This window comes from Balaenoptera ricei, chromosome 5 (assembly GCF_028023285.1).
Source record: "Balaenoptera ricei isolate mBalRic1 chromosome 5, mBalRic1.hap2, whole genome shotgun sequence".
Classification (NCBI taxonomy): Eukaryota; Metazoa; Chordata; class Mammalia; order Artiodactyla; family Balaenopteridae; genus Balaenoptera; species Balaenoptera ricei.
This window is the reverse complement of record NC_082643.1, coordinates 38,526,004-38,598,092: the sequence shown is the minus strand read 5'-3', so window position 1 is coordinate 38,598,092 and position 72,089 is coordinate 38,526,004. Positions and strand designations below refer to the sequence as shown.

The following is a 72,089-nucleotide window of genomic DNA, read 5'->3' as shown; positions in this document are numbered from 1 at the left end:
CTACCCAAAGCAATCTACAGATTCAATGCAATCCCTATCAAACTACCACTGGCATTTTTCACAGAACTAGAACAAAAACTTTCACAATTTGTATGGAAACACAAAAGACCCCGAATAGCCAAAGCAATCTTCAGAACGAAAAATGGAGCTGGGGGAATCAGGCTCCCTGACTTCAGACTATATTACAAAGCTACAGTAATCAAGACAGTTTGGTACTGGCACAAAAACAGAAATATAGATCAATGGAACAGGATAGAAAGCCCAGAGATAAACCCACGCACATATGGTCACCTTATCTTTGATAAAGGAGGCAAGCATATACAGTGGAGAAAAGACAGCCTCTTCAATAAGTGGTGCTGGGAAAATTGGACAGATACATGTAAAAGTATGAAATTAGAACACTCCCTGACACCATGCACAAAAATAAACTCAAAATGGATTAAAGACCTAAGTGTAAGACCAGACACTATCAAACTCTTAGAGGAAAACATAGGCAGAACATTCTATGACATACATCACAGCAAGATTCTTTTTGACCCAGCTCCCAGAGAAATGGAAATAAGAACACAAATAAACAAATGGGACCTAATGAAACTTAAAAGCTTTTGCACAGCAAAGGAAACCATAAACAAGACCAAAAGACAACCATCAGAATGGGAGAAAATATTTGCAAATGAAGCAACTGACAAAGGATTAATCTCCAAGATTTACAAGCAGCTCATGCAGCTCAATAACAAAAAAACGAACAACCCAATCCAAAAATGGGCAGAAGACCTAAATAGACATTTCTCCAAAGAAGATATACAGATGGCCAACAGACACATGAAAGAATGCTCAACATCATTAATCATTAGAGAAATGAAAATCAAAACTACAATGAGATATCATCTCACACCAGTCAGAATGGCCATCATCAAAAAATCTAGAAACAATAAATGCTGGAGAGGGTGTGGAGGAAAGGGAACTCTCTTGCACTGTTGGTGGGAATGTAAATTGATACAGCCACTATGGAGAACAGTATGGAGGTTCCTTAAAAAACTACAAATAGAACTACCATACGACCCAGCAATCCCACTACTGGGCATATACCCTGAGAAAACCATAGGTCAAAAAGAGTCATGTACCAAAATGTTCATTGCAGCTCTATTTACAATAACCAGGACATGGAAGCAACCTAAATGTCCATCGACAGATGAATGGATAAAGAAGATGTGGCACATATATACAATGGAATATTACTCAGCCATAAAAAGAAATGAAATGGAGGTATTTGTAATGAGGTGGATGGAGTTAGAGTCTGTCATACAGAGTGAAGTAAGTCAGAAAGAGAAAAACAAATACAGTATGCTAACACATATATACGGAATCTAAGGGAAAAAAAAGCCATGAAGAACCTAGTGGCAAGACGGGAATAAAGACACAGACCTACTAGAGAATGGACTTGAGGATATGGGGAGGGGGTGGGGTGAGATGTGACAGGGTGAGAGAGTGTCATGGACATATATACACTACCAAATGTAAAATAGATAGCTAGTGGGAAGCAGCCGCATAGCACAGGGAGATCAGCTGGGTGCTTTGTGACCACCTAGAGGGGTGGGATGGGGAGGGTGGGAGGGAGGGAGATGCAAGAGGGAAGAGATATGGGAACATATTGTATATGTATAACTGATTCACTTTGTTATAAAGCAGAAGCTAACACACCATTGTAAGGCAATTATACTTCAATAAAGATGTTTAAAAAACAAAAAAACAACACACAAAAAAAACAAACAAAAAAAAAATTCAGGGCTTCCCTGGTGGCGCAGTGGTTGAGAGTCTGCCTGTCAATGCAGGGGACACGGGTTCGAACCCTGGTCTGGGAGGATCCCACATGCCACGGAGCAGCTAAGCCCGTGCGCCACAACTACTGAGCCTGCGCATCTGGAGCCTGTGCTCTGCAACAAGAGAGGCCGCGATAGTGAGAGGCCCACGCACTGCGATGAAGAGTGCCCCCCACTCGCTGCAACTAGAGAAAGCCCTCACACAGAAACGAAGACCCAACACAGCCATAAATAAATAAATAAATGATTAAAAAACTGTATCACTAAAATGCACAGTCCTGTAACCAACATGAATATGTGAATAAAATACTAGAAATCTCTATTTTTCATTAATTTAATACGAATAAACTGACAAAAAAATAATTTCAGGCTCAATTTTTTTTAATCTTGAGAGGGAATTTACTCCTTGTTTGAGTAGTAAGTAATATACTTACTTCTTGTTTGAGTTAAGTACATTAATGATCTATTAAAAATGTATTCTTTCTCAAGTTTCTTTTTCTTTCATTTTTTTTGGCCACACCATGCATCATGTGGGATCTTAGTTTCCCAACCAGGGATCAAACCCATGCCCCCTGCATTGAGGGTACAGAGTCTTAAGGACACAGGAAGGGGGAAGGGTAAGCTGGGATGAAGTAAGAGAGTAGTATTGACATATAAACACTACCAAATATAAAATAGATAGCTAGTGGGAAGCAGCCGCACAGCACATGGAGATCAGCACGGTGCTTTGCGACCACCTAGAGGAGTGGGATAGGGAGGGTGGGAGGGAGACACAAGAGGGAGGGGATATAAGGATATACGTATACGTATAGCTGATTTACTTTGTTATAAAGCAGAAATTAACACACCATTGTAAAGCAATTATACTCCAATAAAGATGTTAAAAAAATGTATTCTTTCTAAAGTATTTGAAAAGATTTTCCCCTTTTGTAATATACTTTATTATGAAATTTTCGTTAATTATGAAATAATAAGACTTAACCCAGTAAAGGCAAATAACCTAAATTTCTAGATGCCTCAACTTGAATCACAACTTCAACACATATAGATGGACAAATTATTTAACTCTGGGCCAGAGTTTCCTCATCTGTAAAATAGAGGCATTTATGGTACTTACATCATAGAGCTATTGTGAAGAATAAATGAGATAACCCATGTGAATTGTACATGTGGAGGACAGACTCTAAGATAGACCCCATAATCTCCACAAAGCTATTCATGACCTTCTATGGTACCCTACCCTTCAGTGTTGGTAGGACCTGTGACTTGCTTCTGGTTGAGTATAGCAAAGATGATGAGAGGGTGATTACATGTATATGATTATATTATATGAGGTTGTAACATCATCTTGAGAGGACACTCTCCCTTCCCAGCTTTGAAGAAGCAAGTGGCCATATTGGAAAGTCCCACATAGCAAGGAACTGAAGGTGATCTCTGGTCAATAGCTAGCAAGAAACTGAGGCCCTCGATTTGTCAGCCTACAGGGAACTGAATGATGCCAACAAATACATGAACTTGGAACCAAATCCTTGCCGAATTAATCCTCAAATGAGACCACAGCCCTGGTTGACACCATGATTACAGCTCTTGGAGTCCTTGAAGCAAAAAACCTGAATAAACCATGCCCAAACTCTGACCTACCCCAGAAACTGAGATAATCTATGTGTGCTGTTTTAACCTGCTACAGATAATTAATAGAGTACATGACATATGGTAAATGTTAAAAAATTTGGCTATTATTGTTACTATTGTCACTGTTATTGAAATCTGAATTAACAATATTTAATTTTAATTCTTCTACAGACTAATGAACATTACATTTTTATTCTTACCAAAGCTTTTGACATTGTGATTTCTCTATTCTGAATTTTCTATTTGTCCATGAAAAAATATGTTACTTACTCAGTGACATTTTTTTCCTCCAAATTATTTTTCACAACTGAAATGTGGGGAGGAGAAAATTGACAGGTAAGGATTTTCTTCCTTTTCAAATCTTATGTTTCGAATCCAAATGTCTTTGGCCAGAGGAAAACAAGACCAAGCTTATGCTGCCAGGTGTACAGTGTACATTCAATGAATGTTACTTTCTTCCTATATATGATAAAAGAAAACAAAAATATTTGTATTTGTGTAAGCAAATTTAAGTAAGCAAAGGGGATTATTGGAGGTAAAGTCTTTCTTTTTAAAAAAATTAATTTTTTAATTGAAGTAGAACATCCATAAAAAAGCACCAATTGTAAGGATACAGATCAATGAACTGTCACAAAGTGAACACACTCCTGTAACCACCACCCATGTCTACACATATAATATTTACTAGAATCCCAAAAGTCTCCTTTGTACCCCCAAACTTGGCCATGATCCTGACTAGTAATAATTTTACCCTTAAAAAATTATCTTCTATATTCTGACTCATTTTTTTCCCCTTCTTATTCCATCAGGGACTAGGAGCAGTGTACTAAAATCTACATTGTGAATTTTGATATGCATTTCCCCCTTTAGTTCTGTCAAATTTTGCCTTGTAGCTTGAGGTCAAGTTATTAGGTATGTACAAATTAGAATTGTTATAGATACATGATAGGTTGGACCATGTATTATGAAATATTTCTGTTTCTTTGATAATGCTTCCTGTCATTAGAACTTATATTTTCTCATTGGAAGTTAATAATCATAGGCTATAATTAGGAGGTTATTATTAAATTTTACTCAAGACATTTATATAGATTGCACTTTTAACAATATATTCCCTTATTTGATATTTAAATATGTTCTATCCTGAAATGTGGTAACTCTTCACTAAATAGATGGTGAAAAGATGAGATGTGACTGGCTTAAAAAAAGATACCCTTAATCCCTTCAACATTTTAAATGTATCCTAAAACAGGGTTTACAGACCATGAAGTACTGCATAGGATTAGTCATCATAAACTACATGAAACTTACATTTAAGTAGACAGAAGTAACATATTCAAACTGCTTGCCTTCTATCAGAGAAAGACTCTGAATACTAACAGTGTAATTGAAACCAAATCCCAGAGCCACAGAGATAGCAGCCCAAGACTTGAATTCCTTTTTTAAAAATTTTTGGTTGCGTTGGGTCTTCATTGCTGCATGCAGGCTTTCTCTAGTTGGGGTGAGCAGGGGCTACTCTTCATTGCGGTGCACAGGCTTCTTATTGCAGTGGCTTCTTTTGTTGCTGAGCACAGGCTCTAGGTGCATGGGCTTCAGTAGTTGTGGTGCATGGGCTCAGTATTTGCAGTACACAGGCTATAGGGTGCACAGGCTTCAGTAGTTGTAGTGTGCAGGCTTAGTAGTTGTGGTGCACCAGCTTAGTTGCTCCGCAGCATGTGGGATCTTCCCAGACCAGGGATCAAACCTGTGCCCCTGAATTCGCAGGTGGATTCTTAACCACTGTGCCACCAGGGAAGTCCCAAGACTTGAATTCCTGAACACTGTTCTTCCTACCCTGTCACCTCCCTTGTTACCCTCTCCTTGCCACCCTCACCTCCCAAAAGATGCAAGGAAACAAAAAAACATTAATAGTGGGAGAGGCATTGCTAATCTCATCTTAAGGGTTTTCCATCCTACTTCCAGGGTAAAAATAAATGGATGTCTCTCTTTTGGGAGAATAGACACACTGAGAGTAGCACACTGGCAGACAAAAGGACATTTAGATTTCAGAACCAGTGTCTGTCTTTGAACATGGGACTGAACAAATCCCTTTCTCACAACCATCCTCAACTGACTATCCCCCCTCCACCTCAGTTTTCTGCAAAGCTTAGAGACTGATGGCTGGAGTCTTGTGCTGCTTCTGGATCTGCGTGACTCATGGGCCATTGTGGCAGAATGAGTGTTGTGGGTCCACCCTTGTGGGATAAAGTGGAATTTTGCCACACAAAGGAGCTTGAGATAAGAGCAGAGAGGCTTGAAAGAGGAATTGGTGGGCAGAGAACATGAACTTAAGGCTGGGAGTAAAGACAGGAGAAAAGGAAGTGGTCACAGGGTATACCCTCCTTTGAAAGGACAAAAATCTTTAGGTGCTTTACTTATTGAGATTCAAGGGAAAGTGTAACATAGAATTTTAATCTCTTTTTCCTTGTGTCATAATTTTCTTTTAAATTTACTCTAAACTTCCCAGTAATGATATTTGCCTCTCTCTGTACAGACTATGTGTTGTTTTTCAAAGACTGAAAAGAATAGTGTGAGAAGAAGGATGAAAATAAGTGATTTCGCTAACAGGATATTTTCTTAGTATTGAGTGAGATAACCTGGTACTTCAGAGTCATTATGATTTAAAAATATAAATGTTTTTCATTTCATGTGTTATTATACCTGAATTTTGTCCTCCCCAAATTCTAGAATTCTGTTGAAGTTTTAACCCCCAGAACCTCAGAATGTGACTGTATTTGTAAATAGGTCCTTTACAGAAGTAATTAAAGTAAATGAGGTCATATGGGTGGGCCCTAATCCACTGGACTGGTGTCCTTATATGAAGAGATTAAGACACAGATTCACAGAAGGAGCATCACATGAAGACTCACTGGAGAACATGACCATCTACAAGCCAAGGAGAGAGGCCTCAGAAGAAACTACGTCTGCCAAGGCCAAGATCACGGACTTCTGGCCTTCAGAACTGTGGGCAAAAATTTTTGTTGTTTAAGCCACCCAGTCTGGGGTAATTCTCTGTGGCAGCGGTAGCAGACTAATACACACGTTATTCAGGTTTGCCATGTCCTTAAGACAGAATGAAGGAAATAAAAACATTAATTTTAAAAATTATTTAAAGAATAATACTGGCCAGCAAGATAGTACAGTAGAAGGATGTGAGCTCAGCTCTTCTTACAGAAACACTGAAATCACAACTAACTACTGAACAACCATTGATAAAAAATATGCTAGAACCTACCAAAAAAGATACCCTACACCCAAAGACAAAGGAGAAGCCACAACGAGATGGTAGGAAGGGCGCAATCACAATAAAATCAAATTCCATACCCTCTGGATGGGTGACCCACAATCTGGAAAATAATTATACCACAGAAGATCTCCCACAACAATGAAAGCCCTGAGCCCCACATCAGGCTTCCCAGCCTGGGGGTCTGGCAATGGGAGGAGGATCACCCAGAGAATCTGGGTTTGAAGGCCAGTGGGGAATTGCAGGAATTCCACAGGACTCAGGGAAACAGAAATTCCACTCTTGGAGGGTGCACTTAAGATCTAGTGTGCACGAGGACCCAGGGAAAAAAGCAGTGACCTCATAAGAGACTGGGCCAGACCTACCTGCTAGTATTGGAGGGTCTCATGTGGAAGTGGGGGGCAGCTGTGGCTCACTGCAGGGACAAAGACACTGGCAGCAGCAGCTCTGGTGAATACTCATTGGTGTGAGCCCTCCTGGAGGATGCCATTTCCCCTCCAAGTCCTAGCCCCACCCAACAGCCTGTAGGCTCCAGTTCTGGGATGCCTCAAGGCCAAACAACTAACAGGGCGGAAACATAGCCTCACCCATCAGCAGACAGGTTGCTTAAAGTCTTCCTGAGCATAGCCCTGCCCAACATAGGGACAAGATCCAGCTCCACACACCAGCGGGCAGGGACCAAGTCCTCCCAACAGGAAGCCTGCACAAACCTTTTAAACAGCCTCATCCACCAGCAGGTAAACAGCAGAAGCAAGAACAACAACCTTGCAGCCTGAGGGACAGGAACCACAATCACAGAAAGCTAGACAAGATGAGACAGGCAGAGTTGGCTAAGAGGAGACAGCCTGAGGGGACAGGAGGGAGGAAATACGCAGTCAAGAATGCTTTTGGAGGAAATCCAGACTGCCATAGAAGCAAGGTGCCACTGTTGAGTGATGCACAGGGGGTGGAGCTGCCATTGCAGCCTGTCTCTCCCCACTCACTGGCCCTCTGCCTCTCCAGGTGCTAGGAAAGGGCCCCAACAGTGTTGGCCTTCTTGCACCCACCACCAGGCACTAAGAAAAGCCACCACCGGGGCTGACCTTCTTACACCGGCCAACAGGTGCTAGGAAAAGCTTCCACTAGGGCCAGATCTCTCACACCCATGGCCACCAGCTTTCCCACATGCCTGTCACTAACGGGGCCCCCAGAAACCAGGCAGTCATACCAACCACATGCCATGTCCTCACCAGGGCAGAATCAAGTGCTCCAGAGTAGCCTTGGGAGCAGACTACTGTGGGTGACCCACAGACAGAGGTGGGGCTAAAACCACAGCTGAGCCTCAGAGGCAGGGTGACTAAGGAAGAAGAACAAAAGTCTTTTCATGCAGCTGCACAAACTGAAGATTAAATCCCCACAATCAGCTCGGTAAACTCTGCATCTATGGAATATCTGAATGGACAATGAGTGTTCCCAAAACTGAAACCAGTCTAACTCTAGTAGCTTTGGACCTTGAGGACTAGTACACATAGGAGTCGGGCCAGGTCAGAGTCTGAGCTGCCCCACAGTGCCCACAGCAGAACCAGAGACTTAGAGGTTTTGGAGGGCTTACTAGGGAGGCAGAGGTTGGCTGTAACTCATGGTGGGGGCAAGGACACTGACAGCTGAGACCCCTTGAAAATATGATTATTACTATTTTTTGTGTTTTGTTTTGTTCTGTTGTTTTTTAATTATTATTTGTTTTTATTTTTATTTAGTTTTTAATTTTTAAGTGTTTTTAATATACTATTTATTTTTTAATATTTCTATTTCTAAGTTACTTTTTTGCAGTTCTGTGTTTTTTTCTTTCTTTTGTTCTATTTCTTTAATCTTTTTTCCTGTGTTCTACTTGATCTTATCTTTTTTTAATCTTTTATTCTTTTTATCATTTTTGAGTGTTTGTTTTGTTTTCTTTGCTTTTCCTTCACTTTGCTTTCTGCTTTTGTTTTGCTTTTTATTTTTTCTTTTCGTTAGTTTTGTTTTTATTTGATTTCATTTTGGGATTCTTCTGTTTGGTGTTCTTTTGTTTGTTTTCTCTGTTTTTGTTTTCATTTCTTATTGTGTATGTGTGTGTGTTTCTTTGTTTCTTGTAGTTTTTGTTTGTTTGGTTTTGCTTTTACTATTTCTCTGTGATTTTGTTTGTTTGTTTTTAATTGTTGCTGTTACTGTTTGCTTGTTTTCATCTTTGCTATTTTGTCTTGAGTTTTGTATGTATGTTTGTTTTCCTTTGTTTTCTTCCACCATTTTTTTCTTTTTATCTGGTCTCTTTTTTCCATTTTTGCCAAGCTGGTGGCTTGCGGTGTCTTGGTACAGGGGTCAGGCCTGAGCCTCTGGGGTGGGAGCGCCAAGACCAGGATGCTGTAACACCAGAGAACTCCTGGTCCCAGGGAATAGTAATTGGCAAGAAATCTCCCAGAGGTCTCCATCTTAACTCCAAGACCCAGCTCCACCCATTCAGCACTCATTCAGTGCTGAATGCCCCATGTCAAACAACAAGCAAGACAGGAACACAAACCCACCTGTCAGAAGACAGGCTGCCTAAAGTCGTACTAAGCCCATAGACACCACAAAACACACCACCTGATGTGCCTTGCCCATCAAAGGGAAGAGATCCAGTACCACTAGCGAAAACCCAGGCACCAGTCCCTCCCACGTGGAAGCCTACTGGACCAACCTCACCCACTGGGGGCAGACGCCAGAAACAAGAGGAACTACGAACCTGCAACCTGTGGAAAGGAGACGCCAGGGTGAGGTCAGAGAAGATAAAGAAGACAGAGAAATATGTTGCAGATGAAGGAGCAAGGTAAAAACCCACAAGGCAAAATGAATGAAGAGAAAACTGGCAATCTACCTGAAAAAGAATTCAGAGTAATGATAGTAAAGATGATCCAAAATCTCAGAAATAGAATGCAAAAAATACAAGAAATGTTTAACAAAAACCTAGAAGAACTAAAGAAAAAACAAACAGTGATGAACAACACAATAACTGAAATTAAAAATACACTAGAAGAATCAATAGCAGAATAACTGAGGCAGAAGAACAGATAAGTGAACTGAAAGACAGAATGGTGAAAATAACCGTCACAGATCAGAATAAAGAGAAAAGAATCAAAAGACTTGAAGACACTCTCGACTTCTGGGACAACATTAAATGCACCAACGTTCAAACTACAGGGGTCCCAGAAGAAGAAGAGAAAGAGAAAGGGTCTGAGAAAATATTTGAAGAGATTATAGTTGAAAACATCCCTAACATGGGAAAGGAAATAGTCAACCAAGTCCAAGAAGCACAGAGAGTCCCATACAGGATAAACCCAAGGAAGAACAGGCCAAGACACAATTAATCAAACTGTCAAAAATTAAATACAAGGAAAAAATATTAAAAGCTGCAAGGGAAAAGCAACAAATAATATACAAGGAATCCCCATAATGTTATCAGCTGATCTTTCAACAGAAACTCTGCATGCCAGAAGGTAATGGCAGGATATATTTAAAGTGATGAAAGGGAAAAATCTACAACCAAAATTACTCTACCCGACAAAGCTCTGATTCAGATTTGACAGAGAAATCAAAAGCTTCACAGACAAGCAAAAGCTAAGAGAATTCAGCACCACCAAACCAACTCTACAACAAATGCTAAAGGAACTTCTCTAAGTGGGAAACACAAGAGAAGAAAAGGACCTACAAACACAAACAAAAAACAATTAAGAAAATGGTAATAAGAATATATATATTGATAATTACCTTAAAGGTAAATGATTTAAGTGCTCCAACCAAAAGACACAGACTGGCTGAATGGATAGAGAAACAACAACAGTATAGATGTTGTCTTCAAGACACCCACTTTAGACCCAGGGACACATACAGACTGAAAGTGAGGGAATGGAAAAAGATATTCCATGCAAATGGAAATCAAAAGAAAGCTGGAGTAGCAATACTCATATCAGATAAAATTGACTTTAAAATAAAGAATGTTACAAGAGACAAGGAAGGACACTGCATAATGATCAAGGGATCAATCCAAGAAGAAGATAACAATTGTAAATATTTATGAACCCAACATAGGAGCACCTCAATACATAAGGCAAATGCTAACAGCCAAAAATGGAGAAATTGACAGTAACACAATAATAGTGGGGGACTTTAACACTCCACTTTCACTGATGGATGGATCAACCAGACAGAAAATTAATAAGGAAACACAAGGTTTAAATGACACATTAGACCAGATAGACTTAATTGATATTTATAGGACATTCTATCTGAAAGCAGCAGAATGCACTTTCTTCTCAAGTGCACACAGAACATTCTGCAGGATAGATCACATCTTGGGTCACAAATCAAGCCTCAGTAAATTTAAGAAAACTGAAATCGTATCAAGCATATTTTCCAACAACAACACTTCGAGATTAGAAATCAGTGACAGGAAAAAAACTGTAAAAACCACAAACACATGAAGACTAAACCATATGCTACTAAAAGGCCAAGAGATCACTGAAGAAATCAACAAAGAAATAAAAAAATACCTGCAGAAAAATGATAATGAAAACACAATGACCCAAAACATAGAATGAAGCAAAAGCAGTTCTAAGAGGGAAGTTTATAGCAATATAATCCTACACGAATAAACAAGAAAAATCTCAAATATACAACCTAACCTTACACCTAAAGCAACTAGAGAAAGAACAAACAAAATCCAAAGTAGGTAGAAGGAAAGAAATCATAAAATTCAGAGCAGAAATAAATTAAATAGAAACAAAGAAAACAAGAGCAAAAATCAATGAAACTAAAAGCTGCTTCTTTGAGAAGGTAAACAAAATTGATAAACATTTAGCCAGACTCATCAAGAAAAATAGGAGAGGAATCAAATCAATAAAATTAGAAAAAAAAAAAAGGAGAAGTTAACACTGACACTGCAGAAATACAAAGGGTCATGAGAGACTATTACAAGCAACTATATGCCAATAAAATGGACAACCTGGAAGAAATGGACAAACTTTAGAAAGCTACAACCTTCCAAGACTGAACCAGGAAGAAATAGAAAATATGAACAGACGAATCACAAGTAATGAAATTGAAACTGTGATTAAAAACCTTCCAACAAACAAAAGTCCAGGACCAGATGGCCTCACAGGTGAATTCTATCAAACATTTAGAGAGGAGTTAACACCTATTCTTCTCAAACTCATCCAAAATTTTGCAGAGGAAGGAACACTCCCAAACTCATTCTGTGAGGTCACCATCATCCTGATACCAAAACCAGACAAAGATATTACATAAAAAAGAAAATTACACACCAATATCACTGATGAACATAGATGTAAAAATTCTCAACAAAATACTAGCAAACTGAATCCAACAACACTGTAAAAGGATTATAAACAATGATCAAGTGGGATTTCTCCCAGTGATGCAAGGATTCTTCAATATACACAAATCAATCAAGTGAAACACCATATTAATAAATTGAAGAATAACAACCATATGATCATCACAACAGATGCAGCAAAAGCTTTTGACAAAATTCAACACGAATTTTTGTTGAAAACTTTCCAGAAAGCAGACATAGAGGGAACCTACCTCAACATAATAAAAGCCATATATGACAAATCCACAGCAAACATCATTCTCAATGGTGAAAAACTGAAAGCATTTCCTCTAACATCAGGAACAACAGAAGGATGTCCACTTTCACCATTTTTATTCAACATAGTTTTGGAAGTACTAGCCATAGCAAACAGAGAAGAAAAAGAAATAAAAGGAATCCAAATTGGAAAAGAAGAAATAAAACTGTCACTGTTTGCAGATGACATTATACTATACATAAAAAATCCTAAAGATGCTACCGGAAAACTACTAGAGCTCATCAATGAATTTGGCAAAGTTGTAGGATAGAAAATTAATACACAGAAATCTCTTGCATACCTATACACTAACAAGGAAAGATCAGAAAGAGAAATTAAGAAAACAATCCCATTTACCATTGCAACAAAAAGAATAAAATACCTAGGGATAGACCTACATAAGGAGCCAAAAGACGTGTATGCAGAAAACTATCACATACTGATGAAAGAAGTCAAAGATGGCACAAACAGATGGAGAAATATACCATGTTCTTGGATTGGAAGAATCAATATTGTGAAAATGACTATACTACCCAAAGCAATCTACAGATTCAATGAAATCCTTATCAAGTTACCAATGGCATTTTTCACAGCATTAGAACAAAAATATTTTACAATTTGTATGGAAACACAAAAGACCTCAAATAGCAAAAGCAATCTTGAGAAAAAAATGGAGTTGGAGGAATCAGGCTCCCCAACATTAGACTATATTATAGGCCTACAGCAATCAAGACAGAATGGTACTGGCATGAAAACAGAAATATAGATCAATGGAATAGGGTAGAAAGCCCAGAAATAAACCCATGCCACTATGGTCACCTAATCTATGGCAAAGGAGGCCAGAATACACAATGGAGCAAAGGCAGCCTCTTCAATAAGTGGTGCTGGGAAAATTAGACAGCTACATGTAAAAGAATGAAATTAGAACACTCCCTAACACCATACAGAAAAATAAACTCAAAATGGATTAAAGATCTAAATGTAAGGCCAGACACTATAAAACTCAGAGGAAAACAGGCAGAACACTCTATGACATAAATTACAGCAAGATCTATTTTGACCCACCTCCTAGAGTAATGGAAATAAAAACAAAAATAAACAAATGGGGCCTAATGAAATTTAAAAGTTTTTGCACAGCAAAGGAAGCCATGAACAAGATGAAAAGACAACCCTCAGAAAGGGAGAAAATATTTGCAAATGAAGCAACTGACAAAGGGTGAATTTCCAAAATATACAAACAGCTCATTTAGCTCAATATCCAAAAAAACATACAACCGAATCAAAAACTGCACAGAAGACCTAAATAGACATTTCTCCAAAGAAGACATACAGATGGCTAACAAACACATGAAAAAAATGTTCAACATCACTAATTATTACAGAAATGGAAATCAAAACTACAGTGAGATATCACCTCATACCAATGAGAATGGCCGTCATCACATAATCTACAAACAATAAATGCTGGAGTGTGTGTGGAGAAAATGTTGCAATGTTGGTGGGAATGTAAATTGATACAACCACTGTGGAGAACAATATGGAGGTTCCTTAAAAAATTAAAAATAAGAGTACCATGTGACCCAGCAATCCAACTACTGAGCATATACTCAGAGAAAGCCATAATTCATAAAGACACATGCACCCCAATGTTCATTGCAGCACTATTTACAATAGCCAGGACATGGAAAAAACCTAAATATCCATAAACAGAAGAATGGATAAAGAAGATGTGGTACATATATACAATTTAATATTACTCAGCCATAAAAAGGAATGAAATTGGGTCATTTGTAGAGATGTGGATGGACCTAGAGACTGTCATACAGAGAGAAGTAAGTCAGAAAGAGAAAAATAAATATCATACATTAAAGCATACATGTGGAATCTAAAAATTTGGTATAGACGATCTTATTTAGAATGCATAAATAGAGACACAGACGTAGAGAACAAACATATAGATACCAAGGGTGAAGGGAGGGGTGAAATGAATTGGGAGATTGGGATTGACATATATACACTACTGATACTATGTATAAAACAGATAACTAATGAGAACCTACTGTATAGCACAGGCAACTCTACTCAATGCTCTGTTGTGACCTAAATGGGAAGGAAATCCAACAAAGAGGAGACATATGTATACGTACAGCTGATTCACTTTGGTATACACTAGAAACTAACACAATATTGTAAGGCAACTCTATTCCAATATAAATTTTAGAAAAATGTTGAGACAGCAGAGGAATATATCTCAGATGAAGGAACAAGATAAAATCCCAGAACAACTAAGCAAAACTGAGATGGCCAATCTACAAGAAAAATAATTTGGAGTAATGGTAGTGAAGATGATCCAAGATCTTGGAAAAAGAATGGAGGCACAGACTGAGAAGATACAAGAAATGTTTAACAAAGACCTAGGAGAACTAAAAAACAAACAGAGATGAACAATACAATAACTGAAATGAAAAATACACTAGAAGGATTCAATAGCACAATAACTGAGGCAGAAGAATGCATAAATGACCTGGAATACAGAATGGTGGAAATCAGTGCTGCAGAACAGAATGAAGAAAAAAGAATGAAATGATATGAAGACCATCTAAGAGACCTCTGGGACAACATTAAATGCACCAACATTTGCGTTATAGGGATCCCTAAAGGAGAAGAGAAAGAGAAAGGACCTGACAAAATATTTGAAGAGATTATAGTTGAAAACTTCCCTAACATGGGAATGGAAAGAGTCACCCAAGTCCAGGAAGCACAGAGAGTCCAAACAGGATAAACCCAAGGAGGAACACTTTTAGACACATAGTAATCAAACTGTCAAAAATTAAAGACAAAGAAAAAATATTAAAAGGAACAAGGAAAAAGTAACAAATAACATACAAGGGAATCCCCATGAGGTTATCAGCTGATTTCTCAGCAGACACTCTGCAGGCCAGAAGGGAGTGGCATGATACATTTACAGTGGTGAAAGGGAAGAACCTACAACCAAGACTCTCATTCAGATTTGATGGAGAAATTAAAAGCTTTACAGACAAGCAAAAGCTAAGAGAATTCATCACCACCAGACCAGCTTTGCAAAAAATGTAAAGGAACTTCTCTAAAGCAAAAAGAAAAGGCCACTACTAGAAATAAGAAAATTAGGAATGGAAAAGCTCACCAGTAAAGGCAAACATAAAGTGAAGGTAGGAAATCATCTGCACACAAATATATCCAAAACAACACTTGTGAGAAGGGGAGAGCAAAAATACAGGATATTGGGAAAGCATTTGAAATTAAAAGACCAGCAACTTAAAATGATCTAGTTTATATATAGACTGCTATATCAAAGCCTCATGGTAACCACAAACCAAAAATCTACAGTAGATACACACACAAAAAAGAAAAAGGAATCCAACACAACACTAACTTTAGCCATCAAATCACAAGAGAAGAGAACAAAAGAGGAAGGGAAGAAAAAAGACCTACAAAACCAAATCCAAAACAATTAACAAAATGGCAATAAGAGCATACATATCGATAATTATCTTAAATGTAAATGGATTAAATGCTCCAACCGAAAGACACAGACTGTCTGAATGAATACAAAAACAAGACCTGTACATATGCTCTCTACAAGAGACCCACTTCAGATGTAGGGACACATACAGACTGAAATTGAGGGGATGGAAAAAGATATTCCATGCAAATAGAGGTCAAAAGAAAGCTGGAGTAGCAATACTCATATCAGGCAAAATAGACTTTAAAATAAAGACTATTACAAGAGACAAAGAAGGATACTACATAATGATCAAGGGGTCAATGCAAGAAGAAGATATAACAATTGTAAATATTTATGCACCCAACATAGGAGCACCTCAATACATAAGGCAAATGCTAATAGCCATAAATGGAGAAATTGACAGTAACACAATAATAGTGGGGGACTTTAACACTTCACATTCATCAATGGACTGATCATCGAGACAGAAAATCAATAAGGAAACACAGGCCTTAAATGACACATTAGACCAAATGGACTTAACTGATATTTATAGAGCATTCTATCCAAAAGCAGCAGAATACACATTCTTCTTAAGTGCACATGGAACATTCTCTAGGATTGACCACCTGCTGGGCTGCAAAGTGAGCCTTGGTAAATTTAAGAAAATAGAAATCACATCAAACATCTTTTCAAAGCACAACACTATGAGATTAGAAATAAATTACAAGGAAAAAATTGTAAAAAGACTAACATGTGGAGGCTAAACAATATGCTACTAAATAACCAGTGGATCACTGAAGAAATCAAAGAAGAAACCAAAAAATACCTAGAGACAAATGAAAACCAAAGCATGATGATCCAAAACCTATGGGACACTGCAAAAGCTGTTCTAAGAGGGAAGTTTATAGAAATACAAATTTCAGGAAACAAGAAAAATCACAAATAAACAGCCTAACCTTACACCTAAAGCAACTAGAGAAAGAAGAACAAACAAAACCCCAGCTTAGCAGAAGGAAAGAAATCATAAAGATCAGAGTAGAAATAAATGAAATAGAGATGAAGAATAGCAAAGATCAATGAAACTAAAAGCTGGTTCTTCGAGAAGATAAAGAAAACTAATAAACCTTTAGCCAGACTCATCAAGAAAAAAAGGAAGAGGACTCAAGTAAATAAAATTGGTAATTTGGGCCATGCCCCACCCCTCCGGCCTGGGCTCTGCGTGCCCTGCTGGCCAGCATGGCTCGGACTCTGGCTCCTGCATGGTGGGACTACAGGGTGCATGGCTGCTCAGCTCTCCCTGCTCCCAGCACCAGCCGCCAGCTTGGGCAAACGCCATGTGCCATGAAAGTATCACAGAGCAAAGAAGAACGTCAAGAAATGCAGCTATGTGAAGTTGATTTCCATGGAAACCTCACCATCCTCTGACAACAGTTGTGACAGCTTTGCTTCTGACAATTTTCCAAACACAAAACCTAAATTCAGGTCAGGTATCAGTGAAGAATGGCAAATGTTTTTTATGAGGACTCTGATAATGAATCTTTCTGCGGCTTTTCAGAAAGTGAAGTGCAAGATGTGTTAGACCATTGTGGACTTTTACAGAAACCAAGGCCAGATGTCACTAACAAACTGGCCAGTACTTTTCATGCCGACACTGATGATGAATCGTTTTCATGGTTTCTCAGAGAGTGAGATACAAGATGGAATGAGGCTGCAGGCAGACTGTGTGGGCTGTCGGACCCGCAGTCAGTGTAGAAGTTCCAGACCTCTCTGGGTGGCCATGAAGTTTCCAACTTGAAACACTAGGGGAGCAGCCAACAAGAGAGCAGTGCCCTCTGAACCCTCAGAGAATCCTGTGACCGATTGCACTTCTGATTCAGAAGATGAAAGTGGCATGAATTTTTTGGAGAAAAGGGCTTTAAATATAAAGCAAAACAAAGCAATGCTTGCAAAACTAATGTCAGAATTTGAAAGCTTCCTTGGCTCCTTCCCTGGAAGGCATTCCTTGTCAGCCTCCAGTTCACATCCAAAGACACCCTGAAGGCACACATTCCCAGGTGTCACCTGCAGGAGAAACCCTGAGCAGAGAGCTCGTCCTCCCTTCAGGTCAAGGTCTCAGGTCCTTGGGTTGCACAGTGCCCTGCCCACAGAGGAGGAGGAGGAGGAGGAAGAGGAGGATAAGTACATGTTGGTGAGAAAGAGGAAACTCATGGCCGGCTACATGAACGAAGATGACATTCCCTGAAGTTGTCACCCTGGATCCATGACACTTCCCCATATAATTCTCCTGGTGGACAAAATCACGGAGGGAGAATTGGACAACATCTGCAACAACTCTCGAGAGAAGATCTATAACTGTTCATTGGGATTGACTTATCATCAGTGCTGCCAGAAAACTATTGATACCAAGACAAACTACAGAAACCCAGAGTGCTGGGGCTTTCAAAGCCAGTTCTGTGGGCCCTGCCTTCAAACTGTTACAGTGAAGAAGGCAGGGAGGCTCTGCTAGACCCACACTGGCACTGCCCTCTCTGTAGTGGGATCTGCAACTTCAGCTTCTGTTGGCAGAGAGACAGGCGGTATGTGAGTGGGGTGCTTGTGTACTTAGCCAAGTACCACGGCTTCGGGAACATGCATGCTTACTTGAAAAGTCTAAAACAGGAGTTTGAAATGCAAGTATAATAATTGGAAGATCCACTACCTGCCTTCCACTTCACAAATCTTCCTTGTTTTAAAGTTTTAAATTTTGTCATGTGATTGAAACCTGAGTTAAGATTTCTGATGATCGTCTGTCTTATAGGCAAATCAAGTTAATCTCATTAGACATGCCTGCATGTCTGGACATCATGGAGGTGTAGTGCCAACTGTACTCTGCCCTCCTGCAGTTTCTCCTTTGCTTTCCCCCCCACCCCTCATCCGATGCCATCCCCCTCTTATTTCCAGTGGTTCTCTTCCATCTTTTAGTTTCGGAATCCTTTTTAAATGACCATTTTATGAAAGCATGTTTGATTTAATTGGTGTTGAAATAGCCCTGGAATCCACCCATAAAACCAAGCACTTAGAAACGCAGTAGTAGTGTTAATAACTACATCCCTCAGTTTCCAGAGACTAACCCTCTAACTTGCTTACATGAAAACACTGGATCTGATTTAGTGTTCATTGACATTTTTAACAGAATCAAGGCACAAAAGTCTTAAAACCATGTGGAAAAATTAGGTGATTGTTGGCAAGTGGAGTATATGACTGTGGAGGCCTCTCAGGAGAATATTCCATATATTGTGCTTATTATTCAAGTTGTCACAGGTGAAGCTTAGTTGCTGCTGATTTCTTCCACCAAGTGCATCTGGCCCACACGGTCACAACCCAAAGGTTCACGGACAGTGCCATGCTTGAAATCATTGTAGAAAAGCCATTCTGGGGAATTGGGAAGGGGAGGCTTCAGGAGTAGGTCGATTTGAATTCATGGAATAAAACTTCAGAATAATTGTAGTTTGCCAAGTTTATTTCAGTTCATAATGTAAGGTATTTCAAATAAATTCTTGTTATGTTGCATGGAAAATTGATACTTATATTTGGCTAGAATTCTTTGCAGTTTTTACTTTCTTGAAGAAATTGTAAGCCAGGCACAGGGTTCACATTCAGGTATGAAGCCTTTTATAACACTGAGAAGTGCCTTTTTGGAGAAGGGTGACTTTCAACAGTTTGCTAACTTGACGTCTCTGCCAGTATAGTTTCTGGGCAGAGTCCATGTATTATCTCTCCTTCCCCCTGTTCTGGCATGAATCAAATTGTTCAATAGAGGTAGAATCTAAGTGTGTGTGTGTTCATTTTGTTTTGCATCTGCAGCCTGTAGCCCATGCAGTGTTTGGTGCATAATTGGACCTTGAATCAATAAATGTAAATAGAGTTTTTGATCTGTTATGCTGTTATACAAAGCTTTTTATTTTAATAATAAAACGTTCTGTTCTAAATAAACTAAAATTGGAAATGTAAAAGGAAAAGTTACAACTGACATCACAGAAATACAAAGGAGCATAAGAGACTACTATGAGCAACTATATGCCAATTAAATGGACTACCTGGAAGAAATGGACACATTCTTAGAAAGGTATAACCTTCTAAGACTGAACCAGGAAGAAATGGAAAATATGAAGAGACCAATCACAAGTAATGAAATTGAACTGTGATTAAAAACTGCCAACAAACAAAAATCCAGGACCAGATGGCTTCACAGGTGAATTCTATCATTTAGAGAAATGTTAACACCTATCTTTCTGAAACTCTTCCCAAAAATTGTAGAGGACTCTTTCTATGGGGCCACCATCACCCTGATACCAAAACCATACCACAAAAAAAGAAAATTACAGGCTAATATCACTGATGAACATAGACTCAAAAATCTTCAACAAAATACTAGCAATCCAAATCCAACAATACTTTAAAAGGATCATACACGAGTATAAGTGAGATTTATCCCAGGGATACAAGGATTTTTCAATATCCCCAAAAAATCACTGTGATACACCACATCAACAAACTGAAGAAAAAACCCATCTCAATAGATGCCAAAAAGCTTTAGACAAAATTCAATGTTCACTTATGACAAAAACTCTCCAGAAACTGGACATAGAGGGAACATACTTCAACATAGTAAAGACCATATATGACAAACCTACAGTTAACATCATACTCAATGGTGAAAATCTGAAAGCATTTCCTCTAAAATCAGGAACAAGACAAGGATGTCCACTCTCACCCCTTTTATTCAACATAGTTTTGGAAGTTCTAGCTGCAGCAATCAGAGAAGAAAAATAAATAAAAGGAATCCAAATTGGAAAAGAAGATGTAAAACTGTCACTGTTTGCAGATGGCATGATACTATACATAGAAAATCCTAAAGAATGCTAACAGAAAACTACTAGAGCTCATCAGTGAATTTGGTAAAGTAGCAGGATACAAAATTAACACACAGAAATCTGTTGCATTCCTATGTACCAACAATGAAATATCAGAAAGAGAAATTCGAGAAACAATCCCATTTTCCATCACATCCAAAAGAATAAAATAACTAAGAATAAACCTACATAAGGATACAAAAGATATATACTCCAAAAACTTTAAGACCCTGATGAAAGAAATTGAAGATGGCAAAAACAGATGGAAAGATACACCATGTTCTTGGATTGGAAGAATCAATATCATCAAAATGACAATCCAGGGCATGTACAGATTCAATGCAATTCCTATCAAATTACCAATGACATTTTTCACAGAATTAGGACAAAAAATCTTAAAATTTTATGGATACGCAAAAGACCCTGAATAGCCAAAGCAATCTTGAGAAAGAAAAATGGAACTGGTGGAATCAGGTTCCCTGACTTTATACTACAAAGATACAGTCATCAAAACAGTATGGTAGTAGCATAAAAACAGAAATATAGATCAATGAAACAGGATAGAAAGCCCAGAAATAGACCCATTTACCTATGGTCAATTATTCTATAACAAAGGATGCAAGACTATATGATAGAGGGAAGACAGTCTCGTCAATAAATGGTGCTGGGAAAACTGGACAGCTATATGTTAAAAAAATTAAATTAGAACGTTCTTTAACACCACATACAAAAATAAACTCAAAATGGATTAAAGACCTAAATGTAAGACCTGATACTATAAAACTCTTAGAGGAAAACATAAATCAAACTTTTTGACATAAATTGCAGAAGTAACATTTTCAAGCTGTCTCCTAAGGTAATGGAAAAATATAAATAAACAAATGGGACCTAATGAAATTCAAAAGCTTTTGCACAGCAAAGAAACCATAGACAAAACAAAAAAACAACCCACAGCATGGTTTGGAAATGATGTGACTGACAATGGATTAGTCTCTAAAATCAACAAACAGCTCATGCAGCTAAATATCAAGAAAGCAACCCAATAAAAAATAGGCAAAAGACCTAAATAGACATTTCTCCAAAGAAAACATGCAGATGGCCACAAGGCACATGAAAAGATGCTCAACATCACTAATTATTAGAGAAATGTACATCAAAACTACAATGAGATATCACCTCACACCAATCAGGATGGCCATCATCAAAAAATCTATAAACAATAATCCTGGAGAGGACGTGGACAAAAGGGAAACCTCCTGGGGGCAGAGTCAAGATGGCAGTCTAGGAGGACATGGAATATGCGTCTCCACACAACAAGGGCACCTGCTAGGCACTGGTGGGGGACCATGGACACCTAAGGGGATGGGAGGAACCCCTAGCAACTGGGCAGGATGTGGGGGGGAATGAGGGGGGAGGAGAAGTGGAGGTGGGACTGGACCGGTGCCCCTGAGAGGCAGCTAGGGGAAGGGAAGTGATCCCATGCCCTGAGGGGGAAAGGAGAGACCATTGGGAAGGCAGAGGATCAAAAGTGAGCATGGCCAACGTTATCCCTGCCCACTTGGGCCCCCAGGAACCTGCTGAGATCCCAGGCCTGATCCTCTGCCCACCAAGGCCCCCTCCAGTTGCGTGCATCCTGAGGTAGTGGGAGAGAGAGAAAGCACAGCAAAAGTAAAGGCCAGACCTACAGGACCTGCACCCCTGAGGGGCAGCTGCAGGTGGGGCGGAGTTCCTACAGCTGGCAGGATCCGGCCATTGTTAGGTGTACAGTGGTAACAGGGGCAGGGGAGACCTTCGGGAAGGGGGTGGAGGAATGGAAGAGAGCACAGCTAGCCCTTTCCCTGCCCACTTGGGCACTGGGGAACCTGTTGGGTTCCCAGGACTAATCCTCTTCTCTTGGAGCTTCCTTCCTGCCTTGCAAAGCCCAAGCCCTGCCCCCACAACCCCACCAAGGGCCCTACCACTACATGCAGCACTCAGAGACACCCTCTGAGACCACCTTCAATCACACTGAGCCTAATCCCCACCCACACACCCTCACCCAGGGCCTTACCTCCAAAACTCTGGAACTGCATTTCCGGAGCCCCCTCTGAGTGTGCTACCTCTCTCCTTCTGCAGAGTCATAGCCTAGGCCCCACCCCACACTTGAACGTCACCCCACCTAGGCCCCACCCCAAGGCCATTTCTGGCTGCATGGGTCCTGAGCCCAGGCCCCGCCCCACCCTAAATACCACCCCTGCCTAAGTTCCACCCACCTCCTAAGCTCTGCCCCCCCATAGCCAAGGCCTTCTCTGGCCTTTTCTTTTTTTTTCTTTTCTTTTCTTTTTCTTCCTTTAGCTTGGGGTTCTGTAATATGTTGTTGTTGTTGTTGATTCATTTATATTTTTATTTTTTCTAATAAATCTTTTCTTTTTCTAATTTTATTTTATTCTTTTTTTTTTATAAATTTATTTATTTATTTATTTATTTTTGGCTGTGTTGGGTCTTCGTTTCTGTGCGAGAGCTTTCTCTAGTTGCGGCAAGCTGGGGCCACTCTTCATCGCGGTGCATGGGCCTCTCACTATCGCGGCCTCTCTTGTTGTGGAGCACAGGCTCCAGACGCGCAGGCTCAGTAGTTGTGGCTCACGGGCCTAGTTGCTCCGCAGCATGTGGGATCTTCCCAAACCACGGCTCGAACCCGTGTGCCCTGCATTGGCAGGCAGATTCTCAACCACTGCGCCACCAGGGAAGCCCTATTTTATTCTTTATACTTCATTATTGTTCTGTTCCTTTTGACTTGTTCCCTTTTTTTCTTTTCTTCTTTCCTTTCTCTGTTGTGGTTTTGTTTTATCTTGTTGCAGTTGTTATATTTTTATTTTTCCAAATATGTTTTCTTATCTTTCTAATTTTATTTTATTTTTTATTCTTTGTTATTGTACTGCTCCTTTTGTTTTTTCTTTTTTTTTTGCCACACTGTGTGGCTTGTGGGATCTTCGTTCCCAGGCCAGGGTTTGGGCCTGAGCTCCTGTGGTGGGAACACTGAGTCCAAACTGCTGGACTAACAGAGAAACTCAGATCCCAGGGAATATTAATTGGAGTGAGGCCTCCCAGATGTCCTCGTCTTGGCACCAAGACCCGGCTCTACACAACTGCCTGCAAACTTCAGTGCTGGACGTCTCAGGCCAAACAACCAGTAAGACAGGAATATGGCTCCACACATCAAAAAAATAAAATGAAACGACAAAAAATATGTTACAGATGAAGGAGCAATGTAAAAACCTATAAGACCAAATAAATGAAGATGAAAAAGGCAACCTACCTGAAAAAGAATTCAGAGTAATGATAGTAAAGATGATCCCAAACCTCTGAAAAAGAATACAGAAAATACAAGAAATGTTGAACAAGGACCTAGAAGAACTAAACAGCAAACAAACAGTGATGAACAACACAATAACTGAAATTAGAGGGGTGGGATAGGGAGGGTGAGAGGGAGATGAAAGAGGGAGGAGATATGGAGATATATGTATATGTATAGCTGATTCACTTTGTTATACAGCAGAAACTAACAAAACACAGCATTGTAAAGCAATTATACTCCAATCAAGATGTTAAAAAATACTCTAGAAGGAATCAATAGCAGAATATCTGAGGCAGAAGAACAGATAAGTGAGCTGGAAGATAAAATGGTGGAAATAACTGCCACGAAGCCGAATAAAGAAAAAAGAATGAAAAGAATTGAAGACAGTCTCAGACACTTCTGGGACAACATTAAATGAACCAACATTCGAATTACAGGGGTCCCAGAAGAAGAAGAGAAAGAGAAAGGGTCTGAGAAAATATTTGAAGAGATTATTGTTGAAAATTTCCCTAACATGGGAAAGGAAATAGCCACTCAAGTCCTGGAAGGTCAGAGAGTCCCATACAGGATAAAACCTAGGAGAAACACACAAAGACACATATCAAACTGTCAAAAATTAAATTCAAGGAAAAAATATTAACAGCAGCAAGGGGAAAGCAAAAAATAACATACAAGGGAATCCCCATAAGGTTATCAGCTGATTTCCCAGCAGAAAATCTATAGGCCAGAAGAGAGTGGCAGGATATATTTGAAGTGATGAAAGGGAAGAGCCTACAAACAAGATTACCCAGCAAGGATCTCATTCAGATTCGATGGAGTAATCAAATCTTTGCAGACAGGCAAAAGACATGAGAATTCAACACCACAAAACCAGATTTACAACAAATGCTAAAGGAACTTCTCTAAGTGGGAAAGAAAAGAAAACAAAAGACCCACAAAAACAAACCCAAATCAATTAAGAAAATGGTAATAGGAACATACATATTGATAATCACCTTGAATGTAAATGGATTAAATGCTCCAACCAAAAGAAACAGACTGGCTGAATAGAGTCAAAAACAAAACCCTTATATATGCTATGTACAGGAAACCCACTTCAGACCTAGGGACACATACAGACTGAAAGTGAGGGAATGGAAAAAGATATTCCATGCAAATGGAAATCACAAGAAAGCTGGAGTAGCAATTCTCATATCAGACAAAGTAGACTTTAAAATAAAAACTATTAGAAGAGACAAAGAAAGACACTACATAGTGATCAAGGGATCAATCCAAGAAGAAGATATAAAAACTGTAAATAGTTATGCACCCAACATAGGAGCAACTCAGTACATAAGGCAATGCTAACAGCCATAAAAGGAGAAATCAACTGTAACAGAATAACAGTGGGAGACTTTAACACCCCACTTACACCAACAGACAGATCATCCAGACAGAAATTAAAATAGGAAACAGAAGCTTTAAATAACACAAGAGACCAGGTAGACTTAATTGATATTTTTAGGACATTCCAGCTGAAAGTGGAAAAACACACTTTCTTCTCAAGTGCACATGAAAGGTTCTCTAGCATAGATCATATCTTGGGTCAAAAATCAAGCCTTGGAAAATTTAAGAAAAATGAAGTTTTATCAAGCATCTTTTCCGACCACAACACTATGAGATTAGAAATCAGTTACAGGAAAAAAAAACTGTAAAAAACACAAATACATGGAGGTTAAACAGTGTGCTGCTAAATAACCAAGAGCTCACTGAAGAAATCAAAGAAGAAATTTAAAAATACCTAGAAAAAATTGACAACGAAAACAAGACAATCCAAAACCTATGGGATGCAGCAAAAGCAGTTCTAAGAGGGAAGTTTATACCAATTCAAGCTCCCTCAAGAAACAAGAAAAAACTCAAATAAACAATCTAATCTTACACCTAAAGCAACTAGAAAAAGAACAAAGAAAACCCAAAGTTAGTAGAAGGAAAGAAATCATAAAGATCAGATCAGAAACAAATGAAAAAGAAATGAAGGAAACAATAGCAAAGATCAATAAAACTAAAAGTTGGTTGTTTGAGAAGATAAACAAAATTGATAAAACATTAGACAGATTCATCAAGAAAAAAAGGGAGAGGACTCAAATCATTAAAATTAGAAATGAAAAAGGAGAAGTTACAACTGACACTGCAGAAATACAAAGGGTCATGAGAGAGTACTACAAGCAACTATATGCCAATAAAATGGACAGCCTGGAAGAAATGGACAAATTCTTGGAAAGGTACAACTATCCAAGATTGAACCAGGAAGAATTAGAAAATTTAAAAAGGCCAATCACAGGTAATGAAATTGAAACTGTAATTAAAAATCTTCCAACAAAAAAAAAAGTCTAGGACCAGATGGCTTCACAGGTGAATTCTATCAAGCATTTAGAGAGGAGTTAACACCTATCCTTTGCAAACTCTTCCAAAAATTTCAGAGGGACGACACTATCAAACTCGTTCTATGAAGCCACCATCACCCTGATACCAAAACCAGACAAAGGTATCACAAAAAAAGAAAATTACACACCAATATCACTGACAAACATATACCCAAAAATCCTCAACAAAATACTAGCAAACAAACCAACAACATATTAAAAAGATCACACACCATGTTCAAGTGGGATTAATCCCAGGGATGCAAGGATTTTTCAATATATGCAAAACAATCAATGTGATACACCATATTAACAAACTGAAGAATAACAACCATATGATCATCTTAAAAGATGCAGAAAAAGCTTTTGACAAAATTCAACACCAAATTCCAATGAAAACTTTGCAGAAAGTGGGCATAGAGGGAACCTACCTCAACATAATAAAAGCCATATATGACAAACCCACAGAAACATCATTCTCAATGGTGAAAAACTGAAAGCATTTCCTCTAAAATCAGGAAAAGACAAGAATGACCACTCTCACCACTGTTATTCAACATAGTATTGGAAGTACTAGCTCTGGCAATCAGAGAAGAAAAAGAAATGAAAGGAATACAAATTGGAAAAGAAGTTAAACTGTCACTGTTTGCAGATGACATGATACTCTACATACAGAATCCTAAAAATGTCACCAGAAGACTACTAGAATTTGGTAAGGTTGTAGGATAAAATATTAATGCACAGAAATCTCTTGCATTCCTATACACTAACAACGATGGCAACAAAAAGCATAAAATATCTAGGAATAACCCTACTTACAGAGGCAAAAGATCTGTGCTCAGAAAATTATAAAACACTGATGAAAGAAATCAAAGATGACATAAACAGATGGAGAGATATACCATGCTCCTGGATTGGAAGAATCAATGTTGTCAAAATGACTATATACTATACTACAGATTCAATGAAATCCCTATCAAATTACCAATGGCATTTTTGACAGAACTAGAACAAGAAATTTTACAATTTGTATGGAAACACGAAAGACCCTGAACAGCTGAAGCAATCGTGAGAAAGGACAACAGAGCTGGAGGAATCAGGCTCCCTGGCTTCAGACTATACTACAAAGCTTCAGTAATCAAGACAGTATGGTACTGGAACAAAAGCAGAAATATAGATCAATGGAACAAGATAGAAAGCCCAGAGATAAACCCATGCACCTATAGTCAATTTATCTTTGACAAACGAGGCAAGAATATATAATGGAGAAAAGACAGCCTCTTCAATAAGTGGTGCTGGGAAAACTGGACAGCTACATGTAAAAGAATGAAATTAGGACACTCCCTAACACCATACACAAAAATAAACTCAAAGTGGATTAAAGACCTAAATGTAAGGCCAGGGACTGTAAAACTCTTAGAGGAAAACATCGGCAGAACACTCTATGACATAAATCACAGCAAGATCCTTTTTGACCCACCTCCTAGAGTAATGGGAATGAAAACAAAAATAAACAAATGAGACCTAATGAAACTTAAAAGCTTTTGCACAGCAAAGGAAACCATAAACAAGATGAAATGACAACCCTCAGAATGCGAGAAAATATTTGCAAATGAAGCAACTGGCAAAGTATTAATCTCCAAAATATACAAGCAGCTCATTCAGTTCAATAGAAAAAGAACAACCAACACAATCCAAAAACGGGCAGAAGACCTAAATTTCTCCAAAGAAGATATGCATTTGTTCAACAAACACATGAAAAGATGATCAACATCTCTAATCATTAGAGAAATGCAAATCAAAACCACAATGAGGTATAACCTCACACAGTTCAGAATGGTCATCATCAAAAAATCTAGACACAATAAATGCTCGAGAGGGTGTGGAGAAAAGGGAACCCTACTGCACTGTTGGTGGGAATGTAAATTGATACAGCCACTATGGAGGACAGTATGGATGTTCTTTAAAAAACTAAAAATAGAACTACCATACAGCCCAGGAATCCCACTACTGGGCATATACCCTGAGAAAACCATAATTCAAAAAGATACATGTACCACAATGTTCTTGCAGCACTAATAATTGCCAGGACAAGGAAGCAACCTAAATGTCCTAAATGTCTTTATCCATTTATCAATGGATAAAGAAGATGTGGCACACATATACAATGGAATATTACTCAGCCATAAAAAGGAATGAAACTGAGTTATTTGTAGTGAGGTGGATGGACCTAGAGTCTGTCATACAGAGTTAAGTAAGTCAGAAAGAGAAAAACAAATACCATATGCTAACGCATATATATGGAATCTAAAAAAGTAGTAGTGATGAACCTAGTGGCAGGGCAGGAATAAAGATGCAGGCATAGAGAACGGATTTGAGGCCATGGTGGGGGGGAAGGGGAAGCTGGGACAAAGTGAGAGATTTGCATGGACATATATACACTATCAAATGTAAAATGGATGGCTAGTGGGAAGCTGCTGCATAGCTCAGGGAGATCAACTCGATGCTTTGTGATGACCTAGAGGTATGGGATAGGTAGGGGGGGAGGGAGGCTCAAGAGGGAGGGGACATGGGGATATATGTATACATATAGCTGATTCACTTTGTTGTACAGCAGAAACTAACCAACATTGTAAAGCAATTACACTCCAATAAAGATGTGAAAAAAAGAGAAGGGAACCTTCCTACATCAGTGGGAATGTAAATTGATATTGTCACTATGGAGAATGGTATGGAAGATCCTTAAAAAACTAAAAATAGAGCTACCATATGATCCAGTAATCCTACTCTTGGACATACATCCAGAGAAAACATGGTTTGAAGGGGTACATGCACCCCAATATTCATTACAGCACTGTTTACAATAGTCAAGACACAGAAGCAAACTAAATGTCCATCGACAGATGAATGGATAAAGAAGATGTGGTGCATATATACAATGTAATATTACTCAGCCATTAAAAAAGAATGAAATGATGCCATTTGCAGTGACATGGATGGAACTAGAGATTTTCATACTAAGTGAAGTAAGTCAGACAGAGAATATCATACAAATATCATATGATATCAGTTATATGCAGAATCTTAAAAAATGATAAAAATGAACTTATTTACAAAACAGAAACAGGTTCACAGAGTTAGAGAGTGACTTATGGTTACCAGTGGGGAAGGATAGGGGGAGGGACAGATTGGGAATTTGGGATAGACATGTACACACTACTATATTTAAAATAGATAACCAACAAGGACCTACTGTATAGCACAGGGAACTCTGCTCAAGATTCTGTAATAACCAAATGGGAAAAGAATTTGAAAAAGAATAGATACATGTATATGTATAACTGAATCACTTTGCTGTATACCTGAAACTAACACAACATTGTTAATCAACTATGGTCCAATATAAAATAAAAATTTTTAAAAATAAAGAATAATACACAGAGTACTAAATCAAAAAATAAAACAAACAAAAAAACCCACTGAAACTTAATATTTGCAATGTTCTCCCTACAGAGCATAAATGTGTAGAAATCAGTATTGTAAAGGAAATGCTGAACAGATTTTTGACTATTCCAACTAACAATTGATTTTTTTAACTCTTTTTCTTGTATGATTAATTATTTGTCCTGAGAAAAAAGTAATTTAGCACAAAGATGCATTTTAAATACACAGCAACAACATTATAAATCTTGATTCAAGCTGGGTTTGTAGAATATTCTGTCTGTAAAATAATCCTATTTTTACTGAAGCAAGCAGCATATCATAGCAATGTCACAAATCTGTATAAAATTGGATCTCAGAATGTGCATCCATTTTATTAGTTTAATGGGCTTCACATATATTTGGGGGGAAATTTGTTGTTTTAAGTTGTTACATTACCAAATAGGAAAAGTTTTGTTCAACTACATTGCCATGAAACACCTTTAGTTAGATGGAGAGAAAATACGCTTTATTCTAGGAATATAATCAGTTCTGCTATAATGTTCATTTAAAAATTGTAACTTTGTTCCAATGTGATTGATGTATCAGGAAACAAATTGAACATACACTAATTTCATGTTTGCTTATGCACATTATTTTCCAAAAGAAACACTAGATGAATACAGAAAATTGTACCTTGTTGAATAGAGTAGAAGCACACACACACACACACACACACACACACACACACACACACACACACACAGAGGCATGTTCTATTAGAGAAAGGTGAGAAAGTGGTATCAGGCAGACACAAATATTAATTACACAAATATTAATTAATGAGTCCTGTCCCAGCATCAGAGTCAACTCTCACCTTTTCTTTCGAGTCTCTGAATCCTTGTGACTCTCCTGGAAGGGATGAGAAGGATAGGCTCTCTTCCCCTAAGCACCTCAAATTGCAAATTTCCAAACAAGTAAACACATTATACATTAAAGAAAATGAGACATTCACATTGCCTTTTAGAACCTGCCTTAATAGAAGGCAGATCATCAAGTTCTACCACTGAGAATTTGGAGATTTAAAAAAAATCAAAATCTCTATTTTTTCATAACATTTTAAAGCCAATGGTTCAAATTATACTATGAAATGTAACAACTTTAGGGAGAGGGAGTTCACATATTATATAAACCTATCACATGGAAAGACTTTATAATCAGAATGTTTCATGAGTATGACACTAGAAAGGGGTAAATTAAATGATCTAATGTTTAATATAATCAAACAATGGTGGGCAGATAAATTCATCTCCTTAGAGGGTTCTTCTGAGACCAGACACATAATGTCTTTTGATCAAAGTATCATATTGGGAAGTTCTTATGTGGTAAGGAAACTGACAGTTTCACAGAAAATAAGTGGCTTTCCCAAGATGATCCATATAGTACTCAAGTCTTCAAACCTTATTAGACCCTGCTGTCTTATGATGTGGAGACTCCAGACCTTGTTTCACAGGGAAAGACTCACAAGAAACAATGTTACAACATTGGTAACCCTAAAAGAGCATCACTATGTAGGTGTTATGGGTTAAATTGATAACACTAAAATATCATCATTGTGTAGGTGTTATGGGTTGAATTGTGTTCCTCCAAAAAGGTAGGTTAAATTCCTATCTTCAGGGACCTGTAAATGTGACCTTATTTGGAAATAGGGTCTTTGTAGATGTAATCAAGTTAAGGTGAAGTCATTAGGGCAGGCCCTAATCTAATATGACTAAGTCTTTATGAGAAGAGAAAGCAGAAACATATAGGGAATAGTCAGCCATGTGATAATGGAGGCAGGGATTGGAGTGATGTATCTACAAGCAAAGGAACACCAAAGATTTCCAGCAAACACAGGAAGCTAGGAAGACACCATGAAGGAGTCCTGGGAAGGTTTTAGAGAGAGCATGGCCCTGTCAACACCTTCATTTCAGACTTTTAGCTACCAGAACTGTGAAACAATAAATTTCTGTTGTTTTAAGCTTCCCAAGTTGTGAGAGTTTGCTATGGCAGCCCTAGCAAACTAAAATAGCAGGTATTTTTGTGTTAGAGCAGACATTGGAACCTGGTACAAGAGGGCTGTGGCCAGACACTGTTGGTTACCTAGTCAAAGTTCATCCCTGTCCATCACTTTTCTTCCCTGTTTAGACAATCATAAACTTACTCAGATAATAAATATTCATTTACCCAATGTGTACCTAATAATTCATGGTGATTCCATCTCCTTTATCAGTGGTTTTTTTTTTCACATGGACACTGGTTACTATCCAATGAGTTGTCTGCTGTTGCATAAATCTACTGTGTGGCTTATGGGAAAGTTTTACTCTGTCTTAATAAGCAACACAAGAAGTATTTAGGGGGGGACCTTCAATATGGTGGAGGAGTAAGATGTGGAAATCATCTTGCTCCCCACAAATGCATCAGAAATACACCTACATGTGGAACAACTCCTACAGAACACCTACTGAATGCTGGCAGAAGACCTCAGACTTCCCAAAAGCTCTGTGGCTGACAGGGACTTGGTGCTCCGGCTGGGTGTCAGGCCTGTACCTCTGAGGTGGGAGAGCTGAATTCAGGACATTGGTCCACCAGAGACCTCCAGGCTCCACATAATACCAAACAGCAAAAGCTCTCCCAGAGATCTCCATCTCAATGCTAATATCGACCTCCACTCAATGAACAGCAAGCTACAGTGCTTGACAGCCTATGCCAAACAACTAGCAATACAGGAACACAAACCCACCCATTAGCAGAGAGGCTACCTAAAATCATAATAAGGTCACAGACACCCCAAAACACACTACCGGACATGGTCCTGCCCACCAGAAAGACAAAATCCAGCCTCATCCACCAGAACAAAGGCACCAGTTCCCTCCACCAGGAAACCTACACAACCCACTGAACCAACCTTAGCCACTGAGAGCAGATGCCAAAAACAACAAGAACTATGAACCTGCAGGCTGCAAAAAGGAGACCCCAAACACAGTAAGTAAAGCAAAATGAGAAGACAGAGAAACACAGAGAAGATGAAGGAGTAAGGTTATAACCCATCAGACCTAACAAATGAAGAAGAAATATGCACTCTACCTGAAAAAGAATTCAGAGTAATGATAGTAAAGATGATCAAAAATCTTGGAAATAGAATGGAGAAAATACAAGAAACGTTTAACAAAGACCTAGAAGAATTAAAGAGCAAACAAACAATGATGAACAACACAATAAATGAAATAAAAAATTCTCTAGAAGGAATCAACAGCAGAATAACTGAGGCAGAAGAACGGATAAGTGACCTGGAAGATAAAATAGTGGAAATAACTACTGCAGAGCAGAATAAAGAAAAAAGAATGAAAAGAATTGAGGACAGACTCAGAGACCTCTGGAACAACATTAAATGCACCAACATTAGAATTATAGGGGTCCTGAAAGAAGAAGAGAAAAAAAAAAGGACTGAGAAAATATTTGAAGAGTTAACAGTTGAAAACTTCCATAACATGGGAAAGAAAATAGTCAAGTCCAGGAAGCACAGAGAGTCCCATACAGGATAAATTGAAGGAGAAAAACATCAAAACACATATTAATCAAACTATCAAAAATTAAATATAAAGAAAAAATATTAAAAGCAGCAAGGGAAAAGGAACAAATAACATACAAGGGAATCCCCATAAGGTTAACAGCTGATCTTTCAGCAAAAACTCTGTAAGCCAGAAGGCAGTGGCAGGACATATTTAAAGTGATGAAAGGGAAAAACCTACAACCAAGATTACTCTACCCAGCAAGGATCTCATTCAGATTTGATGGAGAAATTAAAATCTTTACAGACAAGCAAAAGCTAAGGGAATTCAGCACCACCAAACCAGCTTAACAACAAATACTAAAGGAACTTCTCTAGACAGGAAACACAAGAGAAGGAAAGACCCAAAACAATTAAGAAAATGGTAATAGGAATATACATGTTGATAATTACCTTAAATGTAAATGGATTACATGCTCCAACCAAAAGACATAGACTGGCTGAATGGGTACTAAAACAAGACCTGTATAGACCCACTTCAGACCTAGGAACACATACAGACTGAAAGTGAGAATATGGAAAAAGATATTCCATGCAAATGGAAATCAGGAGAAAACTGGAATAGCAATTCTCATATCAGACAAAATAGATTTTAAAATAAAGAAGACAAGAGACAAAGCAGGACACTACATAATGATCAAGGGATCAATCCAAGAAGATATAACACTTGTAAATATTTATTCACCCAACATAGGAGCACCTCAATACATAAGGCAAATACTAACAGCCATAAAAGGGAAAATCAATAGTAACAAAATCATAGTAGGGGACTTTAACACCCCACTTTCACCATGGACAGATCATCCAAAATAAAAATAAATAAGGAAACACAAGTTTTAAATGATACATTAAACAAGATGGGCTTAATTGATATTTATAGGACAGTCCATCCAAAAAGAACAGAATACACTTTCTTATCAAGTCCTCATGGAACATTCTCCAGGATAGATCATATCTTGGGTCACAAGTCAAGCCTTGGCAAATTTAAGAAAATTGAAATTGTATAAAGTATCTTTTCCTACCACAATGCTATGAGACTAGATATCAATTACAGGAAAAAAATCTGTAAAAAATACAAACACATGCAAGCTAAACAACACACTACTAAATAACCGAGAAATCACTGAAGAAATCAAAGGGGAAGCCAAAAAACACCTAGAAAAAAATGACAACAAAAACACGATGACCCAAAACGTATGGGATGCAGCAAAATCAGTTCTAAGAGGGAAGTTTATAGAAATACAATCCTACCTCAAAAACAAGAAAAAGTTCAAATAAACAACCTAAGCTTACACCTAAAGCAATTAGAGAGAGAAGAACAAAAAATACCACAAAGTTAGCAGAAGGAAAGAAATCATAAAGCTCAGATCAGAAATAAATGAAAAAGAAATGAAGGAAATGATAGCAATGATCAATAAAACTAAAAGCTGGTTTTTGAGAAGATAAGCAAAATTGATAAACCATTAGCTAGACTCATCAAGAAACAAAGGGAGAAGACTCAAATCAATAGAATTAGAAAGGAAAAAGGAAAGTAACAACTGACACTGAAGAAATACAAAGGATCATGAGAGATTACTACAAGCAACTATATGTCAATAAAATGGACAGCATGGAAGAAATGGGCAAATTCTTAGAAAAGTCCAACCTTCTGTGACTGAACAACGAAGAAATAGAATATATAAACAGACCAATCACAAGCATGGAAATTGAGACTGTGATTAAAAATCTTCCAACAAACAAATGCCTAGGACCAGATGACTTCACAGGTGAATTCTACCAAAAATTTAGAGAAGAGCTAACACCTATCCTTCTCAAACTACCAAAATATAGCAGAGGGAGGAACACTTCCAAACTCATTTTACGAGGCCATCATCACCCTGATACCAAAACCAGACAATGATGTCACAAAGAAAGAAAACTACAGGCCAATATCACTGATGAACATACATGCAAAAATCCTCAACAAAATACTAGCAAAAAGAATCCAACAACACATTAAAAGGATCATACACCATGATCAAGTGAGGTTTATCCCAGGAATGCAAGGATTCTTCAATATACGCAAATGAATCCATGTGAAAAACCACATTAACAAATTGAAGGAGAAAAACCACATGATCATCTCAGTAGATGCAGAAAAAGCTTGCAACAATATTCAACACCAATTTCTGATGAAAAATTTCCAGAAAGCAGGCATAGAGGGAACTTACCTCAACATAATAAAGGCCATATATGACAAATCCACAGCCAACATTGCTCTCAATGGTGAAAAACTGAAAAGACTTCCTCTAAGATTAGGAACAAGACAACGTTGTCCACTCTCACCACTATTATTCAATATAGTTTTGGAAGTTTTAGCCACAGCAATCAGAAGAAAAAGAAGTAAAAGGAATCCAAATCAGAAAAGAAGAAGTAAAGCTGGCACTGTTTGCAGTTGACATGTTACTATACATAGAGAATGCTAAAGATTCTACCAGAAAACTACTAGAGCTAATCAATGAATTTGGTAAAGTAGCAGGATACAAAATTAATGCACAGAAATCTCTTGCATTCCTATACACTAATGATGAAAAATCTGAAAGAGAATTTAAGGAAACACTCCCATTTACCACTGCAACAAAAAGAATAAAATACCTAGGAATAAACCTACCTAAGGAGACAAAATACCTGTATGCAGAAAACTATAAGACACTGATGAAAGAAATTAAAGATGATACAAACAGAAGGAGAGATATACCATGTTCCTGGATTGGAAGAATCAACATTGTGAAAATGACTATATTACCCAAAGCAATCTACAGATTCAATATAATCCATCTCACAGTACCAATGGCATTTTTCACAGAACTAGAACAAAAAATTTCACAATTTGCATGGAAGCACAAAAGACCCTGAATAGCCCAAGCAATCTTGAGAAAGAAAAACGGAGCTGGAGGAATCAGGCTCCTGAGCTTCAGACTATACTACAAAGCTACAGTAATCAAGACAGTATGGTACTGGCACAAAAACAGAAATATAGATCAATGGATCAGTATAGAAAACCCAGAGATAAACCCACACACATATGGTCACCTTATCTTTGATAAAGGAGGCAAGAATATACAATGGAGAAAAGACAGCCTCTTCAATAAGTGGTAGTGGGAAAACTGGACAGCTACAAGTAAAAGAATGAAATTAGAACACTCCCTAACACCATACACAAAAATAAACTCAAAATGGATTAAAGTCCTAAATGTAAGACCAGACACTTTAAAACTCTTAGAGGAAAACATCGGCAGAATACTCTATGACATAAATCACAGCAAGATCCTTTTTGACCCACCTCCTGGAGAAATGGAAATGAAACAAAAATAAACAAATCAGACCTAATGAAACTTAAAAGCTTTTACTCAGCAAAGAAACCATAAATAAGATCAAAAGACAACCCTCAGAATGGGAGAAAATATTTGCAAATGAAGCAACTGACAAAGGATTCATATCCAAATTTTACAAGCAGCTCATGAAGCTCAGTATCAAAAAAAAAACAAAAAAACAACCCAATCAAATAATGGGCAGAAGGCGTAAATAGACATTTCTCCAAAGAAGGTGTACAGATTGCCAACAAACACATGTAAAGATGCTCAACATCACTAATCATTAGAGAAATGCACATCAAAACTACAATGAGGTATCACATTACACCAGTTAGAATGGTCATCATCAAAAAATCTACAAACAAAAAATGCTGGATAGGGTGTAGAGAAAAGGGAACACTCTTGCACTGTTGGTGGGAATGTAAATTGTTACAGCCACTATGGAGAACAGTATGGAGGTTCCTTAAAAATCTAAAATTAGAACTACCATATGACCCAGCAATCCCACTACTGGGCATATACCCTGAGAAAACCATAATTCAAAAAAGTCATGTACCACAATGTTCTTTGCAGCTCTATTTACAATAGCTAGGACATGGAGCAACCTAAGTGTCCATTGACAGATGAATAGATAAAGAAGATGTGGCACATATATACAATGGAATATTACTCAGTCATAAAAAGAAATGAAATTGAGTTATTTGTAGTGACGTGGATGGACCTAGAGACTGTCATACAGAGTGAAGTAAGTCAGAAAGAGAAAAACAAATACTGTATGCTGACACATATACATGGAATCTAAAAAAAAAAAAGCTTCTGAATAACCTAGGGCAGAACAGGAATAATGATGCAGACATAGAGAATGGACTTGAGGACACGGGGAGGAAGGGTAAGCTGGGATGACATGAGAGAGAGCCATGGACATATATACACTACCAAATGTAAAATAGATAGCTAGTGGGGAGAAGCCACTTAGCAGAGGGAGATCAGCTCGGTGCTTTGTGACCACCTAGAGGGGTAGGATAGGGAGAGAAATGCAAGAGGGAGGGGATATGGGGATATATGTATATGTATAGCTGATTCAGTTTGTTATAAAGCAGAAACTAACACACCATTGTAAAGCAGTTATACTACAATAAAGATGTTTAAAAAAAAAGAAGTTATTTACACGCTTTTTTTGCCTTTAGACATTTTAATGTGAGAACAGTATCTGCTCTCTATGCAGCTGCTTCATCCAGCTTATGTGGTTGTTTGTGTTGTTCAGCCAGGTTACAACTATGAAGGGACAGCCAAAAAGAATCACAGAGAATTGGATGCCTGACAGTATTAGCCACTGAATCCACCAAACCTGTAAATGTCTTATTCTGGGTTTTTGTTTTATACAACATAGAACATGCCTTTATTGTTTGTTTGGTTTTCTATTACTTGTTCCAGAAAGTATGCTAATTGATACCAATGTGAAGGCAACAGGAAATCCTAGATTTCCACATCCTCATTCTACTGCCCACAGGCACAGTACCTGGGAGTTGTCTCTCAGTCAAACTCTGAAGTCCCAGAAACTGGCTGTGTACTCTACTAGAGGATGCCAATTAGACTGTATAAATCAAAAGAGTGTTTCTGCATTTTGGATTATTCATTTTTTGCAAAATGTATTTGGCAAGGGTTTTACGTTATTTAGTAAAAGGAGCAGCATAGGAAATACAAATAATACATTTTGGTTTATAACAAGTGGGAACATGAAAGCACTTAAGTTTTTTCAACTATTTCTGTTCCTAAAACTGCCTTTGTAACCTATAATGATTTCTAACAATCATATTCTCTCTATTCTTCTGTCGATTGAAAATAAAATGCACAACCTAAAAGTTGAGAATTATGTTTGATTTGGCAGAAGTTCTGAGGACTTCAAGCCTGGGAGATAGGACTCTCAGATAGCTTTAAGGTACTGCTTCAAAGAGGTAAGGGAGGGGCCAGGATATATAGCAGTTTTTGCAGCAAAGACCAGGTAGTCAGAACTTTAAAAGATTACTGTTAATTAAAGAAAACCAGGTATCTCAAGTTAATGAATTTAGTGCTTTTCTTATGGGAATATGGAAGAATCTTCCCATATGATTCTTCCCTCCCTCCCAATGATTCCCAAGAATCATTGAAATCATTCCTTTGATATGCAGCTCAACTCTCTGGGGCCAGTATCCTGTTCTTTCCCTTCGTGAGTCCCCTCAGGGTGCACTATTGGGGATGGCTGCAGTGGCTGAGGGTTTGGCATGCAGCCTGTTGATCTCCATCTTGAGTTCCCTCAGGCTCAGGTTAGGGGGTGTGTAGTGGCTGATAGCTTGATGGCTGCAGCATCCTTTGTTTGCTGATATGGCTGGCAACACTTTTCATCCACACGTCAAATCCTTTTCTGATTCCCCACATCGTTCAAAACTAAAAATTTTAAGAATAACAAGTTTGGGAAAGATTAAAAATTCAGTTGACCTCACTATCCATCTGATATTTGAATTTCCCTTATAATATCCTCACTGCAAAACCTCAATGTTTTTTTATTATCCTCCTACTGATAGGGAACTCACTTCAATTTGGGGAAGCCTACTCTGTTTTCAGAGCATTTTGATGTATAAAAAGTTCTCTTTTCCTAGTAAAAATACTTCTCCTTGTATATCTTATAAGTGGCCTTCATTCTATCCACTGGCACCACAGAGAAGATTAATTCCTCCTCCATGTAAGAGCCCTTATTGTTTGAAGACAGCCACCTAAGGTCAGTCTCTTTCTTCCCAGTCCCTCAGTTCTCACCTACAGATAAAAAAATTCCATTCCTTCCAATTGTTCTCCATATAGAGGGTAGCTATGTAAAACCTGCAATTGCTAGAACAACAGGTGTTAATGGAACTGCCCTGAGCTAATCAGATTTATGGTGTATGGTTGTATTGTTACTGACCAGGATCCTTGGTCCTTTAATCAATAGAAATTGATAGGAAGCCAGATGAGGAATTCAGGCAAGGTTTTATTGGGACTCCTGATGCAGCAAGAGGGAATGAAAACAAAGAAAACAAGTAACAGGTTCCCTTACTTGCTCACCGAGGAAGGTGGGCTGGTTCTTTAATTGGGGTGAGGGTGGAGATGGATTGGTGGGTCAAGCCGGAGGCATAGCTTAGGTGGTCTGCCCACCCCCTTAGTGGTGCTGTGTGCAGGGATTACACGCAGTGCCCTGCTTTTGCTCCTGGCACTCAGAAGTGGTAGTTTGTTTTTGGTCTTTTTGTATTTTATTATTCATCATTGCCCAAGCTGCGCATGCCTGCAGTTATTTTTAATCCCTTACAGTTTCTATGTATTCTGTTGCTCCGGGGTACATTTATCCAGGTGCAAGCACTGAAGCAAAGGGTCCCAGGTCCCAGGTCCCAGCTTGTCTTAATATTATTCATAGAATACTGGACCCAGTTAATTTTTTTTGAATTCTTGTTACATTTCTCTGAACTCAAACCAGTTTAGAGCAAATTACATTACAAATAACTACCATCACACACACACACACACACACACACACACACACACACACACATACCCTCCAAGATGATTTTATCTGTGCAGTTGATAAGGGTCATCCCCTTTCTTTAGTCATTATAATTTATTAATGAATTGTAAGGTCTATTAAAACCTTTAGGTACTTACATTTTCTGCAACTAAGCCCATGTGATCTACTGACTATTTATATTGTACACACATTATTCCCATAACATATTATATTGACGGTTTGGGTCCATAGTTCCAAAAATTTATTACTTTTTTATCCCGGGTCAACCACCCAAACATTTACTATCTCACCCAGCTTCATTCTTTTCTTAAATTTGATATGCATCTACAGGGTGAGTGTGAGCCTCTGTTGTTTTTATCACTCAATTTAACTTGCACCTTTCCTCCAAATAGACAAAGTTAATCTTTGTAAATTTAAGACCCATATTTGACATTTACCTAGAATTGTTTTTAACAATCCAGGAAGGTTTGAATGATGTCAGTGAGATGTAAAGGCAGATGGTGGTGGGTGGGAGCATCTGCTCAGGTTATCATCTGACCATGTTGCAATCTGCTGAGCCATCCTCATGCTCATGTGGCCTTTGTCTTATTACACGCAGGTCCTGCCATGTTATTCTCTGTTCCCTTCCAAAAGTCCCCTTCCAATCCAGCTCTGTCTGTGACACACTGGACTCTCTGGGCACACAGCTCATGCTGCTGCTCTCTTAGAGCTCAAGGACTCTGTGGGGTGATTTTCTGACCATCTGCCTAAATGCTTTAGGTAGCCATAGCTACTCTACTGACATCCACTTAATCCAGGAGAAGGCACACAGTTCCCCACTGCCACATCCTCCTCCACTCATCCTGGTGGGGTATGAACTCAGGGCACAGGCACTATTTATCAAGAAACTGTTACTGGGTTGGCATGCATTGTGTCAAATAGTTTCAACCGAGGAGGTCAACGGAAGACCCGGACCAGCAAAGAACTGCAGACTACCACTTCAGGCTTAAGCGCAAAGCAAAGTTTATTAAATAGTTACACTCTCAGAGGGAGAGTGGGCTGTTTCTGTGATGTGAAACCAGTACTCCTGTACAGGCTTAAGGGTGTTTGTAAGGAGTGCTCTGTGAGGAGGTGGGGCGTGATCATGGGTGAGTGACAGGGAATCATTATTTGATTGACAGTCCCGAGCTATGTAACAAGTTCATTATTGTGCATGCCCTTACCCTTGATTCGCTAAGAAAAGGCCACCCGGGGCAGGGGGGCTAAACCACATGCAGATTTTATTATAGTGATGGTATAACGGGTTTGGGTTTACTATAGGTTATACGCCTGTCTAGCCTGGGCACGTGCAGCCCAGGGAAGTTCCCTCATGTTACCATGCTCCCTCTTTATCAGGACAAGTTGCCCACCACCCTTTGGTGCCCATAGTTTTGCTTATTCTGGATGGGGTCAGGGAGAGTCCTAAGATGGTTGGGGTGTAACTTGATGACTCCCTTATTTTCTTTTCACCACTTTCACCTCCTTGTTGCTAATGTCAGGGGAGGGTCTCCAGATGGTTGGGGTGTGACTTGATTATTCCCCTCTTGTCTTTCTGCCACTGTCATCTCCTCTGCTAATGTCTAACTACCTAACATTCCCCCCTCAAGAGTATGGGACACAATTCTTTAGGACATGGGTGATGACCACTCTAGCTGCTTCCTGCTGGTAAGGGGCAGAGTTTTGACTGGGTCCCTCCTCTTGCTATCTTTCAGCTAGGAGGTGGGCTGGAGTGATGACCATCAAGGGGTCCCATGTAGGTCTCAGTCAGGGTCAGGCTGAACAGGCTGGTAACCACCTCACAGAAACATTTGGAATCAAACAGCCTGTATGCATTCTGAAATGAGTCGAACAAGGTTTATGATACAAGGGCCTAACAACAACAAAAAAGGCTATCAGGGCTAATGGTCCAAACAAGGGCCCCAGCCATGTCCATATCTGGGTCACCATAGAGGAGAGGAGGGTAGGAAGCCAGCTAGGGTCCTGTCCTGTTCTCTCTTTCAGATCTTCTATTGGTTTGATGTTTTTTCTTTAAAACCAGAAGGTTTTCTTCGACCTGGCCAGAGGTATTATCATAGAAGCAGCAGGTTTCATTTAGCAGGGCACAGGCACCCCTGGCCTTAGCTGTTATAACACTGAGGGCCCTCCTATTTTGTAAAACCACCTTGGACAGAGAATCTAGAGCTGACTGTTGCTCTTCAATGGCTGCTACCATAGACTTTCAGGATTCCTGGACCATGATGGTAAGATTGAAAATGTTCCTAAGAGGGGTATACCTGCAAACCAAAAAAATTCCTCTAAAGAAACGGTGGATCACTTTGAGCTGATCAAGAATTGGGTTATCATAAGCATGTCCCCCCCCACCCCCCCAATCAGTGGTTCGTTTTTGTCTCTTTTAGACGGGTCTCAAGGCTTCTTTGAGGAATGACCTAAGGTTGGGAATGCCTCCTGAGGAAGCTAAGTCCTTTGTAGTCATAATGGTTTTATCTGGGACAGCAGCAATGATCATGCAGGTTCCCCTCCAAAATGTAGGAAGATCTAGATATACCCTGGTACCACGTAGAAATGAAAATCTGGTGTCCCTCAAGAACACCCACATTGGAGGTATCCCCACTGGGTGTTTTCCTCCAGAAGAAGGCTGGGGTCCCATGGCCAAAGATTATATTCAGAAAGCCAAAATCTGAAGAAATAATCATCTATACACAGGGGGGAGAATCCGGGTTCTGACTGATTATGAATGTGATGGGGGGATTGATATAACAAATTTCTGAATATTAACTGGATTATATTATATTTTTGAGGAAGATCTTGCAGGGAGGTTAGGTTAAGTAGGTGTCCAGTGGTCATGCCAGTCCCTACATATTCAGTTCCCAGGGCTGAGCTGTTTATGGGGATATGGTCCTCATTAATATATTTCTTAGTTGCATTCTTCCTTGAGTTTCCTCAAAGAAAGTGTAATTACCTTCGTGTACATTGTATTCATCCTCTTCTGACCAGGGATCCCACCCCAGGCTAGTCTGATTAAAGTTGAGGGTATAGTTACAAAAGGAGTCATTTAACCAGCCCAAGGTGGGTGCCAATCCATCCATGTTCTTGAAACAAAGCTGTGCCTTTCCTAGAAGCTTGGAGGCTGTACCTACACAGACTAGGCCTGAGGCAAAAGAGTCAGGGTCCACTTGTCTTTGGCCCCCATATAAAAGGTAATCCATCCCATAATATTGACCCGAAAATTTATACAGCTGTTCAATGGAGGTAGGGAATGCCAATAAGTAGAGTTCCTCTAGGTTTTGGGTTCCCTTGGGGCATATCCAACAGTCAGTTTTATTGCTTAATGTTGCAACTTGATTTATAGTGGGTGTTAGTGGATGGTGAAAATATGAAGAAATGAAGGGAAAGGAGCAAAGTCCAATAACTGCAAGGAGAGATGCTGTATTAGGGAAATAAGAGGCAGTGTGCAAATTCATTTTGTGACAATATGCAGAATAGAATGAAAGCTAGCACAATGAGAAAGGTCAGGAGATACAGTAGGCCTATTACTTCTGCCAGCTGTGGGAATGGTGGGTTCATGGATTTAGAATGTACTTACCTTGCAGTTTTCATTTGAACAGGAGCTGGAGGTCCTCCAAAGGTTCACAGGAGTTCTCAGCTGGGGAGATGAAGTTCTCAGCTGAGATGTCCTTGGGCTTGGTGGCTGTCCAGGGCTTTACCTGGGAATGATAAATACAACTGGTGATCCCTGGTACTTTAACAGCCGTAGGAGAAAAGAGCAAGACTGGATAGGGTCCCTTCCAGGTCGACTGAAGCTGAGAACCAGGAAAGCCATCCTTCCAAGTTTTGATGAGCACTTGTGTTCCTGGAGAGTAGAGGCAAGGAGGAGACTCTGGGAAAGGAAGCTTTTTTACCCCATATTTCTGGAGGGCTTGTTGGAATTGCCCAAGGGAGGTGACATAAGAGGTAATGGCAGAGGTGTCAGAGTCCATCAGTACGTCCCCTTGTAAAAAAGGCCTACCATACAGCATTTCATAAGGGCTAAGGTTAAGTAAGGCCTTTGGGGTTGTTCTGATCCTTAAAAGAGCAACAGGGAGTGCTTCTTTCAACTGAGGGAGGTTTCTTGGGTTATTTTTCTTAAGGTATTCTCTAAATGTTGGTTGGCTCTTTCTACCTTTCCTGAGGATTAGGGTCTCCAGGAAAAATGAAAGTGATACTCAATACCTAGACCCTTGGATATCTGCTGAGTAGTTTGGGAAACAAAGGCAGGACCGTTATCAGTCTGAAGAGACAATGGGAGGCCAAACCTAGGGATGATTTCAGTTAAAAGCTTCTGGGCTACTTCCGAAGCTTTTTCTATCCTGGTGGGGAAACCTTCCACCCAGAAAGCAAAGGTGTCCACGAACACCAAAATCCTTGGTAGGGAGGAACCATTGTAAAGTCCATTTGCCAATCTTCCCCTGGATATGTTTCGTGTCTCTGAGCCAGAAGGGCCAATGGGGATGGCTTAGTTCCCTGAGGATTGTTAGTCAGAAAAGTAGCGCATGATATGCTTACCTTATTAACTACTTTGTTAAGTCCCTTTCCAGATAAAATAGAAGAAACAATCTGGTATAAAGCATCTCTCTCTAGGTGACAGGCCTCATGCAAAGATTTAATAATTTTCCATTGGAGCAATGGGGGCAGGTGAGTTAAGCCCTCTCTCTGGTACCATCCATCTGGGTCAAGGTGGTACCCATGACTTATGGCCTATTTGATTTCCTCAGGCAGGTAAGATGGGGAAGGGAAAGAACTAAGGGAAGGAGCTAAGGCACCCTCTATCACAAAGGGCTGAAGGACTGCCTGTCAGGCAGCCTGATGGGGTAGCCGATTTCCTTTTATTTCATCTTCACCCTTCTGGTGACTTCTGCAATGAATCACTGCTGCCTGGGAAGGCTTGAGGACTGCCTCCAAGAGGGAAAGAATTTGAAGTCCATACTTAATTGAGTTGTTTCTGGCCATCAGGTAGCCACGTTCTTTCCAGATAGCAGCATGAGCACGTAGAACCAAAAAAGCATATTTAGAATCAGTATGTACATTAAGGACCTTATTTTCAGCCAGGGTTAAGGCTTGGGTTAAAGCAATTATTTCTGCCAATTGAGCTGATGTCCCTGGGGGAAGAGTCGGGCCTCAGTAACCTGTGTCAAGGAGACCACCGTTTTCTGCCCTGTTTCCTTCGGAAAACAAAATTACTTCCATCAGTGAACCAAACCTCCTCGGGGTTTTGTAGTGGAATATCAGTTAGATCTGGTCAGGGCAACAAGGAATGAGATATTATATCTTCACATTGGTGAACTGGTAGACATTCTTCGAGTAGGAGGAGCAGGGTAGCTGGATTTAAAGAGGAGCAGACCATGACACATAGGTCTGGATTCTCCAACAGTAATGCCTGATATTTGAGGATCCTGCTATCAGTGAGCCAGAAACGGCCTTTCCCTTCCAAGAGAGAGGTAACCTAATGGGAGGTATATACAGTTAAGGGTTGCCTCAATGTAAGCTTAGAGGCTTTTTCCACCAATAAGGCCAAGGCAGCAACTACCCTAAGACAATTGGGTCATCCAGTGGCCACCGTGTTCAGTCTCTTTGACAGATAACCTACAGGTCTCTGGACAGGGCCAAGTTCCTGAGTTAAGACTCCTAAACCATCCCTTGTTTTTCTGCCATGAATAGTTGGGAAGGTCTATCAGTTCTTGGGATTCTCAAGGCTGGGGCCTGGGATACTAATGTCTTTAGCTGTTGGAAAGCTCGGGTTTGGTTAGGGCCCCAGAGCAGAGGTTTAGAGTCAGATTTTCCTTTTAAGCCTTCATAAAGAGGTTGTGCTTTTAGTCAGTAGTTAGGAATCCATAGTCTGCAATACGCTGTGAGGCCTAAAAATGCTTGGATCTGTTTTCGGGTAGTAGGTTCACAGACTAAAATCCCTTGTATTCTATTGGGGGAGATCCTTCGTTCCTCTGGAGAGAGGATTACTCCCAGATATTTGACTTCCTGCTGTGCCAATTGGACCTTGGACTTAGAGACTTTATAGCCTCTTTCAGCCAAAAAATTGAGGGTCTCGGTATCATGAGTTAAGGCTCTCTTGTGGTCCAGGGAGCAGATAAGAAGGTCATCCACATACTGGGTGATAGTCCCTTCCTCCAGGTGTAGATATTGGAGGTCCTTGGTCAGGCCCTGGCCAAAAAGTGGGGACTGTCTCGGAACCCTTGGGGTAGGACTGTCCAGGTGAGTTGTTGTCCTCTATTCCCTTCCTCATGCCACTCAAAAGCAAAGAGGTAGTAGGACTGGGGGTCCAGAGGTATGGGAAAGGAGGCATCCTTTAGGTCTAACACAGTAAATGGTGAGGCTGTGCCTGGGATGGTCCCCAACAAGTTGTATGGTTTGGAGACTACAAGATGGAGTGGGACAACTGCCTCATTGATAGCTCTTAAGTCTTGGACCAGTCTGTATTCTCTGTTTGGCTTCTTAACAAGTAAGATAGGGGTGTTGCAAGAAGAACTGTAAGGAATAAGTAGTCCACGTTGTAAAGTTGAGAGGCTGCAGTCCCCTTTGGGCTTCTGAGTGAATTGGATAGTTTCTGATTGGGGAAAGAGTCTGGGCCTTTAAGGTGATAAGCACTGGGGAGGCTGTTATAGCTCTCCCTAGCATTCCACTGGCCCAGACCTGGGGGTCTACTGGTAACTCAACTAAGGCTGGTGTGCCCGTACTCAGAGGGGCTGTGTCTCTAAGACTAAGAACTGGAGGAGTGTTACTGGGTTGGTTCCCCCAAATACCAGTCTTGTTCCCAGCTTGTTCATGAAGTCCCTACGTAACAGCAGGTATGATAATTCAGGTATGACCAGGAAGGAATGAGAGAAGGTATATCCTTCCCAGTAACAACACAAAGGGACAGTAAAATGTCTAGTAGTAAGTTTACCTGAGACTCCTGTAACCTGACAGGAGTCAGAGGAGAAGGGTCCAGAGAAGGACATGTCCCCCCATACCCAATAAGAAAGATATGGTCCTGCCTGCCACATCCAGGTTTGCCCTTGGCTCCAGTAATACTGATGTTAAACAGGGGGGACATCTGAAACAAAGGGTCCTGTCAATCCAGGGCCATCCAAGGGGCTGCCCCTGGCCCCCTGGGCCCTTTGGTCCAGGGGGCAGTTGGCTCCTCAATGGCCACTTTTTTGGCACTTTGGACAGAGCGTCTTAGGAGGCTTGTCCTTGTTGGGGCATTCCCTCTTCCAGAGGCCAGGCTTTCTGCACACCCGGCATTGGTCTTGGCTTTGGTTGGGATGGGTCAGGGTTTCTCTAGATGGGGGTTGCCCCTGTAGGGCTGCCAATAATTGGGCCTGCTTATTTTCTTTCCTCTTTTCCTTCTCCTGAGCCTTGACTTCCTCCTCCTGGTTCCAGTTATAAAAGGTAGTGGTGGTTGTAGCTAGCAGTTCACCTAGATTAACATTGGGTTCCTGCGTAAGTTTTGGAGCTTCCTCCTGATGTCCCGTGCAGACTGGTTAAGGAACCTATCTTTTAAAATGGTTTTTCCTTCAAGGGAGTCCAGGCCTAGTTTAGTATATTTAATTATTGCCTCCTTGAACCTTTCCAAGAAGGCTGTAGGGTATTCATTGGGTTCCTGGCTGATGGCCGAGAACTTTGAGAAATTAATGGGTTTCCTTCTGCTTGCTTTGAGTCCAGCTTTTACACAAATTATAAAACTTTCCTTTTCCCATTCCTCATTGGGGTTATTGTAATCCCAGTGAGGGTCCATACTGGGAAAGATGGTTTCCTCCACAGGGTATTTTGAGCTGGATAAATGGAGGCCATCCGCAAAGTTGTGGGCCTCCTTCAGGACCTTTTCCTTCTCAGTATCTGATAGAGTTTGCCCCAAGATTATCATGACATCCTTCCAGGCTAAGTCAAAAGCCAAGGTTAAGTATTGGAAGTTGTCAGTGTAGTGGTCAGGATCATCAGAAAATTTACCTAGTTCCTGTTTGATCTGCTTCAACTCTAGAGGGTAAAAGTCTTCTGAATGAGTTGGGGTCTGAATTCGCCCATTGCCTCCACCAAAGGGCAAATTCTAGGGGGAGGCCTTGTGAGAGTCAGATTTCCCAGGTAAGGTGGTAAGGGGGCTGTTGGTAGCAAAGGGAAATAGATGGAGGATGGGGTGGTTTTAGTGCCATCCCCAGGTTTAAAGATTTTCTCCTTTTGCTCTCATCTGGCTCAGGTTCCTTTTTGGCATGGCCTGGCTCAGGTGGATCCTCTTGAGGAGAGGATGGGGGCAGTCCCATCAGGGCCAGCACAGCAGAGTCAATTTTACAAGTCTTGCAGAGGTCTAACCTATCTCTAAGAGTGAAAAAGACTTGAATATAGGGAATCTCGCTCCATTTTCTTTGTCATTTGAAGAATAGATCTAGTTGAAGGATGGTATTAAAGTTAATGCTACCATTTGAGGGCCACTCTTCTTGGTCCCCCAGCTTATACTGGAGCCAAGAGTTATTGCAGAAAAAGATTATTCTCTTTTTCTTTAGGGTGTCAGGGTCAAAGGCTGACCAGTTCTCGAGGATGCAGCCTAAGGGAATGTAGGGCAGCGTGAGGCCAGGGGTTTGGTTACCCATCTGGAAAGAGAGAGAATACAAAACACTGAGGTCAGGGGAGTCTCAGCGTTCTGATATCCCTGACCGCCTGCAGGAGAGGGAGTCGCCTCCTGCTGGTATCAGTGGAGGGCCCTGGCCATAGGCCCTCCAGGACTATTGTCTGTTCCCTCTGGCCCCAAAGGCAGTGTCACCAATAGAGATCCCCATGCCTTATGGTCAGTGAAGACACACAACGTTCAGGGAGAGTAACAGACCATGTGCCAATGGTTGTGTCAACTATAGTGATCCTCTCACCTGGATGAGCAATTTGTCTGGTAGAGAGAATACACAGCGTTGAGGCTGTGTCACCAATAGAGATTCCTTCACCTTAACGAGCAGTTTATTTGTACTCTCTGGATCCTCAGTCTCATAATAGCGTGGTTATCCCTCCTTTTCCATTGCCAGTGGGCCAGGGGTCCTATGTGGGTAATCAGGACCGTAAAGGCAAGTCCCAGGAGATTCCTAACAGGCTGGCAATCAGCAAGGTCTGGGTAGTGATGGAAATTGTTCTGGGTGACCAAGTGGAGGAAGAGTTGGTTTCCCTTAGGGACTGTGTAAAACAGATGTTTGAGACGACAAGGAAAAGAATGAGAGGATCTCAAGTAAGTGCGGTTTGGCCAAAAAGAGGCCTCTCCTTGAGGTTGGGGTGCTTGGAACTGCTGAGAGTCCTCACAAATACAACAGACTGGGTGTTTTGGGCAGCCATCAGCCTGCTCTATCAATAGATGAAAGCTCCTTCGAGTCTCAAAGGAGGAAAGAAGGGCCCAGAAAAGAAAGTAGAAAAACCTCCCAGAGTCCCACGACTGATCTCGGTTCTAGCCAGTGACGGAAAAAATGATTAGGAGGTCTCAGTATGTTGAGCCAGAGAAGGGTTTGAAGACTTCTCAATAACCATAATTCAAGGAAGCTTGTCAGGGAAGTCGGTTTGACAAGAGATGTGCAAATATTTAAGAGTCAGAGGTCCCAGTTTGTCCAATGTCACTGCTGGCAGTGGCAAAGGATGCAAGTGAGAGGCTGGAGAGGAGAGTTGTGGGTAGGAAAATAATGGGGAACAGCATTTGGGTCTTCTCAGGTTAGCACCGGCACACACACAGCAGCCCTTTCTCAGGCATATTAGACAAGGAGCAGAGGCATGTAAGATAAAGGAGATAAAGCCAGGAGGGGCAGTTGTCATGCAATGGTCAAAAGCTGGAGGAAGTTGCAAGGCGGGCGGCTCAAACATAACTTTAGAGATCTGAGTCATGGCACCAAAGATGTTACCAGGATGGCGTGCATTGTGTCAAATAGTTTCAACCGAGGAGGTCAACGGAAGACCCGGACCAGCAACCTTGGTCCCTGTGATAGCAAGCAAAGAATTGCAGACTACCACTTCAGGCTTAAGTGCAAAGCAAAGTTTATTAAAGCACAGTTACACTCTCAGAGGGAGAGTGGGCTGTTTCTGTGAAGTGAAACCAGCGCTCCTTAACTGGGCTTAAGGGTGTTTATAAGGAGTGTTCTGTGAAGAGGCCGGGGCGCGATAATGGGTGAGTCCCCTGTGAGTCATGGTCCACAGGGGATCATGATTCGATTGACAGTCCCGAGTTATGTAACAAGTTCATTATTGCCCATGCCCTTACCCTTGATTCACTAAGAAAAGCCCACCGGGGGCAGGGGGGCAAAACCACATACAGATTTTATTATAGTGATGGTATAAAGAGTTTGAGTTTACTATAGATTATACACCTGTCTAGCCTGGGCACGTGCAGCCCAGGGAAGTTCCCTCGTGTTACTATGGTCCCTCTTTATCAGGATAAGTTGCCCACCACCTGACCATAGGAAGGTCCCCAGATGGTTGGGGTATGACTTGATTATTTCCTTCTTGTCTTTCTGCCACTGTCACCTCCTTGCTGCTAATGTCTGACTAATTACCTAACAAAACTACCATCACTGAAACTCTCATCACTATTCTCCTTCTTCTCCAATGAGGAAAACCTTTATCTTAGACTCAGGACTTCATGTTCTCTTGTTTATTCATACAAATGTATTCTCTTACTAGAATCCTTCTCATTTCTTGTAAGGCCTTAACTTTAAACCTAGGAGCCAAGAAAGAATACTTTTTATCTGTTCTACACTCCCCCTTATAGCAATGAATTCAGGATGACCTAACTGGATGAAAGAAGCATCAACAGAAAAATGGAGCTAGCAGATGCAAAATACTTAGCTAATATTTCAAAATATTATAATAATGCCTATCTTTTATGACTAATAAATAATGTTACAGAGATCAGAATTGAGAACAGAGATCTCTGACATATTATCAGAAACCAGAAAACTTCCTTGAAGTCAAAATAATTCTTGAATTTTCAGTTATTTTTAAAGTTTTGATGTTTACGAAGTTATTTTTCAAAGTTAACAGACATCTTTCTCCTTGTGCAACTGATCAAATGACCCTAATTCTGCTCAGGGGGCTACAGAAATTTAATATCCCTCAGATAGAAGGCAGTCTTGGTTTGGAGCATCTAGATGCTCTTGATGCTCTCAATGCATCTAGCTGCTCTCTTCACCAACCCTTGGCTGAACGTCCCTCTTAATCAAGGTTACAATTTATAAAACTGTAATCCTCAGACCACCTACATCAGAATACCTAGAGTGGTTGGTAAAATGCAGCTTTCTGGGTATTACCCCAAACCTACTGAATCAGTAAATGAAGAAGCCGAGGGACTCCAGACATTTGCATTTGTAGGCTGCATCCTAAGTAATTCTAATGCACAATATAGTTGCATAACTTACAAGTTTTCATTCTACTTTTTTTCCATTGAAAATAATTTCCTTCAGCAGAAAAGGCAGAAACAATATACTATTTAAGAAACATTTCTATGTTAAACACAGAGGAAACCATAAATATGGTTGTTCAACCCCCAAATTTCAAAATCGAGGAAAGGAGCTAAAAAATGTTAAATTGATTTGCCCAAGTGAAAAGCAGAAAAAAAAATAACAAGGATTAGAACACTTGTATCTTAACTATAATTTCAGTACACTTGCTTAATCTTTGTATTTAATACACAGTTGTCCCCAAAAGTGTGATTTTTATTTCCTTTCTCTGGACATCAGAAATGTTTGTATAGTTTTTGTACTTTTTATAAGAATCACCTTACTAGGGCTTTAGCAGCCCCCTAACAAGTCACTAATATTTATCCTTGGTCACACCCTTATAGTTTTTTCTTATAAAAAGTTTCTTTTAAGACTGCCTCCATCCATCCAAAAAAATAGAGAGAGAGAGTCCACTCAGTTCTGGGTGACTGGGATATAGCTTTAAATAAAACATAAAAAAACTCCTACATCATGAATGAGTAAAATGACCTCATAATATGTTCTTCTCTAATTCTTCATATGAATTTCTAATGTTTAACTACATTTACACTAAGTATTTTAACATTTTTACTTTTAATATACTTATTTTTCTCCAAACTTTATGAAATTCACCTCCCCAGTGTTAAAGGAAGGAAGATATCTAACAATATTTTCTACCTAGTCTCTATCCCTTTTAGTAGCACCATATCTAAAAATTCCAAAGAAATTATCATTTGTTTGTTGAATTTTAAGAGTGAAGAATAACTAAGCAAAAAGGACTGTTATGCCATTTACTGAGGATAGAATGCTGACTAGAAGAACACATTTTAGATCTAAAGATAAATAGGTTGAAAAGAAAAGGTGGAAAAATATTTACCATGAAAAAGTTAGCCATAAGAGAAATGGAGTGGGTATATTAATAATATAAAACAAGACTTTAAAACTGCTACTGAATGCAATTGTGTGCCCAATGCGCAGTGAGACCAAACAATACCGAAACGTTGGAGTTTGGAGCAGAGAAATGTTTATTGCAGGGCCAAGCAAGGAGATGGGTGGCTTGTGCCCCAAAAAACTCTCAAATCCCCAAAGGGTTTCAGCTTGTACACAGTTCTCTGATTGGTTGATGATGAGGTAACAGGACAGTGTCACAGGGCTTAACATTATCAATCCTTAGGCTCCAGGAGGGCTGGGGCTATGTGCTCATCGTCATCAAGAAGTTAACATGTTCCATTTGGTAGGGGGTTTTCACATCTGTAAAACAACTCAGGAAATGTGCATCAAATACTGTTACCTAAGTACTTCAGAGAGGAGATAAAGCAGAGGATGTGGGGGAAGGGCCTGCCCCAGAAAGGCTCCATAGTGTTCTGCTCAGTTACAAAACAAGAAATATTACAAGATAAATGAGGGTTATTTCATAATAAAAAGGTCAATATATCAGGAAGGTATAGCCACTATAAATGCATATACATACAAAAACAAAGCCCCAAAATATATGAAGCAAAAAAAATGACAAGATTAAAAGGAGAAATATACAATTCAAATTTATAATTGGAAATTTACTATTCTGTCCTCAGTAAATGGCATAAAAGATAGACAGAAAATCAGGCAGGATATAGAACACTGGAACAGTATTATCAACCAGCTTGACTGAACTGACATGTATGGAACACTCTACCTCACAAAAACAGAATATGTTTGTCTTATACATAGAACATTCATATATAGAACATTCTGCAGTATAGTTCATACGTGAGGACATAAAACAAGCTTAAATACATTTGAAAAGACTGAAATCATAGAATGTAGGTTCTCTGACCACAACTGAATCAAATTAGAAATTGTCAACAGAAAGAAAATTAGAAATACATCAAATATTTGAAAATTAAACAACACACTTCTAAATAACTCATAGGCTAAAGAAGAAATCACAAAGGAAAAAGAAATTATAGTCAACTGACTGAAAATAAATATAACATAAAAAAATTTATAGGATGAAACTAAAGCAGTGATTAAAGGGAAAATTATAACATTGAATGCTTACATAAGAAAGGAAGAAAGATCTAAAATTCATAATCTTGGTTTCTACTCTAAGAACCTAGGAAAAGAAGAATAAATCAGATTCAAAGTAGCAGAAAAGGAATCAATATTAGACTAGAAATCAATGAAATAGAAAATTTTAAAATTAGGAAAAAATAATACCAAAAAACTCCACAAAATTCATAAACCTTTAGTTGGATTGACCAAGAAGAGAAATAAAAGAACTGAAAATTACCAAAAATGGGAATGAAATAGGGAGCATCATTATAGAGTATAAAGCAATTAAAAGATTGTAAGAGAATATTATGAACAAATTTCTGACAACATATTAGATCACTTAGGTAAAATGGACAAATAGCTACAAAGACACAAACAAAAAAAACTCTTTTAAAAAGAAATAGAAAATCTGAATAAACCTATATAAAGTAAACAAACTGAATAAGTAATTGAAAACCTTTCCCAAAGAAAAGCCCAGATGGCTTCACTGGTGAATTTTATCAAACACTTTTTTAAAAAAATGCCAATCCTACATACTTTCTTTCAGAATATAGAAGAGGGAATATTTTCCAAGTAATATTACGACAATATTACCCCATGAAGACCAATATTTGTTATTTAATCTAGATGCAAAAAATGTTAACAACATTTAGCAAAGGATATTTGCTGCAACATATATAAAGATGTCTAAGTGGGATTCATTCCAGAAATATAAGGATCGTTTAACATTCAAAATCAGTTAATGTAATACACCATATTAATATAATGAAAAGGAAAACAAAACCATGTTTTATATATAAATGCAGAAAACATATTTGAAAATATTCAACATAATTTCAAGATAAAAACTCTAAACTATAAACAGAAGAAAGCTTCCAAAACCTGGTAAAGGGAATCTATGAAAAACCTGCAGCTAAGGTCATACATAATGGTGAAATAATTACTGTTTTTCCCCTAAAATGAGGATAAAGTCAAGGATATACACTTTCACCACTTCTATACAACTGGAAATTTTAGCCAGTGTAATAAGTCAAGGAAATGAAATAAAATTTCTTAGAATTAGAAAGGGAAGAAGTAACATTGTCTTTATCCATAGACAGTAAAATCATGTAGGTAGAACACAGAAATACTACTAGAATTGATGAGCAAGATTAGCAAGGTTACAGAACATAAAATCTATGCAAGAAGATTATTTGTATTTCTTTATATAAGCAATTAACAATCTGAAAATAATATTAAGAAAACAATTTCTTTTGGAATATATGATAAAGAATAATATAATAATAAATTTACCAAAATAAGTGTAGGATCTATACATTGACAACTACAAAACGAAAACAAAAACAAAAACAAAACATTGTTGAGAGAAATTAAAGAATATACAAATAGATATTCCATGTCCATAAATTGGAAATTGCAAAATATTAATAAGGTAAGTTACCACAAAGTTTGTCTACATTGCATGCATATACAACCTTTATCAAAATCCCAGAATACTTTTTTGGAGAAATTTACAAGCTGATCCTAAAATGTACATGGAAGTGAAAAGAACTCAGAATAAAACAATTCTGAAAAAGAAAAAATAAATTGGAGGGCTAACCCTTTGGTACTGGCATATGGATAGACATATGGATGGATTGAACAGGATAGAGAGTCCAGAAATAAATCTTCGTATTTGTGATCAACTGATTTTAAATAAAGTTGCCAGTCAATAAAGGACAGTCTTTTCAAAAAATGGTGCTGAAATAACGGATAAACACATGCCAAAAAAAAAAAAAACCCAACAATTCAGCTTAGACCCTGTGATGGATAAACCCTAGGATGACTCCCAAGATTTCTCACTTTGTCTTGTCCATGCCTTTGTTTAATCCTTTCCACTTGTGTGCTGGTAGAGCCTATGGCTCTGTCTAACTAAAAAGAAAAGGCAAAGGTAATGGGATATCACTTCTTGATTAGGTAATGTATACAGCAAGAGTGATGAGATAATGCGCCCATAATTACAGTATATTTTTTAAAAAGACTGTGTCTTGGCAAACTGGAGAGAGAGATTCTCCTTGCTAAATTGATGAAGTATTCAACTCTGTCAAGAAAGCTTAAATGGCAAGGAGCTGTAGGTGGCCTCTAGGACCTGAGGTCAGCCTCCAGCAGCCAGCCAGAAGAAAGCTACTGTCTTCAGTCATACAGTCACAGGAAATGCATTCTGCCAACAATCTGAATGAGCTTGGAAGTGAATCTTTCCCTAATTAATCCTCCAGATGAGAATGCAGCCCAGTTGATACCTTGACTGCAACCTTGTGAGATCCTGAGCAGAGACTCCAGCTAAACTGTGAGCTGGAAATGGTGAGACAATAAATGTGTGTTGATTTAAGCCACTAAGTTTCTGGTAATTTGTCAGGCAGCAATAGAAAACTAATACAGACCTTTACCCCATATCATATACAAAAGTTTATTCAAACTGGATTGTAATCCTAAATGTAAGTGCTAAAAATATAAAACTTTGAGAAGAAAATCTTTGTGACCTTTGGTTAGGCGAAGATTGCTTACATATGACATTAAAAGCATGATCCATATGTGAAAAAGAGATAAATAGGATTTTATCAAAATTTAAGGCTTTCATTCTTCAAAGTCATCATTAAGAACTGAAAATATAAGCCAAAGACACATAGGATATATTTATAAAATTGTTTTTCTGATGAAGGACTTATATCCAGAAAATATAAAGTACTCTTATCACTGAATAATAAGAAGAAAAATAATTCATTTTAAAAAGGGCAAAATATTTAAATAAGCATTTCACCAAAAAGTATAAATGACTAATAAGCACATGAAAAGTAGTTCGACATGATTATCTATTAGTGAAATGAAAATCAAAGTAAAATGACATACCATATTATACATTTATATACACATAATATAACGGGTATAAAAATGACAATACCAAGTTTTCATAAAGATATGGAAAATCTGGGATCCTCATAAATTGTTGGAATGATTATATTAAAATACCACAGTTACTTTAGAAAGCAGTGTGGCAGTTGTTGGGTTTTTTAAAATGTAAACATACATTGCCATATGTGGTAGGCAGAATTCAAAATGGATCACCCAAGATTTCCTGCCCCAAATCCCTAAACTGTGAATATAATGACATACCATACTTATTTATGTTAGGTTATGTCTTAGTTAGTTTGGGTTGCTGTAACTAGATACCATAAACTGAAGAGCTTAAATAATGGAAATTTACTTATCTTAGTCCTGGAGTCTGGAAAATCCAAGATCAAGGTCTCAGGAGATTCAATGTCTGCTGAGAGCACTCTTCCTAGTTTGCAGATGAACATCTTCTCCTTACATCCTCACATGGGCAAGAGAGAAGAGAAAGGAAGCAAGCTCTCTTGTGTCTCTTATAAGGGCACTAATCCAATCAGGAGGGCTCAACCTTCATGACCTAATTAACTCTCAAAGACTCCTCCCTCAAATACCATCATACTGGGGATTACGATTTCAACATATGAATTTTAGGAGTACACAAACATCCATTCTGTAGAAGGTTACATGCCAAAAGAGTTTTTGCAGATACAATTAAGTTTACTAATCAGTTGACTTTCAGGTCCAAAGGGAGGATGTAAAGGTGGGCTCAATTTAATCACATGAGCCCTTTAAAAGCACAGAATTTTCTCCAAGTGATAGAAGGGGATTTCACAGATATCTGAAACAAAAGAAGGATTTGACACGGCATATTTAGCTTGAAGATGGAAGGGGCTACCTGACAAAGAATACTGGTTGTCTCTAGAACCTGAGAGCAGCTCCTGGCTCCCAGCCAACAAAGACATGGAGAGCTCAGTGCTAAAACTGCAAGGAACTGAATTTTGTCAATCTGAATGAGCTTGGAAGTGATACATCTCCAGAGTCTCCTGGTAGGAGGTCAGCAGACCTACAATTTGACTTTGGTCTTATGAGACCCTAGTCAGAGAACCCAAGTCAGGCAGGCTGGACTTCTGACCTGTAGAATTGTGAGAAACTAAATGAGTGCTCTTTTAAGTCACAAGGTTTTGTGGTGACTTGTTATGCAACAATAGAAAACTAATATACTATACAACCCAGTAATTCCACTCTTAAGGATCTACCTGAAAGAAATAAAAAGCTATCTCCACACACAGACTTGTACATGAATCTTCATAGCAGCATTATTTGTAATTGCTAAGTTGTAAATAATCCAAATGCCCATCAACTGGTGAATGGATAAAAAATTGTGTATACATACAAAGGAATACTACTTAGCAATAAAGAGAAACAACTACTAATACACAAAATATTATGGATGTACCTCAAAGCATTATGCTAAGTGAAAGAAGACAGACACAAAGGACTACATATTGAATGATTCAATTTACATACACTTTTGAGAAAGAGCAAATTATAAAGACAGAAAGCATATCAGTGATTTTTTTTTTAGTTTAGCGTAAGTGAAAGGATTGATTGCATACAGGCATGAAAGAACATTTGGGATTATGAAAGTGTTTAAAATTGAAATATTGAGATTGTTGTAATACTGTAAATTGACTGAAAATCATTGAACTATACACATACAGTGGGTTATTGTACAGTATATAAATTAAACTTCAATAAACTTGCAAAACAGTGTGAAATCAAAGAAGAAAATGAGATGCCCTCACACATTCTCCAGAATAATCTACCAAATATTCCCAAGTTGTGGAGCAAATGGAACTTTCATACATTGCTGGTGGGAATATAAATTAGTATAACCACTTTGAAAACAGTTTGGCAATGTATTGTCTTAGTCAATTTGAACTGTTAAAACAAAAATACAATAAACAGGATGACTTTACCAACAAACATTTATTTCTCACAGTTCTGGAGGTTAGGAGGTCCAAGATCAAGGCAATGGCAGATTCGATGTTTGGTGAGAGCCACTTACTGGTACACAGATGGCTGTCTCTTATTGTATCTTCACATGGCAGACAGCAGAGACATGAAGCAAAATTTCTTGTGACACTTATAAGGGCACTGATCTCATTCATGACCAAGTCTAATCCCAACTGCCTCCCAAAGGCCTCACTTCCTGATGTCATCACACTGAGGCACAGAGTTTCAACATGAATTTGGGGGGCAGAGGATTCAAACATTTAGTATAAAATATTGTACCAAAGCTGAACATAAACATAACCTATGACTGAGTAATCCTTCTCCTACATATATTATCAATAGTAATAAGGGTGTATTTATAACAAAAATAATACAGAAATATTTTCATAGTAGTTTTGTTACAGCATAAAACTGGAAAAGCCCATAAACAGTAAATGGGGGAAATATACTGTTATATATTCATAAAATGGAATACCACCCAGTGATGAAAAAGAATAAATATATATCACACAACAAATTTTTTAACGTCTTTATTGGAGTATAATAGCTTTACAATGGTATGTTAGTTTCTGCTGTATAACAAAGTGAATCAGCTATATATATAGATACATCCCCATATCACCTCCCTCTTGCATCTCCCTCCAACCCTCCCTATCCCACCGTTCTAGGCGGTCACAAAGCACCAAGCTGATCTCCCTGTGCTATGCAGCTGTTTCCCACTAGCTTTCTATTTTACGTTTGGTAGTGTATATATGTCCATGTCACTCTCTCACGTCATTCCAGCTTACCCTTCCCCCTCCCTGTGTCTTCAAGTCCATTCTCTATGTCTGTGTCTTTATTCCTGTCCTACTTCTTTATTACTGTACTGCCCCTGGTTCTTCAGAACCGTTTTTTTTTTTTTTTTAGATTCCATATATATGTGTTAGCATATGGTATTTGTTTTTCTCTTTCTGACATACTTCACTCTGTATGACAGTCTCTAGGTCCATCTACTTTGCTACAAATGACTCAATTTTGTTTCTTTTTATGGCTGAGTAATATTCCATTGTATATATGTGCCACATCTTCTTTATCCATTCACCTGTCGATGGACAATTAAGTTGCTTCCATGTCCTGGCTAATGTAAATAGAGCTGCAATGAACATTGTGGTACATGACTCTTTTTTTTTCTTTTAACATCTTTATTGAAGTATAATTGCTTTACAATGGTATGTAAGTTTCTGCTTTATAACAAAGTGAATCAGTTATACATATACATATCTTCCCATATCTCTTCCCTCTTGCATCTCCCTCCCTCCCACCCTCCCCATCCCACCCCTCTAGGTGGTCACAAAGCACTGAGCTGATCTCCCTGTGCTATGCGGCTGCTTCCCACTAGCTATCTATTTTACATTTGGTAGTGTATATATGTCCATGACACTCTCTCACCCTGTCATATCTCACCCCTCCCCCTCCCCATATCCTCAAGTCCATTCTCTAGTAGGTCTGTGTCTTTATTCCCATCTTGCCACTAGGTTCTTCATGGCTTTTTTTTTTTTTTCCTTAGATTCCATATATATGTGTTAACATACTGTATTTGTTTTTCTCTTTCTGACTTACTTCACTCTGTATGACAGACTCTAACTCCATCCACCTCATTACAAATATCTCCATTTCATTTCTTTTTATGGCTGAGTAATATTCCATTGTATATATGTGCCACATCTTCTTTATCCATTCATCTGTCGATGGACAATTAAGTTGCTTCCGTGTCCTGGCTAATGTAGATAGAGCTGCAATGAACATTGTGGTACATGACTCTTTTTGAATTATGGTTTTCTCAGGGTATAAGTCCAGTAGTGGGATTGCTGGGTCGTATGGAAGTTCTATTTCTATTTTTTTGAGGGACCTCCATACTGTTCTCCATACTGGCTGTATCAATTTTCATTCCCACCAACAGTGCAAGAGGGTTCCCTTTTCTCCACATCCTCTCCAACATTTATTGTTTGTAGAATTTTTGAAGATGGCCATTCTGATAAGTGTGAGGTGACACCTCATTGTACTTTCGATTTGCATTTCTCTAATGATTAGTGCTGTTGAGCACCCTTTCATGTATTTGTTAGCAACCCATATATCTTCTTTGGAGAAATGTCTATTTAGGTCTTCTGACCATTTTTGGATTGGGTTGTTTATTTTTCTGATATAAAGCTGCATGAGCTGCTTGTATATTTTGGACATTAATCCTTTGTCAGTTGCTTCATTTGCAAATATTTTCTCCCATTCTGAGGATTGTCTTTTCATCTTGTTTATGGTTTCCTTTGCTGTGCAAAAGCTTTTAAGTTTCATTAGGTCTCATTTGTTTATTTTTTTTTAATTTCCATTTATCTAGGAGGTGGTTCAAAAAGGATCTTGCTGTGATTCATGTCATAGAGTGTTCTGCCAATGTTTTCCTCTAAGAGTTTTATAGTGTCTGGCCTTACATTTAGGTGTTTAATCCACTTTGAGTTTATTTTTGTGTATGGTGTTAGGGAGTGTTCTAATTTCATTCTTTTACATGTAGCTGTTCAGTTTTCCCAGCACCACTTATTGAAGAGGCTGTCTTTGCTCCATTGTATATTCTTGCCTCCTTTATCAAAGATAAGGTGACCCTATATGTGTGGGTTTATCTCTGGGCTTTCTATCCTGTTCCATAGATCTATATTTCTGTTTTTGTGCCAGTACCATACTGTCTTGATTACTGTTGCTTTGTAGTATAGCCTGCAGTCAGGGAGCCTGATTCCTCCAGCTCCATTTTTCTTTCTCAAGATGGCTTTGGCTATTTGGGGTCTTTTGTGTTTCCATACAAACTGTGATATTTACTGTTCTAGTTCTGTGAAAAATGCCAGTGGTAGTTTGATAGGGATTGCATTGAATCTGTAGATTGCTTTAGGTAGAAGTCATTTTCACAATGCTGATTCTTCCAATCCAAGAACATGGTATATCTCTCCTTCTGTTTGTATCATCTTTAATTTCTTTCATCAGTGTCTTATAGTTTTCTGCATATAGGTCTTTTTTCTCCTTAAGTAGGTTTATTCCTAGGTATTTTATTCTTTTTGTTGCAATGATGAATTGGGGTGTTTCCTTAATTTCTCATTCTGATCTTTCATTGTTATTGTATAGGAATGCAAGAGAATTCTGTGTATTAATTTTGTATCATGCAACTTTACCAAATTCGTTAGTTAGCTCTAGTACTTTTCTGATGGCATCTTTAGGATCATCTAAACATGTATAGTATCATGTCATCTGCAAACAGTGACACTTTTACTTCTTCTTTTCTGACTTGGATTCGTTTTATTTCTTTTTCTTCTCTGATTGCTGTGGCTAAAACGTCCAAAACTATGTTGAATAATAGTGGTAAGAGTGGGCAACCTTGTCTTGTTCCTGATCTTAGTGGAAATGGTTTCAGTTTTTCACCATTGAGAACAATGTTGGCTCTGGGTTTGTCACATATGGCCTTTATTATTTTGTGGTAAGTTCCCTCTACGCCTACTTTCTGGAGAGTTTGTATCATAAACTGGTGTTGAGTTTTGTCAAAAGCTTTTTCTGCATCTACTGAGATGAACACACGTTTTTTATCCTTCAATTTGTTAATATGGTGTATCACATTGATTGATTTGCATATATTGAAGAATCCTTGTGTTTCTGGGATAAACCCCACTTGATCATGGTGTATGATCCTTTTAATGTGCTGTTGGATTCTGTTTGCTAGTTTTTGTTGAGGATTTTTGCATCTTTGTTCATCAGTGATATTGACCTGTAGTTTTCCTTCTTTGTGACATATTTGTCTAGTTTTGGTATCAGGTGATGGTTGCCTCATAGAAGTAGTTTGGGAGTATTCCTCCCTCTGCTATATTTTGGAAGAGTTTGAGAAGGATAGGTGTTAGCTCTTCTCTAAATGTTTGATAGAATTTGCCTGTGAAGCAATCTGGTCCAGGGCATTTGTTTGTTGGAAGAGTTTTAATCACAGTTTCAATTTCAGTGCTTGCGATTTGTCTGTTAATATTTTCTATTTTTTTCTGGTTCCGTCTTGGAAGGTTGTGCTTTTCTAGGAATTTGTCCATTTCTTCCAGGTTGTCCACTTTATTGGCATATAGTTGCTTGTAGTAATCTCTCATGCTTCTTTGTATTTCTGTGGTGTCAGTTGTTAATTCTATTTTTTCATTTCTAATTCTGTTGATGTGAGTCTTTTCCCTTTGTTTCTTGATGAGTCTGTCTAATGGTTTATCAATTTTGTTTATCTTCTCAAAGAACCAGCTTTTAGTTTTATTGATCTTCGTTATTGTTTCCTTCATTTCTTTTTCATTTATTTCTGATCTGATCTTTATGATTACTTTCCTTCTGCTAGCTTTGGGGTTTCTTTTTGTTTTTCTTTCTCTAATTGCTTTAGGTGTAAAGTTAGGTTGTTTGAGATGTTTCTTGTTTCTTGATGTAGGATTTTATTGCTACAAACTTCCTCTTAGAACTGCTTTTGCTGAATCTCAAATGTTTTGGGTCATCGTGTTTTCATTGCCATTTGTTTCTAGGTATTTTTTGATTTCCTCTTGGATTTCTTCAGTGATCTCCTGGTTACTTAGTAGTGTATTGTTTAGCCTCCATGTATGTGTATTTTGTTACAGATTTTTTCCTGTAATTAATATCTAGTCTCATAGCATTGTGGTCGGAAAAGATACTTGATATGATTTCAATTTTCTTAGGTTTACCAAGGCTTGATTTGTAACTCAAGATATGATCTATCCTGCAGAATGTTCCATGAGCACTTGAGAAGAAAGTGTAATCTGCTGTTTTTGGATGGAATGTCCTATAAATATCAGTTAAGTCCATCTTGTTTAATGTGCCATTTAAAGCTTGTGTTTCTGGGTTTCCCTGGTGGCACAATGGTTGAGAATCTGCCTGTCAATGCAGGGGACATGGGCTCGAGCCCTGGTCTGGGAAGATCCCACATGCCGCGGAGCAACTAGGCCCATGAGCCACAACTACTGAGCCTGTGCATCTGGAGCCTGTGCTCCGCAACAAGAGAGGCCACCATAGTGAGAGGCCCGCACACTGCGATGAAGAGTGGCCCCCACTTGCCACAACTAGAGAAAGCCCTCGCACAGAAAAGAAGACCCAACACAGCCAAAAAATAAAAAAAATATAAAAATGAAAATTGCAAAATGATTCTATCAAAAAAAAAAAAGAAGCTTATGTTTCTGTATTTATTTTCATTTTGGCTGATCTGTCCATTGGTGAAAGTGGGGTGTTAAAGTCACCTACTGTGACTGTGTTACTGTCGATTTCCCCTTTTATGGCTGTTAGCATTTGCTTTATGTATTGAGGTGCTCCTACATTGGGTGCATAAATATTTACAATTCTTATATCTTCTTCTTGGATTGATCCCTTGATCATTATGTAGTGTCCTTCTTTGTCTCTTGGAATAGTCTTTATATTAAAGTTTATTTTGCCTGATATGAGAATGGCTACTCCAGCTTTCTTTTGATTTCCATTTGCATGGAATATCTTTTTCCATCCCCTCACTTTTAATCTTTATGTGTCCCTAGGTCTGAAGTGGTTCTCTTGTAGACAGCATATATACAGGTCTTGTTTTTGTGTCCAGGAAGGCAGTCTATGTCTTTTGGTTGGAGCATTTAATCCATTTACATTTAAGGTAATTATCAATATGTAAGTTCCTATTACCATTTTCTTAATTGTTTTGGGCTTGTTATCATAGGTCTTTTCCTTCTCTTGTGTTTCCTGCCAAGAGAAGTTCCTTTAGTATTTGTTGTAAAGCTGGTTTGGTTGTGCTGAATTCTCTTAGCTTTTGCTTGTCTGTAATGATTTTAATTTCTCCATCAATTTTGAATGAGATCCTTGCTGGTTAGAATAATCTTGGTTTTAGGTTTTTCCCTTTCATCACTTCAAATATGTCATGCCACTCCCTTCTGGCTTGTACAGTTTTTGCTAAAAGATCAGCTGTTAACCCAGTAGGGATTCCCTTGTATGTTATTTGTTCCTTTTCCCTTGTTGCTTTTAATATTTTTTCTTCCTATTTAATTTTTGATAGTTTGATTATTATGTGTCTTAGCATGTTTGTCCTTGGATTTATCCTGTATGGGACTCTCTGTGCTTCTTGGGCTTGATTAACTGTTTCCTTTCCCATATTAGGGAAGTTTTCAACTATAATCTCTTCAAATATTTTCTCAGTCCCTTTCTTTTTCTCTTCTTCTTCTGGGACCCCCGTAATTCGAATGTTGGTGCATTTAATATTGTCCCAGTGGTCTCTGAGACTGTCCTCAATTCTTTTCATCCTATTTTCTTTATTCTGCTCTGCAGTAGTTATTTACACTATTTTATCTTCCAGGTCACTTGTCCGTTTTTCTGCCTCAGTTATTTGGCTACCGCTTCCTTCTAGAGAATTTTAAATTTCATTTAGTGTGTTGTTCATCATCGTTTGTTTGCTCTTTAGTTCTTCTAGATCCTTGTTAAACGTTTCTTGTATTTTCTCCATTCTATTTCCAAGATTTTGGATCATCTTTAGTATCATTACTCTGAATTATTTTTCAGGTGGACTGCGTATTTCCTCTTCATTTGTTTGGTCTGGTGGGTTTTTACCTTGCTCCTTCATCTGCTGTGTGTTTCTCTGCCTTCTCATTTTGCTAACTTACTGTGTTTGGCATCTCCTTTTTGCAGGCTGCAAGTTCGTATTTCCTGTTTTATTGGTGTCTGCCTCCAGTGGGTAAGGTTGGTTCAGTGGGTTGTGTAGGCTTCCAGGTGGAGGGGACTAGTGCCTGTGGTATGGTGGATGAGGCTGGACCTTGTCTTTCTGGTGGGCAGGTCCACGTCTGGTGTTGTGTTTTGGGGTGTCTGTGACCTTATTATGATTTTAGGCAGCCTCTCTGCTAATGGGTGGGGTCGTGTTTCTGTCTTGCTAGTTTTTTGGCATACAGTGTGCAGTACTGTATCTTGCTGTTTATTGAGTGAAGCTGGGTCTTAGCGTTGAGATGGAGATCTCTGGGAGAGCTTTCATTGTTCAATATTACGTGGAGCCAGGAGTTGTTTTGTGGACCAATGTCCTGAACTCAGCTCTCCCACCTCAGAGGCACAGGCCTGACACCCAACCAGAGCACCAAGACCGTGTTAGCCACATGGCTCAGAAGAAACGGGAAAAAGAAAGAAAGAAAGAAAATAATAAAAGAAAAGAAAGTTATTCAAATGAGAAATAATTATCAAAAATTTTCTAAAATTAAAAAGTAATAAAAAAAGAAAAATATAAAAAGAAAGAAGAGAGCAACCAAACCAAAAAACAAATCCACCAATGATAACAAGGGCTAAAAACTATACTAAAAAACAAACAAACAAAAATGGGCAGACAGAACCCTAGGACAAATGGTAAAACAAAGCTATACAGACACAATCACAGAAAGAAGCATACACATACACACTCACAAAATGAGAAAAAGGAAAAAATATATATATTGTTGCTCCCAAAGTCTACTGCCTCAATCTTGGGATAATTCATTGTCTATTCAGGTACTCCACAGATGCAGAGTACATCAGATTGTTTGTGGAGATATAATCCGGTGATCCTGAGGCTGCTTGGAGAGATTTCCCTTTCTCTTCTTTGTTCGCACAGCTCCTGGTATTCAGCTTTGGATTTGGCCCCACCTCTGCATGTGGGTCACCTGAGGGCATCTGTTCTTCACACAGACAGGACGGGACTAAAGTAGCAGCTGATTAGGGGGCTCTGGCTCACTAAGGCTGGGCGGAGGGAGGGGTACGGAATGCGGGGCGAGCCTGCGGTGGCAGAGGCCTGCATGATGTTGCAACAGCCTGAGGCATGCCGTGTGTTCTCTCTGGGAAGTTGTCCCTGTATCACTGGACCCTGGCAGTTGCGGGCTGCACAGGCTCCCACCAGGAGAGGTGTGGATAGTGACCTGTGCTTGCACACAGGCTTCTTGGTGGCTGTAGCAGCAGCCTTAGCATCTCATGTCCGTCTCTGGTGTCCGTGCTGATAGCCGTGGCTCTCACCTTTCTCTGGAGCTCATTTAGGCGGTGCTCTGAATGCCCTCTCCTTGCATACCCCAAAACAATGTTCTTTTGCCTCTTAGAAAGTTCCAGACTTTTTCCCAGACTCTCTCCCAGCTAGCTGTGGCACACTAGCCCCTTTCAGGCTGTGTTCACGCAGCCAACCCCAGTCCTCTCCCTGGGATCTGAACTCCGATGTGCAAGCCTCAGCTCCCAGCCCCAACCCGCCCCGGCAGGTGAGCAGACAAGCCTCTCAGGCTGGTGAGAGCTGGTCAGCACCGATCCTCTGTGTGGTAATCTCTCCGCTTTACCCTCTGCCCCACTGTTTCTGTGCTCTCCTCTGTGGCTCTGAAGCTTCCCTCCTGGCCACCCCCCGTCTCCACCTGTGAAGGGGCTTCCTAGTGTGTGGAAACTTTTCCTCCTTCACAGCTCCCTCCCAGTGGTGCAGGTCCCGTCCCTATGCTTTTGTCTCTGTTTTTCCTTTTTTCTTTTGTCCTACCCAGGTACATGGGGAGTTTCTTGTCTTTTGGGAAGTCTGAGGTCTTCTGCCAGCACTCAGTAGGTGTTCTGTAGGTGTTGTTCCCCATGTAGATGTAGTTTTGATGTATTTGTGGTGAAGAAGGTGATCTCCACTTCTTACTCCTCTGCCATCTTGAAGGTGCCCGACCATCCCTTTTTCTTAATGGATCCACACAGCAACTTTAAAAAATAATATTTTAATTGCAATAAAGTTGAGGTACAATATTTTGTTAATTTCAGATGTACTACATAATGATTGGACATTGTCATACATTATGAAAATGACCACCACAGTTAGTCTAGTAAATATCCATCCCTATACAAAGTTATTACACTATTATCAACCATATTCTTTATGCTGTATATTACATTTTATATAATCCCTATTATATATCACAGACATTATTCTTAATGTATTTAGGTATTAACCCTTATCAGATATATCATGGCAAATATCTTCCCTCATTCAGTAGAGTGCTTTTTCATTTTGTTCATAGTTTCCTTCACTGTGTAAAAGCTTTTTAGTTTGATGTAGTCCCAGTTATTTATTTTTGTTTTGTTTTCCTTCCCTGAGGAAATACATCCAAAACAATATTTCTAAGGATCATAACAAAAAATGTACTGCCTTCATTTTTTCTATGCATTCTATGGTTTCAGGTCTTACATTTAAGTCTTTAATCCATTTTGAGTTCATTTTTGTATGTGGTGTAAGATACTAGTTCAGTTTGTTTCTGCTGCATGTAGCTGTCCAGTTTTCCCAACACACTTATTGAAGAGGCTGTCTTTTCTGCATTGTATATTCTTGCTTCCTTTGTCATAGATTAAGTGTCTATCTAAGTGTGAGCTCATTTCTGGGCTCTCTATTCTGGTTCATTGATCTATGTACCTGTTTTTGTGCCAGTTTTGATTACTGTAGCTTTGTAGTATAGCTTGAAAGCAGGAAGTGTGATACGACCAGCTCTGTTCTTATTTTTCACTGTTATTTGGGCTATTCAGCAGAGTCTTTGTGTTTCCATACAAAATTTGGAATTATTTGTTCTAGTTCTGGGATAAATGTCATTGTTATTTTAATAAGGATTGCATTGAATATGTAGAGTACCTTGGGTAGTATGTTCATTTTAACAATTAATTCTTCCAGTCCATGAGGACAGTATATCCTTCTATCTGCTTCTGTCATCTTCAGTTTCCTCAATGTCTTATAGTTTTCTGAATACAGGTGTTTTACTTCCTTGCTTAGATATATTCTGAGATATTTTATTTTTGATGCAATTATAAATGAGATTTTTTAAAAATTTCTCTTTGCGATAGTTCAATATTAGTGTATAGAAATGCAACCAATTTCTGAATAATAATTTTATATCCTTGAACTATACTGAATCCATTTATTACTTCTAGTAGTTTTTTGATGGTGTCTTTAGGATTATCTATATATAGTATCATGTCATCTGCAAATAGTGAGTTTTACTTCTTTCTTTCCAATTCAGATGTTTTTATTTCTTTTTTTTTTTACCTAGTTGCTCTGGCTAAGACTTCTAATACTATATTGAATAAAAGTGGTGAAACTGGGCGTCTTTGTGTTGTTCCTGATCTTAGAGGAAATGGTTTCAGTTTTTCATGGTGGAGTATGATGTTGGCTTTAGATAAATGTCGTATATGGTATTTATTATATTAAGGTATGTTCCCTCTGTGGCCCATGCTTTTGAGACATTTTATTATAAATGTATGTTGAATTTTGTCCAAAGTTTTTATGCATCTACAAGATGATCATACATATTTATTCTTTAATTTGTTAATATGGTGTATCACATAGATTGAGTTGTGGCTATTGAACCATCCTTGCATCCTTGGGATAAATCCCATTTGATCATGGTGTACGATTCTTTTAATGTATTGTTTTTTTCTTTTGTTTTGTTTTGTTTTGTTTTTTTATAACATCTTTATTGGAGTATAATTGCTTTACAATGGTGTGTTAATTTCTGCTTTATAACAAAGTGAATCAGTTATACATATACATATCTTCCCATATCTCTTCCCTCTTGCATCTCCCTCCCTCCTACCCTCCCTATCCCACCCCTCTAGGTGGTCACAAAGCACTGAGCTGATCTCCCTGTGCTATGCGGCTGCTTCCCACTAGCTATCTATTTTACATTTGGTAGTGTATATATGTCCATGACACTCTCTCACCCTGTCATATCTCACCCCTCCCCCTCCCCATATCCTCAAGTACATTCTCTAGTAGGTCTGTGTCTTTATTCCCATCTTGCCACTAGGTTCTTCATGGCTTTTTTTTTCCCCTTAGATTCCATATATATGTGTTAGCATACTGTATTTGTTTTTCTCTTTCTGACTTACTTCACTCTGTATGACAGACTCTAACTCCATCCACCTCATTACAAATACCTCCATTTCATTTCTTTTTATGGCTGAGTAATATTCCATTGTATATATGTGCCACATCTTCTTTATCCATTCATCTGTCGATGGACAATTAAGTTGCTTCCGTGTCCTGGCTAATGTAAATAGAGCTGCAATGAACATTGTGGTACATGACTCTTTTTGAATTATGGTTTTCTCAGGGTATAAGCCCAGTAGTGGGATTGCTGGGTCGTATGGAAGTTCTATTTCTATTTTTTTGAGGGACCTCCATACTGTTCTCCATACTGGCTGTATCAATTTTCATTCCCACCAACAGTGCAACAGGGTTCCCTTTTCTCCACATCCTCTCCAGCATTTATTGTTTGTAGAATTTTTGAAGATGGCCATTCTGGTAAGTGTGAGGTGACACCTCCTTGTACTTTCGATTTGAATTTCTCTAATGATTAGAGATGTTGAGCATTCTTTCATATGTCTGTTGGCCATCTGTATATCTTCTTTGGAGAAATGTCTACTTAGGTCTTCTGCCCATTTTTGGATTGGGTTGTTTGTTTTTTTGTTATTGAGCTGCATGAGCTGCTTGTAAATCTTGGAGATTAATCCTTTGTCAGTTGCTTCATTTGCAAATATTTTCTCCCATTCTGAGGGTTGTCTTTTGGTCTTGTTTATGGTTTCCTTTGCTGTGCAAAAGCTTTTAAGTTTCATTAGGTTCCATTTGTTTATTTGTGTTTTTATTTCCATTTCTCTAGGAGTTGGGTCAAAAAGGATCTTGCTGTGATTTATGCCATAGAGTGTTCTGCCTATGTTTTCCTCTAAGGGTTTGATAGTGTCTGGCATTACATTTAGGTCTTTAATCCATTTTGAGTTTATTTTTGTGTATGGTGTTAGGGAGTGTTCGAATTTTATACTTTTACATGTACCTGTCCAGTTTTCCCAGCACCACTTATTGAAGAGGCTGTCTTTTCTCCACTGTATATGCTTCCCTCCTTTATCAAAGATAAGGTGACCATATGTGTGTGGGTTTACCTCTGGGCTTTCTATCCTGTTCCATTGATCTATTCTTCTGTTTTTGTGCCAGTACCAAACTGTCTTGATTACTGTAGCTTTGTAATATAGTCTGAAGTCAGGGAGCCTGATTCCTCCAGCTCCATTTTTCGTTCTCAAGATTGCTTTGGTATTCAGGGTCTTTTGTGTTTCCATACAAATTGTGAAATTTTTTGTTCTAGTTCTGTGAAAAATGCCAGTGGTAGTTTGATAGTGATTGCATTGAATCTATAGATTCCTTTGGGTAGTAGAGTCATTTTCACAATGTTGACTCTTTCATCCAAGAACAAGATATATCTCTCCATCTCTTTGTATCATGTTTAATTTCTTTCATCAGTGTCATAATTTTCTGCATACAGGTCTTTTGTCTCCTTAGGTAGGTTTATTCCTAGATATTTTTTTTTTTTTTTTTTGTTGCAATGGTAAACGGGAGTGTTTTCTTAATTTCACTTTCAGATTTTTCATCATTAGTGTATAGGAATGCAAGAGATTTCTGTGCATTAATTTTGTATCCTGCTACTTTACCAAATTCATTGATTAGCTCTAGTAGTTTTCTGGTAGCATCTTTAGGATTCTCTACATATAATATCATGTCATCTGCAAACAGTGACAGCTTTACTTCTTCTTTTCCGATTTGGATTCCTTTTATTTCTTTTTCTTCTCTGATTGCCGTGGCTAACACTTCCAAAACTATGTTGAATAATAGTGGTGAGAGTGGACAACCTTGCCTTGTTCCTGATCTTAGTGGAAATGGTTTCAGTTTTTCACCATTGAGGACAATGTTGGCTGTGCGTTTGTCATATATGGGCTTTATTATGTTGAAGAAAGTTCCCTCTATGTCTACTTTCTGCAGGACTTTTATCATAAATGGGTGTTGAATTTTGTTGAAAGCTTTCTCTGCATCTATTGAGATGATCATATGGTTTTTCTACTTCAATTTGTTAATATGATGTATCACGTTGATTGATTTGCGTATATTGAAGAATCCTTGCATTCCTGGAATAAACCCCACTTGATCATGGTGTATGATCCTTTTAATATGCTGTTGGATTCTGTTTGCTAGTATTTTGTTGAGGATTTTTGCATCTATGTTCATCGGTGATATTGGCCTGTAGTTTTCTTTCTTTGTGACATCTTTGTCTGGTTTTGGTATCAGGGTGATGGGGGCCTCGTAGAATGAGTTTGAGAATGTTCTTCCCTCTGCTATATTTTGGAGGAGTTTGAGAAGGACAGGTGTTAGCTCTTCTCTAAGTGTTTGATAGAATTCGCCTGTGAAGCCATCTGGTCCTGGGCTTTTGTTTGTTGGAAGATTTTTAATCACAGTTTCAACTTCAGTGC

The 72,089-nt window shown here is 38.8% G+C and overlaps 1 pseudogene; it reads left to right on the top strand.

Moving 5' to 3' along the window:
* Positions 1-17,051: 17,051 nt before the first annotated feature.
* Positions 17,052-43,100, top strand: LOC132366215 (cell division cycle-associated protein 7-like; annotated as a pseudogene).
* Positions 43,101-72,089: the final 28,989 nt, after the last annotated feature.